The sequence below is a fragment of the Dromiciops gliroides genome, chromosome 3 (assembly GCF_019393635.1).
Source record: "Dromiciops gliroides isolate mDroGli1 chromosome 3, mDroGli1.pri, whole genome shotgun sequence".
Taxonomy (NCBI): domain Eukaryota; kingdom Metazoa; phylum Chordata; class Mammalia; order Microbiotheria; family Microbiotheriidae; genus Dromiciops; species Dromiciops gliroides.
The window spans coordinates 470481938-470542885 of record NC_057863.1 but is presented as its reverse complement, the minus strand read 5'-3'; the positions used below and the strand labels follow the sequence as shown (position 1 = coordinate 470542885).

At 36.5% G+C, this 60948-nt stretch overlaps 1 protein-coding gene across 5 annotated transcripts; it reads right to left on the bottom strand.

Annotated features, from left to right (window-relative positions):
- Positions 1 to 2392: 2392 nt before the first annotated feature.
- SPART (spartin) lies at positions 2393 to 53384 on the bottom strand. Of its 5 annotated transcripts, none has more exons than XM_043996198.1 (11): positions 53242 to 53384; positions 52757 to 52979; positions 44363 to 44405; positions 41252 to 42048; positions 38722 to 38919; positions 27305 to 27466; positions 19715 to 19838; positions 14967 to 15161; positions 14092 to 14250; positions 13913 to 14003; positions 2393 to 4177 (listed from the first exon to the last, which is right to left on the bottom strand). In XM_043996198.1, the coding sequence occupies exons 4-11, from the start codon at positions 42044 to 42046 to the stop codon at positions 3934 to 3936; spliced, it is 1968 nt and encodes a 655-aa protein (XP_043852133.1). In that variant the 5' UTR covers positions 42047 to 42048; positions 44363 to 44405; positions 52757 to 52979; positions 53242 to 53384; the 3' UTR covers positions 2393 to 3933. The 5 variants fall into 5 exon arrangements, with proteins under 5 accessions (XP_043852133.1, XP_043852132.1, XP_043852135.1 ...); XM_043996201.1 differs by lacking the exon at positions 44363 to 44405 and adding an exon at positions 12290 to 12332 and having other exon boundaries at positions 4056 to 4177; XM_043996197.1 differs by lacking the exon at positions 44363 to 44405.
- Between the last annotated feature and the right edge of the window lie 7564 nt (positions 53385 to 60948).

The window sequence follows — 60948 nt, the reverse complement described above, 5'->3', positions numbered from 1 at the left end:
TTCTCTGAATTCTTCAGCTAGTTTCTTTCTTTCTTTTTACTATATATTTTGTTAAATATTTCCCAATTACATGTAAAATTTTAAAATTCATTTTATAAAAATTTTGAGTTCCAAATTCTGTCCCTCCCTTTTGTCCTTCCCCCCTCCTTGGGAAGGCATGCGATTTGATATCAAAACTACATTTGAAGTCATACAAAACATATTTCCATATTAGCCATGTCGCAAAAGAAAACATTGAAAAAAAAACACAAGAAAAACAAAGTAATTCAGAGTGTACCAGTTCTCTTTCTCTCTCTAGAAGAGGATAGCATTTTTCATCATGATTCCTTTGGAATTGTCTTGAATCACTGTCTTGATCAGAGTAGCTATGTCTTTTGCAGTTGATCATTCTTAGAACACTGCTATTAATATGAACAATATTCTCCTGGTTCTGCTCACTACAATTTTTATCAATTTATATAAGTATTCCCAGGTTTATCTGAAACCATCCAGCTCGTCATTTTTTATAGGATAAAAATATTCCAAAGAGCAGGTAGGTGGCACAGTGGAGAGTGCCAGGTCTAGAGTTAGGAAGATTTATCATCCTGAGTTCAGATATGGCCTCAAACACTCACTAGTTGTATGGCTCTGGGCAAGTCAGTTAACCCTGTTTGCCTCAGTTCCTCATCTATAAAATGAGCTGGGGAAAAAAAAAAATGAGCTGGAGAAGGAAAGAGCAAATCACTCTAGTATCTTTGCTAAGAAAACCCCAAATGGGATCATAGTATAACACGACTGAACAACAAGAAAACAAGAATACTTAAACTGTATGAAAAAGCAAGGAGAAACTCCTGATAGAGGTGATGGGCTAATATGTCGAGCCACATTTTTGGATATGGCCAATATGAGAATTTCTTTTGCTTGATGATTCTTATGGGTTCTCTTTTGTTTTGGGGGGGGTGGGAAGGAGGGAAATTAAATGCTTGATAAATAAAAAAATAAAATTTAATATAAAGAAACATGGATGGAATACTTATTCCACAGAAACATGTAGCCAAAGGAACTAATCTAAAAAAAATGTATATGAAATCACTTTGTCTTAAACCCCACTTAGAGGTAATAATTACTTTTAACATATATTTTTTCCTTTGTCAGAAAACACACAACTAAAAAAAATAATTTGCCAAATGTATACATCAATAGACCCTATGATCTCTCTGCTATGAGCACTCCCTTCCAGGGCTACACATCTTTCCTAAAATCCAGAAGATCCTTCCTTTGGTTCTTTTAGTATTGCTAGGATACCAGTACATCTGGGTGGTTCACTTTGGTATTTCTTACTCTCAATATGTGATCAGACTATCTCCTTTGATAGTAAGACATAAAATAAAGTCCCAGACCACCGGTGGGTTCTGCTTGAGACAAACCTTCATAGCCATTATCTAGAAAGGCAACTACCATGGAGAAAGGGCCAACCACAACCAACCACAAGCCAACTGCCACCCACAGTGCAGGCAAGCTGAAGCAATAAGACATCCTGGAGGAAAGACAGGAGACAGCATATGCTGAGTAGATAAGGCAGCTACCATCACCTGATCATCATTTCCCCATACAATCCAAAGGAGATAGGCCAGGACCCCAACCCATGACACTTTAAAATGACAATGTTTCCATTCCAGTGCCCCTAGCTTTCATCCTAGAAAACAACACCTGGGGAGATGCAGGTGGTTATCATCAGATCTAGTGAAGACCCCTAAAAAGAAAATTTTTGTCGCTAAAGTCCTGTTAAATAGTTCAATATCAGAAACTGATAGGATTTCATCAGTGGAAATGACATTAGAGAAGATTATTACCATCTGCTTTTCCAAAGGACTATGGGACCTTTTATCCTAAGGACTATGGGACCTTTCCATTTGAATCCTTCCATATGTCTTTTCTTCCCCCATTAGAATGTAAGCTCCTTGAGGGCAGGGATTGACTTACTTTTTTATTGGTAGCCCCAGAGCTTAGCACAGTGCTTTGAGTAAGTGCTTATTAAATGCTTCATTCATTCATATATGTCCATGATATATTTTATTTGGCTTAACATCTGCATGTCAGTTGATAATAGGCCTGCCATGGCTTTTTTCAATTGCTACTGGCAACCCCAAAAATATGCAAAATACTAGATATAAATCACCATGAAATCCACACCCAGTTAGGACACTCATACATGCTATAAATGTTATAAGGCTTAAGAATAAATATGTACACTTATAAGTATACATATACACATGCTTATGCCTAACTGACAAGACCAAGGGAATGGTAGGAAACAAATTAGTGTCTTTGATAACTTCTTTATCAATAGGCATACTGGGCAAACATTTGCCATTATGATACATTTTCTTTAATTCAATCATACACACACACACAAAAGTCACTTTAATTTTATTTTCAAATTAATTACATTTCAATGATACACAAAAATGTCACTTGAGTTCAATTTCCAGATTAACAACCTGCAATCTATCATAGTATTTATTATAGTAGTGATATGCCTTATATAAAACCATCATATCATAGACATATCTCAGACTCTAAACACATACAGCATTGTTAATGTGTTTTGAGGCCAAGATATTTGTTTTATTTATCTACAATCAGATAATATTATTCGTTCATAAAGTATAATATTTGGACAGTTTCAAGTGAGGCTTAATAATCAAAATAGTTTCAAGTTATTTTACTTATGTCACAGGTAATGTCAAGATTCTAATGGAATGCAGTTGTGAAAACCAGTGACAACCTTTAAAAATTAGTAGCTAATTATCAAAAACAACCTATATATTTTATAACCTAAATATCTTAAAAGGCAATGGATACTTAACTCAATAATATTAATAACAATCTGACATAATGGAAACGAAATTATTTATGCTTTAAAATTCCATTATTTTGAACATGAAGATGACAATTTCTAATAACATGTATTCTAAAAAATTGGACATTTAAGAGATTTAAATTTCAGTAAACAATGCCTCAAAACCAGTGTATTTATAAGTATTTTACCCAATTCTATTGCTGTTGTACAATTAAATTTCCATAAAAACAAAGGTTAAAATGGAGTTATAAAGTGCAAGTCATTAATAGTTAAATGCAAAGAAAGTTTCAATAAATAAACAAACATTTCAAATTGTCAATAATTTTCTTGAGCTCCTGATCAACTATTGGTTTTTAAAAGACAAAGCATTTTAAAAATAAATACATTTTTATAACTATTTTCAACCATTGAGGCAATGCCAGTTTCTATAAAAGATATAGCTTGTAGTGAGACAGCTAGTTTCATGGAGCCTCAGTTCTTTCAATAATCAGTTATTTCCTTTGTCAGAAAAAAAGAATCTTAGAAAATGCTACCTGAAAATGTGTTTTGTTAGTACTAATTCTATTAAGGTGCTTCAGATTTTAGGTTAGCCACTGAACATTTAGAAGAGATTTAGGGCAGAGGAGAAATTTACAGATAAATAGTGCAAAACTATCAGGAGATAACTGACTTGGTTAATCCTTCTGATTACAAACTGAATTAGTTTACTATACTCCATATTATGCATAAACATCTATCTAATCTACTACTTTGTTTTCTAAAATAAATCAGTTACAAAATTTAACATTAGATGGAAGGTGATTTTCAAAAATCTCAGCTTTACAACTGAAAAAATATTTTAAGTACATAAAATAAAACAACCTTATCCAACCTTTTTGACAGTCTTTCTATAGTTGAGAAAGAAAAAATACTATTACTTTTGTTATAAGGAGACCATACATACTTTAAATTTTTTGAAAAATACTTTTAGAAATCATTAGATTTTTATGATACAGGTTAATTTGTAGGAGAAAAGTATTCCATTTTTGCTTAAATACTGAAGTTATATCCATTCAATAAGGCTTTGGTGGAGTTAATCCATAATATTTGCATCATTTACCTTTCTTCCCCAATTTGTCTTTCTTCTTGACTGTCTTAATATTGGTTTCTTTTTCATCTTTCTTCTCTGACTTGTCAATTACTTTATATTCCTCCAAGATGGCTTTTCCAGTTTGCTTTGCTGTTCTTGTCACCACAGCTTTGATACCGATGTTGTCAATATTAAATGCGGTGACACCAACATTGATGGCAGAATTCATTGCATTATCCGTGGCATGACCAGCATCAGTCCCATATCTTTAAGAAAAAATTAAGATACAGTGAAAGTATAAATATGAATTAGAACATTCCAAAATAGAATAAGATGAATAGTGTAAGTTACCTTTGAAAGGAAAAAAAAATCTCAGTTTCAATTTGATTGTTTTTAAAAGAGGATTAAATCACTTATGTGAAGCCAAGCCATATTTTTTCCAAGAGTAAGGCCATTCTGGGAAAATTAATTTCTATTTTTCTGTGAAGTATTTACTGACATTAAATCTAACAAAGCTTCACTACATCTTGAAACATGTTAATTAGTGAAGTTCTTTGGTTTCTTCTTCTAAAGGGTAAGTGAATTCTTCTCACAATCTAAAAATGGGGAAGATATAACTTTTATTTATATATCATGTTTCTGCTAATATAGATGAAATTTCAACTAACAAATTAGTTGTCAAATATTTGTAGTTCAACTATTTATTTCTCTGGGAAAATGCATTTTAACTTTAAACAAGGTCATAAATGGTAATCAAGTTCCCAGGTCAGTTAACAAAAAACTTAGTAGAAATGGCATCACCTATTCACTATTTGTAAAACTTTGTCTATGGAAAAATGCATTTCCAGCCTAAATTTAGAACCCTTGCAACAGATTTCTCATCCTACCCACTGAGCCAAAACAGCAGTGAGAATATTTTTATATCCTACCCCAGACAACTATTCTGTAGTAAGCTTTTTCTTTAGCTGCTTATCACTTTCTCATCTCTGACTCCTAATATCCTTCCCACCTCTATCCTTCTCTGGGGTGGCTGTTCATTTCTTCTTGCAGGAGTGAAATTGGTAAGGAAATGAGAAGTTAAAGGTCCAAGTGAAAAGGAATGATTCCTAGAACAGGATCTTCTAGGAGATACAAAAAGATGGGACAAAAGGCACAAAAAGAATAGAAAGGCTGAAGGCCTGGAAAGGGAGAATGGAACCTTTACTTCTGAAATAGGAAAAATGGTCTCATCTACATGGAATACAGAAAGGTTGAAGGAGCATTCTTTGGATGGCTACGGTCTTCCTCATTAAGTAGGAAGTCATGGAGAATGGGATAAAAGAGATAAAGAAGAGGATTGCCAAGTAGCACTGAAAGCCTGGTTGAGTCATGAATATGTAGTAGAATCAATTAGCTGGGTTCCATGATATTCTCCACCAAATCTGGCACTCTAGAAACACTGCTGAAGTACTTAAAGTAGCTGGCTGAGTTTATCCAAGTTTGGAGAAGGATTCTTAAGTACCAATAAGAACATGATGCAATTCAATTCCAGAGACATTAAACATCTACTATGTACAAAAGTTGAAGGGAAGTGTGTGTTAAAAGAATACATATCATGATGAGGACAAAAAGTAAATTCAGTAGAAATCATGGAGTGGGAAACTAAAATAAGAGGTCAGGATTCAGACTGAGGGGAATTTTAGAATTCAAATTTGGGATAAGTAGAAGTTCTGAATGATGGGGTACAAAGTGTGGCTATGTCTATAATAGAATGGAATCAAGGTCACTGGAGTTGAATTCAAAAATTGTATAGGCCAGAGTGTTAGAAAATTCATTAACATGGCCGCTATAAAAAGTCAAAATAAAAACATGTGGGATGTCACCTATAAGACTGATCAAGGATGAAAGTTAGTGTGGAAGAAAGGATGCTGTGGCTTCAAAAGATGAAAGTTTTTTGAATTTAGGGGAGATAAATAAGAGTCCAGAGAATGATCATCCTTCTTCTTCTGGTCCCAGAGAAGGAGCTGACTTTATTAAAGATAATTTTAAGGATAGTGACATCCTCAATAGAAGAACAAGTTTCAGTGAAGGTAAGTTGGTATGTTTAAAAAGTCCAGGATGCAATGGGGATTATTAAGGGAAGGAAAGAAAGGGATGCTAAAGGCTTTACAAATATCTCATTTGATTATTCACAAAAGAATGGGAACACTAAGTAGTATCCCCCCAATAGTGTAAGGGACTAGCACTTTTGAGCTAGATCCACAGGAGATATTGGAGGTAGTAATCATGAATTATTAGGATAACGGAGACAGAACATTGAAGTAGGCTTGGAAGACAATTTGTTGAAGCAATCAGATATAAATTCCAGATGTTAACACTCCAAGAATGTTGCCAACTGAGTAAAGAAATGCTGCTGTATCTACTATAAACAAAGGAAGTATTTGCCAATTTAAGAAGCAGCCTGTATTATATAAATGGAGTTCTCCTTGTTACAAGTTATCATCTTGATTATATTAAACCCTCTAGTATGTTGGGACTATTTTACAATACTTTTGCACTGAGCCTTAAGTAGTGATTGGTTGCTGCATTAACAAGGTAAGACTGGCTTACTTGTGTTAAGTTGTCTGGAATGACAACTTGTCTCATTCCTGGGCATCAACCTATGTGCAGCTTGAATGACTTCTGATGGTTCGGTGTCAGGTTAGTTGAGAAACTGATGAAAAACTGTGATTGTTTTTTCCCCAGTGAGAAATTATTCACATTCTTCTTTATGTAAATAGAAATAACTTATATTAAAAGGTACCATATGAAAATATATTTTGGCTCAATAAAAGAAGTACCTACTTCACAACTAGAGCTATTCAAAAAATCTACTACTCAATTTAGTAAATTCAATTCCTGTATAACTTCTCACTAACCTACCTAGCACAGTGAAAAATTATCAGAATAAAATTGAAACTATATTTCAAACAGAATCTTTTAAACAATCTCCCAAAACTGTATTTAGTAATGTTAGCATTAAAATAGAAATGATTATAATTGACCTAAGGCAGATAGAAGGTTCTCTTGTAACTTCTTATTGTCAAGAGCACCACCATTCTCATAGGCACCCAGAGCTGCAATCTAGGTGTCATCTTTACCTCACACACTCTCACTCTCCATATCCAATCAACTGTCAAGTCATGTTGATACTACCTTTTCAACATCACTCATAAAAGCCCCCTTTTCTCTTTATATTGCCACTAACCTGGTATAGTTGAATTATCGAAATAACCTGCTGATTGATCTCCCTGTCTCAAATCTCTCCTTAATCCATCCTCCACTAAACTATCAAAGTGATTTCTAAAGACCATGGAAATGGAGCAGCTAGGTGGTGAAGTAGCCAAAGCACAGGTCCTGGATTCAGGAGGACCTCAGTTCAAATCTGGCCTCAGAAACTTACTAGTTGTGTGACCCTGGGCAATTCACTTAACCCTCATTGCCCCACACAAAAAAATCAAAACAAAAACCAAACCAAAACCAAAACAAAAAAACTGAAGACCATGGAAGTTCATCCTCCAATCCTTCCCCCCTCATTTTTTTCAGTAAGCTCCAGTAGCTCCCTATTACTGCCAGGATTGAATATAAAATCTTATGTTTGGCACTGAAAGCCTTTCATTACCACCCCCAGCTCTCCCTCCCCCCACCCCCACCCTCCACCACTGCCTCTCCACTCACCTCCTGCCACTTTTCCAGTCTTTTTCTATCTATCCCTCTATGTACTCTGTGATCCAATGATATTGGTCCTCTTGCAGTTCCTTGTACAAGATACTCAGTCTCCTGACTCTCGGCATTTTCACTAGCTGTCTTCTGTGCCTGAAGTTCTCTCCTTTCTCATCTCCATCTAGTGGCTTCCTTTAAGTCCCAGGTAAAAGCACACCTTCTGCAAGCAGCCTTTCCTAGTGTCTATTAATGCCAGGGCTCTCTCTGGTATTCCATGCAGTTTCTATTATACAGCATTGTTTGCATGTTGCGTCCCCACTACACTCCTTGAGGGGATGAACTATCCTTTGCCTTTCTTTGCATCCCCAGCACTTAGCACAGTGCCTGGCACACAGGAGACAATGAATAGATGTTTGTTGATTTGATTTGTAAGTGGCCAAGTGGTGAGGACTCAGTGAATGGGTCTTAGGATTTTGTTTTTCAGACAGTGAAAGGTAAAGCATCTCTCTATTAATCTGCCTACTCAAAGATTTTGAAAAAAAGAGTAGAGGAAAAAGGGAAAAGAGTCCTTTTACAATGATTGATATCAATCCCTGGCAAAATTCTAGAATGAATTTAAGTAGATGGTTTTCAAGTAGTTAGAAAACAGTGTTGCAATGATTAGGAGCCAAGGAAGAATTGACTAAGATTAGATCATGCATGACAAGTTGATTTCCCTGCTTTTTTAGATAGGATTTATTAGATCAACAAATGAAGAAACTACGGGCATATTTATAAATTTATTTCAGCAAGGTGCTTCATAGTTCTTTAAATTTCATGCATGATTTGATATTGCTGACCACTCTCTCTCAATATTTTTTCCTCAAATGGTTTTTGTAATGTTGCCTTTTCATGGTTCTACCTTTCAATACTAAGTTTTGTTCTTCATTGGCTCCTTTTTCCCTGCCATGTAAGCATGAATGTTCCCTTAAGTCACTCTTCTAAACCTTCTTTTCCCTCTAATTCTATACTTTGTGCCTCTGTGATCTCATCTATTTCCCCATAACTTCATTTATCATCTCTATGAAAACAAATTTCATTTCTTTATCTCAAGCTCCAGCATCTCCCAAGACAAAATGCCATATCCCATAACTGACTGCTGGCACTACTCTAGACACAGCACTACACAGTGGGAAAACTCAAGCAAATCTGGCTTCATATCCTGTTTCTGAACGTTACCAGCTATGTGACACTGGGCAATCACTAGACTTCTTGGACTTGCAATTTCTACATCTCCAACATGAGAGTGATGCTCCTTACAAATGACATCTTCCTTATAAGGTTATTTTTGAGGCATAAACGAGATAATATATATAACACATTTTGCATACTTTTTTTTCCTTTTAGCTAGACTCATGAGTTCATCAGCATGTGCATGTGGATCACTACCTATACTGCACCTTAAAATCTTAGAGAGCTGCCGAAGAAACTGAATTTAAGTGCCTCGCCCAGGGTCACCAAATCAGTATATGACAGAGATGGGGATTGAACCCAGGTCTTCCTGACCTCAAGACCAGCTCTTTATCCATTATGGAACATTTAAGTTTCTTGCAAGCTTTAAAGTTACATAAGTCAATTGTTATGGACATTTTCCAGTGGCATCTTTTTTTTTTTTTTTTGGTGAGGCAATTGGGGTTAAGTGACTTGCCCAGGGTCACGCAGTGTGTAAGGCCAGATTTGAACTCAAGTCCTCCTGAATCCAGGGTGCTCTAACCACTGTGCCACCTAGCTGCCCCCCCAAGTGGCAGCTTAAGCTTAAATTGTTCCAAACTGAATTCATAACCAGCCCTTCCAAATCCCTTAGTATTTTTGATACCACCACTATCCTCTTAACTCAATTTTGACACTTCCTTCTCCTTTGTCTGATTATTTGTACAGTCCTAGTAATCTTACCTATATGATATGCCTTACATCCACATTCTCTTTCAGATTCTCATGACCTCTGGCCTGGATTATCCTAATAGCTTCTACACTGCCTCATCTCTCTGCGCCAATACATCCCTTACTCTGCTGCAAGAATGATCTAGTCTTCAATGCACAAGAGCCTGACCATGTTAATTTACTGCTCAAAAGTTTTCAGTGGCTCCCCACTGTTTACAGAATAAAATATAAACCCCTATGCCTGACATTCTCGACTTTCTGCAATATGGTTCCATCCCTATTTCATACTATTAAGCATCATGTACTTATCATTGTAACCACATTGGACTATTTACCCTTTCTCGGTATCTACTCTTACAAGTGGGCACTGACACAGATTTCCTACTGAGAATAGACACTCATATCTGCCTACTGAAATCTTTTTTTCTTCCTTACAAGTTCAGTTTGGGAGCTACCTCTTCTATGAAGTCTTCCTTCCCTGGTCTCTCTGCCTTGCTTAATGAAATCTAATATTCTCCACTGTAAAGCTCAAACTTGTACTTGCTTGTCTATGTGTCTTATCTCCTATTTATACTTTATATTGCTTGAGAAGTCACTATTTCTCAATTTTCATTCTTGTATATAGTACATAGTGCCTCACACAAAAAAGGCACTTAATACTGGCTTAATTAAGCTTGTTCTTCCAGACAAAAATGTGTAAAGAAATGTATGAGCTGAATAACTGCTAACAAAAATGTGATAATGAATAAAACACTGCTAACCTGGAAGGAGGTAGCTAAGCTATGTCCTTGAGCCTGTCCTGTTCAACACTGTCTTTATCCATGTCACTGATAAAAGAGAAGGCAATTTAGGAGGCATGCTGATACACTAAATAAAGTATAGCCAGAGGAGACTGACCATGGGGCTGGAAATCATAACACATGAGAAACAAATTTGCCTATACTGACCCTCCTCTGCAATGATGTTCTATTTTATAGTACCATATTCACACTTTATCTCTTCTACATTATTGTAAGCTTCTTAAAACAGAGACTTGTCTTCTTTTTATTTATTTATTTTTTTTAAGTGAGGCAACTGGGGTTAAGTGACTTGCCCAGGGTCACACAGCTAGTAAGTGTTAAGTGTCTGAGGCTGGATTTGAACTCAGGTACTCCTGACTCCAGGGCCAGTGCTCTATCCACTGTGTCACCTAGCTGCCCCCGAGACTTGTCTTCTGATCTTTGTATTTCCCAACATGGTACCCTGTCCATAAATGGCACTTAATATGTTTGTCCAATTTAATTGAATAAAAACTGATGTGCTGTAGGGGCTAGGAATATTTAACTTGGAGAAGAGAAAGCAACAGGGAGAACAAGACAGATACCTTCAAACATATAAAAGACTGTCATGTGGAAGAAGGACGTATTCTATGTGGCTCCAGAAAACAGAAAACACTGGGAGGCAGAATATGGGACTATACAAAGGGAGGAACTTTCTAACTATGCATTCATTAAACTGGGAAGCATGCTGCCTCAAAGTCACAGGTCCTTGTCACTATAAATGTTCCACCAGAGATTACATGGATTCCTGCATTAATAAAAGACTGGACTAGAATACCTCTAAGCTTCTTTCCAGCTCTAAGATTCTATGATCCTTCAATTTCCCATCTTCTTCCTTCCATCAAATTTACCTCCAAGTGCGACATTGTCTGAGTCTAGATTAGGAGGGACTTTCATTCAGCTGGATACAGCTTCTCCATCCCTTGCAAGTACCGATAGTGGGTCTTCAGGCTCAGAAGAAAATTCGTTGAACTGAATTCAGAATCCCAAAGGAAGTGTGTAGTTTTAATGACTCCCTAGTCTATGATATGGTAATAATAGGGGTTGACTCCTGTTTACCCAGGTAGAACTTGACAATCTGACAAAAGCAATTTGGTCTACTGATCTGACAAAGTGGTTATCACACATTGTGCAATATCACACTGTATAACAGGTAGAGTATTTGAAGGACACCTCAAAAGCAAAGATATATCTGAACACTGTTAATTTAAGGAATTCTATCATTTAAACATACCTTTTCTCCATGAATATGGCATTACTCTTATTACCATAAGTTTATAATAAAGATGGCACTAGGAAAATATTACAGAATCTCAGAGGTCATTTACTTTGGTCCATTATCTTGTTCAGGTATCCATTCTGTGACATCTCTCCTTAAAAACGTTTAGTGATGGAGAATTCACTACCACCCAATACTGACTATTCTACTCTGGAATAGCTCTAATTATTTTTTCTTACATTGAGCTAAAATCTTTCTCAGAAATTTCTACCTATTGCTTCTAGTCCTGGCTTCTGGGGCCAAATAGAACAACTTCCACAAGTCATCCCTTCAAATACTTGAAAACAAGGCAGCTATCACATCTGCCTCCTGTCTTTTCCTTACCAGTTCCTTCATCTGATTTTCATATAGCATGGAGTCCAGCACACTTATCCTGGTCATACTATAGTAGCTCAGATAAAATCCAATCAAAACTTAGGGAAAATCTTTATTAATTTATTAATCAATCAATGCTATACTTCTTACAGAAGTTTATTTTTCACTAAACTTACACTTCATGAAAATGGTTTTTGTTAGCATGAAATCTTACTGAGTGGAAAAAATGGGCTGGCTATATCTCTTTAAAGAATTAAGTGGGGGAAAAAGAAGCCTGACAGAGAAATTTAGAAACTGTACAGAAGATTAAGGTGAATTATTTGACAGATGATGTACTATAATTAGCTGTGCCAGGTTTAAGTTACTTATTGCTTTTCATGGTTGCTGCAGATCTTCAAGTTCCTATATCTAAAATAAGACAAAAATATTACTGTAACTGAGAAAATAAACTAGTCATTCATATCCTCTGAAAAACTGTTACAATTATCATCAATATAATTAATCAATACAGTTGAGTATATTAGACAATAGGTTAAAAAACAGTTAAAATGATTAGCATAATAATCATAATAACACCATAAACCTGCATTAAGTCAAATACAGTCCAATACCATAGTCAAAACTGTAAAAGCACAGAAAATGTCCTTTAACATAGGTGACCTTTTCAGTCACATTTTTGTCAAAAGTAAAAGATAATCTTGATTGTTAGCTGAGTAGAATACTGGCAATCAGATAAAAAAGCCTATACTTTATGCATTTTTCTCTTTTTTTGGAGGCATAATGCATATGCAATTTTTAAAATGTTCATTTTTTTCACTTGAGTTCCAAATTCTCTCCCTCCCCCCAGTTTCCCTCTCAACCATTGAAAAGGCAACCAGTATAAAACCCATGATACAAGTGAAGTCCTACAAAACTTATTTCTGTATTATCCATATATGCATATACAATTAGCCCAGTTTTACAAACCCAATTATGTTTTTATTTTTTCATTGGGGGTGCGGGGGGGGGGGTGGTACAGGGGTTAGATGAGAGAAGGGAGCTAGCAATAGTGCTGTCAAAAATAAAAAAAAGACAAGAGGATCAGGAAAGGCTACCTATAGAAGGGGACACATAACCTGAGCCCAGAAGGAAATACAAATTCTGAATGCAGGAGGTGAGAAAGGATTACATTCCATGCAGAGGAGTAAGCCCATGCAAAGGCATAGAGTGTAGATGATGGGATACTAAATATAGGTAACAGCAATTAGGACAGTTGGGTTGTAACACAAAGCATGAAGAATAGTGATGTGAAACAAGCAAGAACCAGACTGTGATGGCCTTTAAGTACCCAACTGAGGAGTTTACATTTTATGCTAGGGTCAAGAGGGAGTCATTGAAAGTTCAGGTAGGGAAGGTAGAAGGAAAGGGGGCGATGACATAGATGATATGGTCAGACTAGTCTTATTTTGACAACCTATATATTGGCAGTGCCCCTTCCTTAACTTAAAATTCCCTGGTTGGGAACTGTAGATTTAGATTATTCAATTTGTTTCTCAGGGAAATTGCCAAAACAACTTTATGGTGCAGTTTGGTTATAAAAGACTATAATGACAGCTCTTTCCATAAAATGATGACAACCAGGGCAACATTATGTGAGGCTAGTTTTACAATTCAAAGAGGTAAAGTTAAAGTTAAAAAACATTCAAACCATAGGATGATAAGGCTGGAAGGACCTTAGAGCTCATCTAGTGCACCTGTTCATTTTGCAGATAAAGAGACTAAGGCCCAGAAAAGTTAAGTGACATGACTATGTTTATTTACAATTTTTTCATCATAAATAATTACCTGCCCCTTGTTTGAGGAAAAAAAAATATTAGTAGAAAAATAAGACTCTGGCCCAATATTTAATAAAAAAAGCTGAACATCCACTTTCATTCAAGATTTCTACAAATGATATAAATTAACTGAGCATTCCTATTGTTAAAAACAAAAATAAAAATTAGACTTACTTGTGTTTAACTGTATGTACAGTTTCTGAAGCAACTTTTTGAACGATGCATCTAGCTGCACATTCCAATCCTTGCCATACAGTTGAAAACCCTGAAAGAATTATTTTTAAATAATTTAAATAAGCTTAATTAGCCACAACCAAACAGATTGCTTTATTATATAGGAATCCTTCCATTACCTTGAAGACTACTTGCTGCTACAACCATGGCACCATCCAAAGGGGATTTCCCATCTTTATCTTTTTTAAGAGATTCTGGAACAAGTTTGATTCCATGCTTCTTGACATGTGGAGCTAATTCTCTTCCAACACAGTTTGCTAAGGAACATACTCCTTCCACTAATGTGTGTACAAAAATAAATATGTAAAGACTATGTTAAGGTTTTTAAAATTAAACAATTATACATGGCTATCCTTCCTCTTTGGAAATAAAAGGTATAAACACTGGTTATCGTGACTATTGTATGGTTTGAAACTGTTGGGGAGTCTATTAATATTTATAACCCTGCTTCTTTAATACACCTTTATAGCTTGGTTTAAAAGTAATCATTCTCATTTTTATTTCTACAGTGAACCAATGAGAATTTGTTTTCAAAACATTGACTTAAGTATACTATGAAATAATATTAATTTGTGCTTAATAGTTTAAAATGTTTTACAAATCAGAAAATGCCACAATGAACGTCCACATTTTTTTTTACTAGAATTCCAGTAAAATATAGGTCTAATAGAATGTAAACTCCTTGAGCATGGGGACTATTTTTCATTTTGTCCCTGTATGCTCAGGACCTGACACTAGGTATTGCACACGAGTACTTCAAGTCAAAATACATTTAGGCTAGAAGACTTTATTTAGCTATTTAGCTACCAGAAGTCATATGCACTTAAAACAACAAATATCAGAAAATATTTTCAAGTGACAATTTTGACATTTCCTATTTCCTCAATAAAATTACTTCATCCCAAATGTTCATAAATAAAGTCAACCACTATGGAAATGTTTTTGAATAATTGTTTTTTCCCCTTTAATTGAAAAGAGAGTGTAATATAATTACCCAGGAACTGACTGACTTTCACTGCTCCTCCTGTGGCCTGCTTTGCTATATGAAGTCCCTTGGACACAGTTGGACTTACTTCCAGTGGCTTTTCTTCAGGCTCAATATGTTCTCGAAGTTTAGAGGCTCCTTTATGGATTGCCTTTCCAGTAAGTTCAGCTCCTTTAACTAAACCCCAACTCAGCCAGGATGCACCTTTTCAAAAGAAAAGAAAAGACACTCTATGTACTTGGGATACCAGCTATGTCTTTAAGCCATAACACCTGCCAATCAGCCCAATACTTATCAAACAACTACATGTGAGCCACTGTACTAGGGATACAAGTACAAAGAATGATAAAAGCCCTACTCAAAAGGAGCTCATGTCAAAAGAAAAATGGAAAAGTTTAGAAGACAGAATCAGGATAGTTGAAGCTAAGCTCAAAATTTACCTCTAGAATTTAAGACTAAGCAATTTCCAATTTTTTTTAAACTAAAGAATCCTATTAGCAAAACATATTATTATTAATATTAGAAGAGTTTGGTTTTTAGCTATATCTTGGTACCAAGGTTAAAAATAAGTTGGGTTTTTTAAAGTGCTCCTTAGATATTATTACCAAGAGGCAAAAGAACTGGACTATTTAGTTAGTCACTCTGTCCTTCATTGTTCTCCCAGGACATCATCCCATCTCTGTTCTTGACTCTATAGTTAACCAGTCCAACTACAAAATGCCCTCAACTTTTGAATCTCTTGCTCTATTGGGAAACTCTTCTAGTCAATAAATCAATATTTATTAAGAGCCTACTATGTGCCTGGCACTGTGATATGATTACGGGAATTGAACACAAAATGAAACCTGATCTCAAGGAGAAGGCACACATTGTGTGCCTTTCCAAATCTTATTTTTTGAGTACCTTCACCATCCAGCTTCTCTATTATTCATATGATACTGAATGGCACTACAGTCAATCACAGAACCAGTGGTACCTAATCTCAACTGGGTCCTCACTGCTCCACAATAATCCTTTTAGTCTTCCCTAATATTATCATGTTTCCCACAGTGGCTCTTCCAAATCTTTTCTTTCCTTAAGCCTTCCATAGTGTCCCTCCCTCCACACTTCTATCATTCCCAGTTAAGGATATTGCCTCACATGTTCTGAAAAAATAAAGGGCATCCATTATGAGATTCTTTTCTCCCCTACTCTGTGCCTCAAAATATTTCATCATTGATCCCTTCCCCCTTTATTCCTAATTTGTTCCAGCTGCATTTGAGGCCGTCCTTCTCACCAAGGTCAATTTCTCTAACTATGCTTATGATCCCATTCCCTCCTGGATGCTTGGTCCCTTTAATTCTTCTTTCCCCCATTTCCTAATCATCAGTCTCTGGTTCCTTCTGGCTATCTACAAACATATTCAATTATCTTTCTCATGCTTAAAAGGGCCTACCTTGACCCCACTACCTCCTCAAGCTACCTTCTCCTTCCTTTCACAGTCAAGCTCCCATAAAAATAAACAAGAAAAACTTGTCTGTACTCATAGCCACCACTTCCTTCTCATTTGCTTTCAATATGGCTTCCTTAGTCCTCAACTTCCCTGATAGCATATGACCCCACTGGCTTCTCCTTGATTGACTTTCCTCTCTGGCTTTGATCAAACTGTTATTTTACTTGTCCTCCTACCTCTTTTTTTTTAGGTCCTCTACTGGATCATCATCTTGTCCACCACTAACTATGGGTGCTCCCTAAAACCGTCTTGAGGCCTCTGCTTTTCTTTTGTATGCTCTCTCCCAGTGCTTTAAACTACATGAATCCAATGATCAACTTGATGCAGATAACTCCCATATCTATAACCTAGCCTTGGTTGTCTTCTTGAGCCCTACTCTTGTAGTATCAACTGCTTGCTCTATAGGATTTTCAAATTCAACATGGTCAAAATTGAACTTATTTCCTCTCTTTCAAAGAAAAATCTATTCCTCCTCTGAATTTCCCTATTTCTGTTGAGGACACCCCCTTTCTTTTAGTCACTCAGACTCAAAACCTTAGAGTCAGCCTTAATTCTTCCCTCTTTCTCACTTCCCTATATCCAAAAGCTACTCAGTTGTCTTGATTCTACCTCTTTCACTTCTGTTCCCTTCTCTCTATTCACATAGCTGCCACCTTAGTTCAGGCCCTCAATAGCTGTCACTTAGACTACTGCCACAGCCTCCTAATTGATCTCCCTGATTCCAATCTCTCCCCCTCTCAAATCCATCCTCTGCACAGCTGCTAAAATAATCTTCCCAAAGCACAAGCCTGACCCTGTCACTCTCTTTCTCAAGAAGTTTCAGTAGTTTTCTACTGCCTCTAGGATAAAATATAAACTCTTCTCATTTGGCATTTAAAGCCCTTCACTATCCTACTCCAGTCTACCTTTCCTGATTAATTGCACATCAGTCTCCTCCATTTATTCTACATTCAGATCAAACTAACCTATTTGATATTAAAAATAAAAACTTCACAAGTACAAGATGGAGATCTAGAGGTTTTAGAGGACTACTAGTTCAATGAGTCAATAGTGTGATATGGCAGCTAAAAAGGCTAACTCGATTTCAGGTTGGATTAATTAATTAATTAATAGAGGTGCAAGGTCAAACATGAGGGAAGTGATAGTTTTGCTGAACTATTTCTTGGTCAGGCCTAATCTAAAGCATTTTGTTAAGTTCTGGGTATTACTGTTTAGGAAAGACACAGACAATTATTTCTCCATCCTGTATTTTATATTTGATTTTACTCTGTAAGTGATTCTATTCTCTAATTACATTCTGTATTCTATGTAATAAAGCTAAAGCTTCAGGGGCAGCTAGGTGGCCCTGGATTCAGGAGGACCTGAGTTCAAATCCGAACTCAGACACTTAACACTTACTAGCTATGTGACCCTGGGTAAGTCATTTAAACCCAATTGCCTCACACACACACGCAAAAAGCTAATGCTTCTTCTCTGTCTCCAAGTAAAGAATGTCATGTGTACAAAAGTTCAGTTCCCTTTCTCTTTGAAGATAGATACCAAAGGCCTAAGCTTTCCCACAATGACTGTTAAAGAAAACCTCTGTTGTTATTACTTTAATAAAACATTATGGGTCGGCTAGGTGGCACAGTGGATAGAGCACTGGCCCTGGAGTCAGGAGTACCTGAGTTCAAATCTGGCCTCAGACACTTAACACTTACTAGCTGTGTGACCGTGGGCAAGTCACTTAACCCCAATTGCCTCACTAAAAAAAAAAAAACCAACCAAAAACATTATCTCAGCATTTCCTGCAATGTTTGTGTGTTATCCTTAAGAAGTTGAACTCAAAGATCTTGTCTTGTATTTAGTAATTAAGGTGGCCTTATCTGATGATCCCCCAGGTACTAATGAGTATGTATGCCTGAGTCCCTGGGACTCAGCTAGGACTCTTGAAATTCACAAAAGCATTCCTTAAGAGATAGGTAGTCTATAACCCACTTGTGGGATGTTCTGTTCTTTGTTCTATACTTATAAAAGTACGTTGCATCTTTAATTTGGGGGCTTTGCTATAAATGGAATCACACCATTGACCCTTTATTATTAGACTGCATTCCCCTGTTAATAAATATCTTTCTCAGAAAAACTGGCCTCTGTTTACTTTTTTGGTAAATTTCACATACAACACTGAAAAGCTAGAGAAGAAGGGTCAAACACACAACCCACAATACTCCTAAGTGTCTTGAACTAGATTAAAATGTAACTGGGAAATCTCTAACAAAATAAATATAGAATAGGTCACAAATAATGTGAGGAAAAAAAATTAAGGGAGACATGATAGCTACCTTTAAATAGTTTGAAGGGTTATCACAAGGAAGAGGGATTACATTTGTTTGCTTATTCCCAGAGTCTAGAACAAAGAATAATTAATGTGGTTCACAGTAGGTGATTAATAATATTCATTGACTGAAAGTTGCAGAGGTAGATATAGACTCTGCATATAGAACTATCTCCTAACAATTTGGAAAGGCTGAAGGTTCCAGACGATTCTTCTACAGACTGCTTCTGGTCAACCACAGAGAAAACCTTAGCAATCAACCAGAAAGAATATATATTAACGAGGCAGCTAGGTGGCGCAGTGGATAAAACACTGGTCCTGGATTCAGAAGGACCTGAGTTCAAATGTGATCTCAGACACTTGACACTAGCTGTGTGACCCTGGGCAAGTCACTTAACCTTCATTGCCTCCCCCCCCCCCCCAAAAAAAAAAGAAAAAAAAAGAATATATATAAAGTATTTACTATGAGTCAGGCAATATGTAAGACAATGAGAATACAAAGCCAAAAAATGGTCTCTTCCCTTACATTCTATAAATGTAAACGATACGTACACGTTTAAGTACATTTAAAATATAAACAAAGTAAATAGAAGGTAACAGTTTTAGGGTAGAGGAAAGGGTAGGGAGGAGGTACTAACTAGGAAGATTAGTGTCAAGTAGAAAATAGAGTCTAAACAGAGATTCGAAGGAGGCTAGAGTCTACCAACAAAACAAGCTTAGAAGAATACTAAGTTGCCATGAAAAGAGATGCCTTTAATATTAGAAAATGTTTAGCTAGAACTTTGTATATTGATACATATTTGTATAGTAACCCTTTATTATCCTATTAGGAAAGCTTTATGTTTCTGACAGGTGTCATTCAAAAGCAGTACTTCTTGGGCACCCACACGTTTTTTCAACTGATTGAGAAAAGGTAATTAAAATTTTTTTTAAAAAGCATTATCCTGGTACCTGATAAAATATTTTGAGATACTTTCTCACTCCACTCAGGTAACACTTTCACATTTTCTTCAGGAACTGGTTGGAAGGGTACAACCTGACTCAGATTAATGTCTTCACTTGAAGTATCTGAAGCCTAAATATGAAAAAATATGAGGAATGAAATAATTAACCATGTGAAAAAATGTTCAAGTTCTCTAATATTCAGAGTAAGGCAAATTAAAAGAAATTTCTAAATACAATGTTATACCAACATTATATTGTTAATAATAACTATAAACATTAAATTCAATACTGTCAGGCTATGGAGAAATAGGAACACTATTATCAATTGGCAGAGATGCAAACTGGTACCATCTTTTTGAAAAACAGTACAACAGAAGTTGGAAAATGTCCTATTTGAGTTATATACTAAAATGTTAATAAACAAAAAAAGTTTAATTTATGGAATTTATGGAAGTTTAATTTATGGAATAAAACAAACATTTCTGTAACATAGTATAATTTAAAAACAGGGGTTTTTTAACCTGGGGTCCATGAACTCTTTAAAAAAAATTATAACTATTTCAGCATAATTGATTTCCTTTGAAATCCTATGCATTTTATATTTTATGCACTTAAAACTATTATTTGGAGATAGGAACCAAAGACTTCATAAAACCTACAAAAGGATTCATGACCCAAAAAAGTAAAAAAACGCTGAGTTTAAATAATATTATCATGGATATGGAATCCCTATTCCACTGGGACTGTACCACTTCCTAGAGGATACAAGCATACATCTCTTTTAAGTCAGGTCTGATACTGATCATCAAGGAATCAGGGAAAAAATTTTCTGTCATCACAACCATCAAGAAATATTTTATGATACTGACATATACATGGTAGATATTTTATTGAAGAAGAGCTATTAAAGTCTTATTCTATAGTATTGAGCTAAATGTTTTTGTACTCAGTTGAGATTTTGTATTTTCTGTAACTTTCAGTAAATTATGTGACAATCAAGATATAATCTGCTATCAGAAACTGAAAATCTCCTTGTTCCTTTTTCACATTTTGATCAATATTGACATTTAGGTATACCTTTCTCTTAACGACTTGAGAATACCAAAAAGCAAAGCTCATAAGGCAGTATCTTTTGAATTTCTTTCTTTTTTTGTAATGGTATCTGTGAATTTTTTTATTCTTTAGGAATCTTCCTGAGATATTAAAAATTAATCAGAATACCTTCAAAAATTGTCACCTCTAGTTTAGATTTCTTTTGTAAATATTGTCATATTCAGTCACTCTGTAACTTCATCTTAACTGACATTTTTATTTCTTCATATATTTACTACACAGAGTAGTAAATAGTGTTGTTTCCACTCACTGAAGATGAAAATAGATCACTGTAGAGATGATATCAAATCCATTGAGTATTGAATTGTTGTCCTTCCAATTTCATCTTAAATCTTTTGAGAAGATCTTGTTTATTTAGACCTCCTAAAAGCTTTCTAGGGAACCTGTTTTCCTTTGTTTTACAAAGCAATACTTTTCTTTATTTCCTACCATCCTCTTATATATGCAAATGGATTTATGAACTCATCAAGTCAGAAGTTCCCTCCAATGATGCAGATTGCAATTCATCCAATGACTGACCATTCTGTGAGACTCATTATCTATTTTCTCCCCAAAAGTTCACTTTCTCCAGACATTGAGTGGTACCAGTGGAACATTCTGGCTGTCCAACTGTCATCATTGCTGTGACTAGCTCATCATCTCTTTGACATCTCAATGACATCTTTCACTTTGTTTTTCTTTGGAATGCTTTATTGGTTACATATTGCAGTTTGCTCACACCCACCATACACTTTTTTTATCTTTCTTACCTTGCTCACTTTTAGTTCTCTGGAGCTAGTCTTGTCTCATATCTTGTTGCCATATAGCAACACCAGTAAAATGTTGGGTTTGGTGGTTTTTTTTAATTAAAAAGATAGTCCTTTGCTATTATGGCAACCTGGGGTCAGTAAATGTGCCTTGCAGTTGATTTCTAGCATGTTCCCTTCTTTTTCAACTCTGGGCCTACCTCACTGTCCATCTGTATTGTCTGACCCAGATATATATGATTCTGGACAAACTCTATTGGATGTTCATTCACGTGCATATTGAAATCTGATCAACAGACATTCTTCATCCACTTAGTCTCTCACATGTGGATGGACAGGTCAAATTCTTTTGAATGATGACAGAACTCTTCTAGGAAGCTGTAATAGTGTCAAATTTCTTCCACTTGCAATGAATTGTAACATTGGGAATAAAAATTTATAAAGAGATTTATGCGTATATATGGATAGGAATCAACCTGGTATGCTGGAAAACTGAATTTGTAGTTGAGACCTAATTTATTAAAAATACTTGTATTTTGAACTATATTTACATTTACATAGTGCTATCCTCACAACAATTTGATGTAGGTACAGTAATTACTATTATACCCATGTTACAAACAAGGTAAGAAAGGTTATGAGATGTTAAGTGACTTGATCAGGGTCATACAGATAGTAAAGAGAAATAGGATTTTAGCTCATCTCACCACTCCAAATCCAGTATTTTCTACTACCCTATTCTGATTTTGATAGCAACCATAAGCAAAACTGTTCCTTTACCCTAATTTTCCTCATTCGTTAAAATAAAGATATCACTTGGACTACCTACCTCCCAAGGCTGTTAAGAGGAAAACACTTAGCAAACCTTTCAAGTGCTATATGATGTGAGTTATTTTTATATTTTACAACACATAAAATGTACTATGAATTTAATCAAATACAAACACTTAGACAAAATGAACAAAAACACAATTGCATGTTAAATAGTACCTTTTTATATACAAGGTTTTTTAAAAAGTATACATTAAACAGGGTTGTTACAAAATTGTCCTGCCTTTTCTGAAATTTTCTTCTGTGAATTTAAACCTTTTACAAAAATAAAAATTAAAAATAAACCTTTTTAAATTGATGTTTTCTTTCTAAACTCATTTAAAAATGTCTCCCAATTTTATTTCATTTTACTAAATTCTCTCCTCTTCCCCACCTCTTCAATGAGAAGGCAAGAAAAACAATTCCCATTGCAAATATGTTTAACCAAAAACCTAGAAAGACTCATATGAACTGATGTATAGTGAAGTGAATAGAACCAGGAGGACACTGTGCATTGTGACAGCAGTATTGTTTTTTGAGCAAATAACTACTCTCAGCAATACAATGACAATCCCAAAGGGCTAATGATGAAGCATACTATCCACTTCCAGAGAAAGAACTGATATTGATTGAACACAGACTAAAAAAAAAAAAAAATTAAAAAAAAAAGTACTTGTGGATTGTACATATATAACCTATATCAGATTGGTTGCTGTCTTGTGGAGGGGGGAGGAAAGGGAGGGAGTTACAGGTAACTGGAAATAAAGTAAACAAACAAACAAATACGTATAAACATGCAAACAAATTTCCACATATCGAAAAACTCTGAGTCCATCAGCTCTATCTGCAGGTAGGTAGTAGCATGTTTCATTATGTCTTTTGGAATTACAGTCGGTCATTGTGTTGATCAAAGTTGCTAATTCTTTCAGAGTTGATTATCTTTACAATATTGTTGTTACTCTATAAATTGTTCCCCTGGTTTTGCTCACTTACCCTGCATCAGTTCATACATGTCTTCTTAGGTTTTTTGAAATCATCCCCTTTATCATTTCTTACAGCATTCATATACCATACACATTCATATACCATAACTTGTTCAGTCTTTCTACACTTGATGAGCATTTCCTTAGTTTACAAATCTTTGCTACCACAAGAGCTGCTATAAATATTTTTGCACATTAGTCCGTCCTTTTCTTCTTTCTTTGATTCTCTTTGGGGTATAGAGTTAATAGTAGTATCAGGGGGTCAAAGGATATGCAGTTTCATAGCTTTTGTTTTGTTTTGTTTTGTTTTTGTTTTTTTTGCAGGGCAATTTGGGTTAAGTGACTTGCCCAGGGCCACACAGCTAATAAGTGTCAAGTGTCCGAGGCCGGATTTGAACTCAGGTACTCCTGAATCCAAGGCTGGTGCTCTATCCACTGCGCCATCTAGCTGCCCAGTTTCATAGCTTTTTGGTCATAGTTCTAAGTTGTTTTCCAATAGTCAGACCAGTTTATACCTCTATCTTAAGTGCCTTTTAACTCACATTTTCACCTAAGAGAAGGCTGCCCTTATAAGAAAGTCCAGCAAACACAAGCCAACACACTGGCGATGTGTCAAAATGAATGTCTCATTTTGGATTTCTAGACCATTACTTCTCTAGCAAGAGGCAAAAGGCACATTTTATTATCCAACTTTTAAACTCATAACTTATTCCTGCAGTTGCCAGAGGTCTGAAGTCTTCCAAGTCATTTTCCTTTAAGTTATTATGGTCATTACATAAATTCTTCTTCTGCTCATTTTATTCTTTATTACTTCTTCTTTTTTTTTTTTTTTTAGTGAGGCAGTTGGGGTTAAGTGACTTGCCCAGGGTCACACAGCTAGTAAGTGTTAAGTGTCTGAGGCCGGATTTGAACTCAGGTACTCCTGATTCCAAGGCCGGTGCTCTATCCACTGCGTCACCTAGCTGCCCCCTCTTTATTACTTCTTACCAGTATCTCCAAGTTTCTCTGAACTCATCACATTTATCATTTCATCTAGCACAGTGCTATTATATTCATATGCCATGATTTGGTCAGTCAATCTCAATTGATGGACACCCATTCTGTTTTACTTCTTTGCTATTACAAAAAGGTGCTGCTATACATATTTTTTTTGTATTTATAGGTCCTCTGCTTCTGTCTTTGACTCCTTTGGAATATAAACCTTGTAGTGATAGTGCTAAGTTAAAAAGGGATCAGATAGACTTTTTGGGTCTAGTTCCAAATTGTTTTCCTGAACAGTTAGCTCCACCAGCAGCCTCTTTGTCTTCTCCCAGAACCCCTGTAACAATTGTCATTTTCTTTGTTACTTTTGCTAATTAGATGAGTATCATGTGGAATCTAATAGTTGTTTTAATTTGCATGTTTCTTACTTTTAATAATTTGGAGTATTTTATCATATAGTTATTGTTTCTTAATTTGAAAACTAGCTATTTCAATCCTTTGGGAATAGATCTTATTCTTATATAGGGAAAGGGAATGGACCTATGGTTTCACTGGTAGAGAACTCTCACATGAGAAAACTCCCTCTACCAATGCAATTTAGTGCCTTTATAGTCTTAGATAATTGTCTATACCACTGAGAGGTTAAGGGAATTTCCCAGGGTCACTTGTATGTATCAGAGGCAGGATCTGATCTAAGTTTTCTTAACTCCAATGCTAGTTTTCCAAGCAATCCACTGTGTCATGTCATACAACCTCTATTGCTCTTTTATATTTGTATCAATTCTTTAGGATACATTTCTGCCATGTTAATTTAATTATAAGATGGAAAAGTTTAAACTGATTAATATTACTTGGTTCCTTAATCTTTTGAAGTCTTCCCCATAAAATTTCCTAAATTTAAAATCTGGACACAAACTCTTCATTTAATATTATATTCTTTCTACATATTCCCCCCACCCCTTACCCCCGTTCTCTCTCACACACACACACACACACACACACACACACACACACATATCCCCATATACCCACACACATACTCCATTACATAAGCAAATTCTCTTCTGCTTTGTGGGATAGTGTATTGGCAGCCTGTATCCATTTATTTTTGTCCACGATTCACAGCAACAAAGAAAGCTTTGTTGTATGATTTTCCTTTTAAGATTACAAAAAACAAAAACCTCCCTGTTACTGAAAGCCTGGCTGTCTCAAAATAGTAAACAAACCACATACAACTTCAATGTATGTTTCCGTATAACACTGAAAGCATTTTATGTAATACATACCTCAAATACAAAAATAAACAATTAAATTTCAAATGTTTGTGTATATATAGTCTTCTAGCAATCTAAAAACATCTGGTCCCCATCCTTCAATAATGCTTATAAAACAAGAAACAAAATGTAGTTAAATGAGGAAAAAAACCCACCCAACAATATAATCCTAATAGAGCAGGTCCCAGGGGTGCAAGTAGATGTGGGAACTACATTTTTTAAAAAGTCAAAATGTTCTACAAATGGCTAATATAAAGAAGCAGGTGATAGTTTATAAATCTTTTTATAGAAGAAAATAAGCTCTATCAGGTACACACACAGAACTATAAAAATTATTTAACTATAAAACTATAAACAATTTTACTTTGTTTTTCTTTGTAAAAACCATGAATTCTTCCAAACTTTCCTCCCATAAAAATCTATGATGTTGGATCATTAAAGTTTTATTGTTTTCCTCTGTTAAAGATTAAATTCTTCCCTAGCTCTAGCAACCCTCTAGAAGTCTCTACCATTTGGCAATAATATTTTACTTTGTTTTTCTTTGTTAAAAGCAAGTATTTTATTGTCAACTTCCAAAGCCTTTTGGAGAAAGAAGGTAGGCAAGAACTTTAAGGCAAAGGAAAAATGAAGTTTTCTCTCAAGTGGCAGAGATGATGAGTTTAATGCATCAAAAAAGGGAAATGATTGATAATGGCTCTTTTATTCTACTAAATTTTTTCACCCCCTTGTATACTTGCACCCTATTGAGAAAGAGAAAGTGCTCCTCCTCCCTTTTGTTTTGCAACTTTTGCTAACCAAAATTTGTCTAAAAAAAGAATATACTTTATCTTCAGGAAAGCCTCAGAAAGTTAAAGCAATGCATTCAGAAGCAAGTCAATCCTTACTGTCCGAGTATGTTCTGGTATCTCTAGGACAGTATGCTCTAGTATCTCTCTTATCCCTACTGGGCTGTCAGTCTGACAATGTACATATAGTCCTATGAAGAGATATATAGAGTTAAGGATACAGCAAAGGCTCAATCAATCCTTCTACTTGTCAACCTAGATATGTTTGATTTAAATATTGATACTTTAAAGCAAAGAAATACTAAAGGAAAAAAATCTTTCAAAACACCTGAAAAACCATGTTTTCTCTCCCATAGATATGCAGAGCCTTACCTAAAATTGTTATTTTACTTTAGCCAGGTTTAAAATGAAAGTTAGAAATGTTAGACATTTTTATTAAGTGCCAGTGATTATTTTGTAACTAGAGGTTGTGAATTGTTATTTTTTAGTAAATGGAGGTGAGAATGTCAAAGATTAATCAAAATAACTATGTGTGTCACTGCAATAGGACTAAATTCCTCAAATAAATCCTTATGCCTTCCCTCAATCTATTGTAGAACACCAGGAAAAGTAAAATGTCAAAGTAAATATAATAGTCCCTTCTCCTGAAACTATATTACTCCAAATTTTGTGCGCCTTATAGCAGTTATCATAAGTATCTGTTAGTCATCAGTGATTATGAAGGCACAGTCATTCTATGTGGTGGATTCAGAGGACAGAGGTCAAAGTACTTACATTACCATGTTTTTTATGTTTCTTTCTCTCAACTTTTAATTAAATATTTTTACTTCTCCATATTTTGTCACCACCTCTTTCTTGGACATTTTTCTATAGCAGACCAATCCTACTCCTTTAATTTACTTACTTTTGTCCCACTTCCTTCCTTCTGATCACCATCCTTAATGCCCTTGTCAGAAGGGACCAATTTCCTCAAATTCTTGCTAGGCTGTTCCTTCAATTGAACAAAGGGTATTCTCATTCCTCCAGGGATTTGTATTTCTTCTCTGTTTTCCCTGTTCCCGATGGCCTAGAGAATAAAGGATCAAACTTACTGGGAACTAGCATGTATTTCTTAGTCCTCTCCTTACTCAGTATTAAACTGTGCCATGCTTGTCAAAAGTAACAGACAACAGGCATTACATACACTTGAGTTACTTTTGTTTTCCTTCCTTCTTGTTTTGTTGCATTCACAAAAGTACTTCTCTGATATTTTATTGCAACAGCTTTCAACTTTAGGTTCTCTAAGGCTGAATCCCTATGAAAGCATTAGGAAATTCTACCAGTTTGTAAATACTTCAATTACAGTCTCAGCAGGGACTGCTGTCAATTTCACACCAACTAAGGTGGACCACTAAGTGATCAATTATTGGCTCTGGCAAACAGTATTTGTTGCCTGTGTTCCAAACCTCAAAATCTGGTGTTCACATTATATCCTGGGAGCAGCCATGTAATTTTACAAGGTCAACTAAAAAAAAACTAAAAAACTCACTCCAAAACAAGTTGGACACTCATTCTATTAAAGTTGTTTGTTTGTTTTTAGTGAGGCAATTGGGGTTAAGTGACTTGCCCAGGGTCACACAGCTAATAAGTGTTAAGTGTCTGGGGCCATATTTGAACTCAGGTACTCCTGACTCCAGGGCCAGTGCTCTATCCACTGCGCCACCTAGCTGCCCCTCTATTAAAGTTTTTAACAAATAAAATTATATGCTTTGAAATTTTAATTGAACAATTTCCCCCAGCATCAAGAACAATGTAATATACATAGCAGGAATTTGAATGTAGCTATACTAAAGTACATAATGTACTTTAAAATTCAGAGAACTTATTCATTTAGAGCATGTTACCTATCTTTCCAATTTAATGACAAAGGCCAAAGAACACTAAAATGGCAACATTCTAAATTGTAGAGATTTAGGAATGTTTCTACACAATACTAAGGCTATTTCCCCAAAACAGACTAAATGATGCTATGAACTAGTCCAATAAATAAGGGATAAACCAAAATTACAGATAAGAGCCAAATTTGTTAATTATTCTGTTTCCTGGAAAATAAAGATGAAAAACAGGAAAAGGAAAAAGTAATTGGAAGTATTTATGTCACTGAAAAGAGAAAGTTAAGCAAATTTAGGCTAAGGCCTCAGTTATTTCCTTTCCCTGTGTTAATAAAAAATTAGTACCCGAGCTTACAAATTAAAATACATATTAAGAAAAAAGGGCAGGGAAAATTTCCAAATTTCTGGGGAATCTCTTAATGAACTAACCCTCTGGCCAAATATATACCAAGAAAATTCCTTTTATTCATATGTGAAAAATGAATTTGAAAAAATACATAAAACATTTCTTTAAATCATAATATCAAGTGACATCAGAAAGCAGAAAAGGTTTAATTATGAAGGGAATCTGAGCAACATATCAACATATTAAACCAATCATCTACTCTGTCTTATACCACTCAATATAGTAAAAGCTGTTTCAGATAAAGAAGACTATAATAACCTCACTTTTTGGTGTTGATTTGTATCATTATATAATCATACACAAAGGAACTTGAGATTTCATTAGTCTTCACCAATACAGATTTCAGCCTGTGACTCAGCGAAGAAATCTTCAGAAGTTGCCTGAGGCACAGAGGTTAAAACAACTTGCCCAGCTAATGAATATCATGAGGCAAGATTTCAACACAGGTCTCTCTAATCCCAAGCCTACCACTCTCTGATATGCTAAATTACCCTTTTTATACCCCAAATGATGCAGTTATTTGTATATTCATTTGGAAAAGTGGAACCCTTGAAGAGTCATTCTCAATAGCAGAGTTTTAGAGATTACTTAAGGTCTACCCTATCATAATTATATTGAATACAATTTAATTGCTCTTGGATGTCTACAGATCATCAAATACAAACAACAATAATTACACCTGAAAATATTGATGTGATGCTTTTAGTCATAACTTAGGGCTATTTGCCCTCCACACTAAATGACTGAAGACTGCTATAACTGACTTCTTATGCTTGCTTTTTCTGTTTCTTTCATCATTGAAGTTGTTATTTTTTGAAATCCGTATGTCTGCCTGTAACATCTTCTCACCCTTTTCTAATATGCTGAGGAAAAAGGAGATAGCCAAGCTTGCTGTTAACTGGGAGCAAAACTGGGAATGAATATACTCTGAGTAAGGGGCCCTCATATGAATAAAATGCAAAGACTATATGTCAGAAGGGTTTTATTACATCTATTTTTATTATTTGTTTGTTTGTTTTGGTTTTTTTTGTGGGGCAATGAGGGTTAAGTGACTTGCCCAGGGTCACACAGCTAATAAGTGTCAAGTGTCTGAAGCTGGATTTGAACTGAGGTTCTCCTGAATCAGGGCTGGTGCTTTATTCACTGTGCCACCCAGCTGTCCCTATTTTTATTGTTTAAGCCCTGTTTAATTTCAAATTGACAGTTGCATTTTACTATATTCTGGATATATGAGGATATATTTGGACAGCCCCAGTTTTTTGGAAGTTTTCCCTGACAATGACCTAGGTCAGTACTATAATGCATATTTTTCTAGAAATATGTTAAGGACATTCAAATACAGGTTCAAATAAGTATTAAGAATTATTTCAAGTTTATCTCAAATTTACCCAACCAAAGAAGTACTGATATTAGCTATAACATCCACTTGACTCTTCTTGTTTCTGCTTCCATTATCAGAGCTGATATAAGGAATTTGTGTCATCACAACCTCTATGTTTAACTGTTTAAAGGAGGTTTTAAGCCTTTACTGTAACATATGCAACTTAATTTTTCACACTTACCTGCTATGGGAAATATAATTTTCTGGCATTAAAAATATATATTAGAAACTAGTAGCGGGGCAGCTAGGTGGCGCAGTGGATAAAGCACCGGCCCTGGATTCAGGAGTACCTGAGTTCAAATCCGACCTCAGACACTTGACACTTACTATAGCTGTGTGACCTTGGGCAAGTTACTTATCCCTCATTGCCCTGCCAAAAAAAAAAAAAAAAAGGAAACTAAAATAAAATACAACATAAAAAAAAAGCTAGGTTTATTAGGAAAATAGTCATCTAACAATTACGGGTCTAAGAAATGTGGAAACTAAACCTCAGAGATGTCAAGTCAATTATCCACATTTGTGCAGCTATTAAATGATGAAAATGGGAGTTGAACCAAACATTCTGGAATCATAGAATAATGACAGAACTTTATATTTGGAGTTCATTGGTCATCTAGTCTTACCCATAACTGAAAAGGAATGAGGTAACCAGAAGACACTGGCAAGTGGTATCCAGAGCAGATTGGTAGACACAGATTTTTTTCCAGGCCAATGGAAGATTTTGATATAGTGGAAAGGAGACCAGGAATTCTATCCATAAAAGTCAAGAGAATTAACCTAGTTCTGAGAAGCTCATTCATTACAAATTTAACCTAGAATCAGGAAGTATGCTATTCACTCATGAAAAATTGACAAAATTCCTGTCTTTAAGAAGATTATATAACTAGAGCCATTAAGTTTACACAAATTAAAAAGCTGCAGCAATTGATTATTGGCTAGCCTAAACATGTGGGTACTGAGTATATACGTAATAGTTCAGAAAATAGGAGATCAAAGAATCTCAGAATTGAAAGAAACAACATTTGGTCCATTTAGAAAATTTGGAAAATCACAACTAATTTCATCCAACCTCTATTTAAAGACCTCTATCAACAAGGAATTCACAAACTCTTAAAAGGAGTCACCCTGAACTGTATTCAATATACTAAGTATGATCTGATTGCACAGAGTACAGTACTTACTGACTGGCTGTGAAATATACATTAAAAAGGGCCACTGAGAAGACAAAAATACAGAGGCACAAAAATATTTATACTGAAGTACTTTTTGCAGTAGCAAAGAACTGGTAACAGTGGATGTCCATTGATTGGCGAATGACTGAACAAATTATGGTACACAAAGGTATGGAATACTATTGTACTTCATGAAATGATCAAAGGAGTAGATTTCAGAGAAACCTATTAAGACTTGCATTAACTGATGCAAAGTAAAGTGAACAGAACCAGTGTAGTATCATTGGGTTGAAGTTTAGTGTCAAATTTTAGTGACTTTCTGGTTACAGTTCTGAATTGTTTTCCATAATATTTGCCTCAATTCAGGATGCTACCAAAATACAGTTATACAATAACTACAACATGGTAAAGGAAAAACAATCGTGACAGACTTAAGAACTCTGATCAATGCTTTGACTGATCACAACTCTAGAAAACTAATTATGCTTCTCACCTTTTGGTAAAGGGGAGAGAGAGAGAGAGAGAGAGAGAGAGAGAGAGAGAGAGAGAGAGAGAGAGAGAGAGAGAGAGAGAGAGAGAGAGAGAGAGCATGCAAAGTTAAAGAATGAAACATGTATTTACTGACATGGTCAATGTGGGGAACTGTTTTGCATAACTATACTTGTTTGTTACAACAGAGGGTGAGACTCATGGGAGGGAATGATAGGTATGACAGCGATAAAAAAAAAAAGAAAGCATGTCAATGAAATATTTTTTCAATTACACAGAAGAGAATGGAAAGAAATTCAAGACTATGTATAGAGTTCAGAAAACAAAATGACACTGAAATTATGAATCTGGTAAACAGAATAATGGTAATGTCTTCAACAGAAATTAGGAAATTTGGTAGAGAGATGGATTTGGAAGGAGGAGATAATGGATTCAGGCTTGGATGTTGACTTTGAGATGTCCAATAGGTAGCTGTTGATATGGGATTAAAGTTCAGGGGGCAGACTAGAGTTGGATATATAGATCTGAGAGTTACATGCACAGAGATAATTAAATTTATGGGACCTAATGATATCACCATGTGAGAGGGTATAGAAAGGATAGAAGAGGTCCTAGAGAAGAGCCTTGAGGTAGTCCCACAGATAGGGGATATTACATGGATGATGAGCCAGCAAAGGAAAATTCCTTCCTTTTATTGAACTAATTCTTTTTATCTCCCCTCACAGTTAAGTAGTTAATTGAAATCCTCCCTTCTCTCTTCTTCTTTTTCTTAAAAAATATTTCTTTACTCTGTTATTTTCATTAATTCTTTTGCCCTTCTGTTTATCCTAAACTTTTATTCTTTGATTTGTGATCTTTACACTTATTTATTCCCTCTTTAGTCTCTTTGTGTTCCCCACAGAAATAAAAATTCTAAAATACCAATTTTGAGTTCTTTCTTTTCAACAATTTGTTACTCTCTTACAGATAGATCTTACCCCCTTACTCCCTGCTTCCCTTTTTTTCCTCTTTGTGTCTTACTCTTAGAAATAGCAGTCACTCTGTGATGTACTTTGGGAAGAAGTGAGGCTACAAGTATTGCCCCCCTGGCAGAAATTTGCCTGAGTCTGTGATAGTTCAGTGTACCTATAGTCTTCCCCAAAACCATTTTCTTTCTCATACACAATGTAATCTCCTCTTTCCATCTGTTGCCCTCCCTCTCTTCTTCTATGGAATGACATTTCCTGTGAAGCCACAACAACCTCACTGAGGTAACACTCTCTGAGCACTAAATTCCTATAGATTCTACTCACTTTCAACAAAGGAAATGCTGGAGAGGTCAGACAGAGAGGAGACGAACCAGAAGAAATTAGTGTCAGGAATACCCAGAAGAGAGAATATCCAGGAGAGGGCTGTCAAAAGTGTCAAATGCAGAGAGGTAACAAGGACTAAGAAAAGACCATCGGATATGGCAATTAAGAGATTGTCAGTAAGTCTGCAGACAGGCTGGAATCCAAACTACAAAAAGTTTGAGGAGTGAGAAGAAATGAGCTGAAGCATCAAGTGATGATAGCTTTTTCAAGGAGTTTGGCTGAAAAGGGGAGGAGAGGTATAATAAAAGTATGAAGACACAGTAGGGTCTAGTAAATGCTTTTTAAGGATGAGGAAAACTGGGGCATGTTTATGGGCAGCAAGGATGGGAAAAGTTGACAGGGAGAGGTTGAAGATGATGAGGTTGTAACGATTGGAATAACGCCACCTGCTGGATACTTACTGTAGAGGAGTTCTGCCCATGAAGGGAAGGTCTTTGAGGGCAAGACCAGGAGTCAGGAAGTGACGCGGGCTAGTGGGAGGAGGAAGGAAGAGACTGGCGCTCAGTCTCGCTCTTTTTTCCTCTGGACTCTGGTGGAGAAGGGAGCTAGAAATGTGCTCTCCCTTTAATAGATAGAAATCTAGGCCTTTTTCTCTCTCTTTACCAAATTCTTATTCTCCTTAATAAATGCTTAAAAGTCTAACTCTTGCTAAAGCTTATAATTTATTGGCGACCACTCATTAGATATTTTAGACAGTTTAGCTAGAATTTTAGCCCTTAACAGATGGCTGACCATGAAGAAGAAAGCTAAACCTCAGTCTTCTGATCTTCTGGTTGGGTAAGAAATTTCCCCTACCCTTTAAATTGCTAAGTACTGGCGCACTGGCTGTGTTTTCCTTTAAATTTTTTCAAATGGACCTTTTAAACTCCCTAATTACCCTATTTTTGATTTTAGTCTGTTTAACCAGACAAATGGGAGATAAGATCATGTTAATGCTTTGTTTTTGTGGATTTTCTATTTTTCTTTTTATTTTTGTTAAAAGAGCCAGTAACTTACTCACAGGAGGAAATATCTCTCCCTCTCCCAACCATGCTTTTTCAGAGAAACCTGAAGAGATTCCTGCTGCTTTTCCCAGTTCCAACACTAATTGTTGCTCTAATTTTGCATGCCTGGAGGCAATGACCCACCCTCTAGAAGCTTTTAATCCCCTAGCACCTGGAGGCAAAGTGGGGGAAGAGGAATCCAGGCCTGAGTTCAAAATCAAGTCTGATTCAAATTGCGCTGGTCCCTCCCCTCCTCCCCAGACCCCACCCTCTACTCCTCCTATGGCCAAGCCCATAGCTTCCCCTGCCTGGGAAGTCCAGAGATCTGATGCGCATGCTCAACTTTTTCTACCTGCATTTGGAGCTTCAGGCTCAGCCCTTCCCCAGCCTGGCTGTGCTTTTGAGACAATCTTAGAAAACTCTTTAAATTCCAGATATGCTTGTTTTGTTCATAATTTTGCTAACCTGCTTTAGTCTTTAATTAGTAATCTTATAAAGCATTTGTATGGTGAAAAGACTGACAGACAATATAAAGGGGTTAAAGAAGAAAAACTTAAGCTGAATAAGAATGACAACCATCAACATAGTTCAAGACTCTGCTTCTTTTGCCATGGAAGGGTATATATTTTAGAGAAATGTAGAAGTAAGCAGCAAGGTATTGATATGAGTGTTGGGGATTTTAGATATCGGAATCAAAAGTGTTCTGAATTCACTCAGAGTATTAATGTCAGTTCAGAGGTTACATAGGATTTCTATGCTATTATATATACATTTTGAAATTAATGGTATGGGTTTATTTTCATAGAGATTTTCATGCTTTTGAGATTGTGTCTTATACTTAGTTTTTAAAACAAGGAGAATATTTGTAAAAGCTTTTTATAGTCATGTGATCAAGTTTATATTTTATAGTACTCTTATTAATATTAAATTCATATTCATTTAGATTTCCCTAGTTTGAATTTCATTGTCTTTTATTATTCCACGTGTATTTTCTTCTATTCATTCATCTATCTAATTTTGAAACATGGTTTTGATTTCATAATACAATGTTAATTCTAGGAGTATTGTGCTCCCATATTCTGAGTTGTTTGTTTTTGTTATTTTTTTTTCCTCAACTGATTATTTGATCAAACTCTTTAAAGCATTTCCCTGGCAAATTGGTTGCCATGGCAAGTGTAAATTGATTCTAGAAGTATTATTTTTGATAAGCATATTCCCCCCCCAAAAAAAAAAGAGGGGAACATTTGTAAAAGTTTTATTTTTTCAAAAAAAAAAAAGTTCTTTGAGATTCTGTTGTGCTTTAACTTGTATTTAAGTATGTTCTGATTTTTCACAAAAGTAATTGTATACTAAGTAAAAAAAGGGGTATTATTTGAAATTGTTGCATAATTATATATTGTGTTCTGAGTCAAGATGTATTCACATTTTTTGCAATCATTTATTATCCTCAATTTTTAAATCCATATGAGACTTGGATTATGGGAACTTATCATTTAAGACATTAATTGCCTTTATTCTGAGTTATCAGATGCCAGTTGGCCAAGATGCCATCCAATCACAAGAGGAATACATGCAAAAGCAGACACTGAACTGTCACATGAGGGGAGACATGCATGAAGTCAAGGTATGGCCGAGGGAACGGCTTTTGACAAATGTTGAGGTTGGATTCTCTTGGTTTAATATTTTATTCTCTTTTTCCCCACAATATTGTACAGATGGCTGGAAGTATTCATCCCACCCATCTCACTTCTACACCTGGCTTCTATGCTCCCTCCTATATGCCTGATGCCATGGACATCTCAATCCCATGCATCTGATTAAGTCTGACTCAGTTTCTTCCAATATGTTCGGTGGCATGGACATATATTCCATCCACCTATTTTAAGCCTGGCATACTGTATGGGCAGTACATATTGCTCAAGTGTGGGAATGCTCATATCCCATCATTTCTCTGTTCTTTTATGGTAACCCCCATAATTATCTCAGGTGTCATGATAAATACAGTGTTGAATTTGGCCTTGACACCTGTTACCAATTATATTAGATTTTTTAATTTCTCATAATGGCATGAGGATAATTAGGCAGATGATGCAAAAAGTGATGAAACAAAGATAAAAAATTATTTTTAATAATTAATATCGCAGCAATTGTCTTCTCAATTACCCTCCATAAGGGGGGGACTATAGTAATATTATAATTTTAAAGAATGGTTCAATTTTTGTTTTATTATATGTTTCATGTGTAACAACTAAGATTCTGAATTCCCTTAGACATGTTTTTGAGAACTTTCATTGTTTGATTTGATTATTGACAAAGCTATTTTAAAGTTGTGTTAAGCTCAATTTTGTAGGAAATTTTCCTGGCTGATTACCAGCATCCACACATCAACCCCTGAAAAGACTTCCATTCCATGACTACACCTAGAGGACATCTGAGAAAAGACTTTCAGAGACTTTAAATGAACAGTTTTGATTTGTTCTTTTTGTTGGTTTTTTTCTCTTTCTGTTATAATATACACCATCTGTAACATGTATTCTCTGCAGAGGCCCTCCCTTTGCAAGACTAATGTCAAAGCGTCGGTTCATGAGGACAAAAAAAATCGCCCCTCTGGACAAAACTTTCCTCTCTTCCTTTTCTGTATTGTTGTTCACATATTATTAGTTAGCAATAGTTATCATATTGTTTTTACTGTTCCGTCAAGGAAACATTTTGTTTCTTGAGGAACAACAGGGGGGACTGTAACGATTGGAATAACGCCACCTGCTGGATACTTACTGTAGAGGAGTTCTGCCCATGAAGGGAAGGTCTTTGAGGGCAAGACCAGGAGTCAGGAAGTGACGCGGGCTAGTGGGAGGAGGAAGGAAGAGACTGGCGCTCAGTCTCGCTCTTTTTTCCTCTGGACTCTGGTGGAGAAGGGAGCTAGAAATGTGCTCTCCCTTTAATAGATAGAAATCTAGGCCTTTTTCTCTCTCTTTACCAAATTCTTATTCTCCTTAATAAATGCTTAAAAGTCTAACTCTTGCTAAAGCTTATAATTTATTGGCGACCACTCATTAGATATTTTAGACAGTTTAGCTAGAATTTTAGCCCTTAACAAGGTGAAGGTGATGAACATGAGGGGGAGATGAGAATGAGAGAGCAATCTGCTGGAAAAGATGGTAGGGGATAAGATCAAGGGCACATTTAGATGGGTTGATCTGGATAAGACAGAGGACCACCACACAATCTGAGCCTGAAAGTAGGAGAGAGTAGAGAATGACATCAAGGCATCTTGAGATGGAGAAGCAGAGAAGAACAGTTTCAGCATTGATGACATCATTGAAATAATCATCTACTTCCAAAACTGTGACATGGATGGTATGGCTGAGAAAGGAGAGAATGCATAATTCATAAAAGAAAGCATATTCTGGGTAGAAGAAAAAATAAAATGATTACATTATACCAAAACACTGTCAGTTGAGGAATAATATAGCTTAGCAGTAACAGCAGAGTTACTATTATGTTGTGTTGATGCTGTGCTCCATAGGACTGGGAGAGGAAGGCACTAGAAAAGCAGACTGTGATTTAAAAGTCCCTAGATGAACCAGAGATCATCTAGTTCAATTCCTTCATTTACAAATGAGGAAACTGAGGCCCAGAGGTTTGCATAGGCTATAAATGTTATTACTCTACCATACTTTTGGGGTGTATATATTTCTTCTATACATACTTATACATATATGTGTTGCCTCCCCTAACAGAACATAAGCTCTTTGAGAGACAGGATTGTTTCCTTCTTTGTTTGTGTATTCCTTACTGACATAATAGGTGGTTAACCAATGTTTGTTAAATGACATAAATTCTACTTCACTTTCCCCACTAAGGAGGCTGGGGAAATGAAAAAGACCATGGTAGGAAAAAAAATTTACAAGGTAATAACAGTAAAAACCAGTTGTATTTCTTTTCGATTTTGATGCCTAAATTCTATGTGACTATATCAAAAACCATCTTCCATAACCAATACCTCTTCCTTAAGCAGAGATCTGGGTAGGAAAGGTATTTCATTTGGAGGCAGAGGGATAGTTTGTTTCCCAGTTCTGCCATTTACTTATGTAGACAAGTCACTTAACCTCTGTTGGTCTATTTCCTTATCTATTAAATAAAGATTGAGCAAATGACCTTTAAGATCTCTTCCAGCCCTAACTTTGTGGTTCTATAATCTACTCCAAGTTTCTACCCATGCTAGTATTTAGCCATCTTGTTAAAACAGCTATCACTGCTCCTATTAACCTTGCTTTTAACATCTACACCCACTAGGATACAGAGAAGCTGAGAAGGAATGGGGTCTTTGTGTATAGCAACTCTTTAGTTTAAAAAGTTTCCAGATGGGGGCAGCTAGATGGCGCAGTGGATAGAGCACCAGCCCTGGATTCAGGAATACCTGAGTTCAAATCTGGCCTCAGACACTTAACACTTACTAGCTGTGTGACCCTAGGCAAGTCACTTAACCCCAATTGCCTCACTAAAATTAAAAAAAAAAAAGTTTCCAGATGTAGAGAGAAAATAAAAGTGAACTGTGCTTCTCAAACTTATGCTTGGCTTCCCACTCTTATGACACAAGAGCAGACTGCACTGGATACCAGAATACTTTACATTAATGTACATATTAATATTGTAACACAGGTTACCTGGACTCGAAGGTCAGACATTTGTTTCAACAGATCCTCAAAGAGTTCTCGATCTTCTTTGGGTAGTTCAGAAGACAAGACAACACCCACACAGGATCCTGACATTTGTAATGTTGTGTTTGGGAACATGTAGACTCCACTACTGCAGCTCAGAACAGGAGACTGATTAGGCATCAGAGGATACAGCCAATCACAAACCTAAAGTGATTGTGAAACATTAGTTCTATTAGTAGGTCTAATATTTACTTTGATTTTCTAATCTGTAACAAAAATAACAATAAATAACAGAAAAGTAACATTTCAAAGATAAGTTTTTGATATAACACTGTAGAAAGCTTAAGACCTATCAAATTCAACATTAAAGACAAAATTTTAGTTTGCTAGAATGATCAGTAAAGTGAATGGCTAAGTTTTTTAAAAAGTTAAAAAAATGTACTCAGCCAATATTGGGTAAAATTAAATTTTACTAACAAGGAAACTAGCTTAAAAATGAACAATGTTCCTAGTAAGCTAAGCTTTTTATTATTCAAACCAGTCATCTCTTTAGGTGAAGTATAAACCTGGAAGCCAGACAGTTTATCAACAAACTACTGGTACTGAGGCACAAGAATTTTATGTGGCCTAGTCTAATGGATCAAATTTGGAGCTAGAGCAGAATAACTTTGTCACTGGTTATAAAATCACAGCTCAAATTAAAAGTGTGAATTCAATATTGAATAGTACAGTTTTATTGCTGTGAAATATACAAAGATTAGTAAACATCATTTCTAAAATCCCTTCTCTTCTTAAAAATTAGATTACCACTATCAAATTATTCTGCAAACTATCCCATTTTCTTTTATATTATTATGGATATATTTACAATTAAAAGAAAGACAAAAAATCTTTTGGGACAAACTTTTCAGAAGGAAAAATTCCAAATATTTAATAACATAGAAACTATCTGCTTTTCATAAAGCTTATATGAAAAGCACCAGGAAACCTTTAGTAGGATCCTATTGTTCACTAATACCACAAACAATATTCACTTTATAAGTAAAGATCTTCAAGAAGAAGGAAAACTATCACTTTGTAATCAAATTCAACAGAAGGTTAGTAGTTTTTGAGGCACAAGAAAACAATTCTAAAATAAGCTCTAACAACTCAACTTCTGAACATTAATTGTAGAAAACAAATCACACCCCTGTAATTGTATTTTCGGGTTCAATTTTACTTTAAGAATATTAAAGAAGGGGCAGCTAGGTGGTACAGTGGATCGAACACCGGCCCTGGAGTCAGGAGTACCTGGGTTCAGATCCGGCCTCAGACACTTAACACATACTAGCCGTGTGACCCTGGGCAAGTCACTTAACCCCAATTGCCTCACTTAAAAAAAAAAAAAGAATATTAAAGAAACTATTAAGAAAGAACTCATGATATAGTTAGGCAAATGAATAGAGATACATCCTGTGGAAGGAACTTAAATTTTTACTAGAAGAACTAATTTTTAGCATATAAGTTCATGTAATTAGGTGTAATAATCATTAAATGTCCTTGCTTCACTATTACTATGTGTAAACATCTTGTTTTCCTTCACAGCAGATACCTGAAAATTGGTTCTCCCACTATTTTACAATACAGAGGGAGAAAAAACCAAAAACCTTACCACTCTAAACCAATTACCAAAAAGTGTGTCAGACATCCATATCTTTCTTCTATCCTAGAGTTCATAAACATTTATTTCAGATGAAACATTTACTAAGTATAAAGTACTGGGGCTACAAAATAAAAAACAAACCCCAATGACCAAAAAAAAATCTTTGCCTTAGTCCTTCTTAAGACCTCAGTGAGGTTTTAAGTATCTTTCAGTTTTACCTATTCTTTTCTTTAGTGCATTTCTAGTTGTTTATTTCTTTTAATTACATTCTAATGACAGCTCCAGTATGTGCGCACATACACAGTTTATGACTATCAATCCTTCAACTCAATGTTGATGTTAAAGTTGTACTCAATCTCATTGAGTTTCTTCATAGAAGGGGCTGGAAAGATTTCTTAAGTAATGGGTTTTCTAGAAAAAACAGAACCATACACTGATTTCAACTTTGTAAAGAAAAAAAAAATCACATAGCAGCCAAAATCATGATAAATAGAACAGTGTCAGTGTTGTCTAGCTGAAATTAATAACATGGTCTTCCTTTTATCACAGAGTTAAATTGAATGGACACTATAAAGTGAATCACCTTTTTTTGTGGTGATTCAGCAGAGTGTATGTTATTCAGCACATAGGCACTTAAATGTTTACTGAGTGACTGATTGGTAGTTTTGTTTCTTCTAGAATGAAGGGCTACCTTAAAAAAAAAAAACACCTCCCAAACAAACTAAATGTATCTCTTACTTATCCTAACCCCCTAAGTTTCATTTGGTAGATCTCAAAGGAAGTAGGACTTCTATGTGACGGTTAGTCTAGACACAGCATAAAACATAAGCAACAAAACAAAGGATAATATTGGGTCAAGTGGGTTTTCACTTTTAAAGTTTTTCTACTTGTTACCTGAAGAAATCCAGGGGGTCGATTTTGAGCCGCTTCACTGGTAGTGTCCAAGAATTTCACAATTCGAAGATAGCCAGGATATGATGGTGCACTAACTTCCCCTTCAGGCGTTACAAAGAAAATCTGTACTCCACTGGGTATTAAAATTAACTCTTCTACATCTACTCCTAGAGCATCAAGAGGAGGTGGTTGAGTGGAAATCCCATAATAGTCTTCACCAACAGATGAAAATTCCCCAGATTCTGTTCCATAGGACAGAGTATAGTGCCCGTCTGCAGCACAGGGTGTATAAGCAGGCGGTGCCTCCAAAGATTCAGGACTAACCAAAGAAAGCTGCTCCATGCTTGTGGAGGGAGAGCTCCCATTAACTTCAGTTTGTACAGATGGCGGAATCAAAGATGGAGGCAAAGAAGGCTTTTCTGGCTTTCCATTAGGGGGTAACACAGGATATAACTGGGGCCTTTCTTGAAGATCACTTGGAACAAAAGAGGGAGGATTTTGCTCCAGGATTCCCAACCTAGTATTGACATTCTGCAATGTTTCTTGCATCTTCTGTTGCATCTGTCTTGCAGATTCCCACCCAGAACCTGTGCATTCAGGCCCAGATGATGAAATGCTGACTCCTTGGAGTAGATATTCTCTTCCTTTACTGTAGTAATTCTTTGCTTCTGCCTTTTGCCCCAATTCATCTGCATTCAGTGCTTTATTAACAAATACAAAGGCCTGCTTGTATGCTTCTTTTATGATCTTAATATTTGCAGGTTCTTCAATGTATGGTTCTTGCTCTTGTGCCATTACTGCAAAACAAGAAATGTTATTATGATTTAATATGCCTGAAAATGGCAGATATAACACATACCTGTCTTTATTTTATTTTAATTTTAAAAAAATTTCTAGTGAGGCCATTGGGGTTAATTAAGTGACTTGCCCAGGGTCACACAGCTAGTAAGTGTTAAGTGTCTGAGGCCAGATTTGATCTCAGGTACTCCTGACTCCAGGGCCAGTGCTCTATCCACTGTGCCACCTAGCTGTCCCCATACCTGTCTTTATTAATTGATAACTAGACTACATTGGCTGGCTAAACTTTGATTACTAGTTTTTAAATCCTGTGGTTCCTTATGGGAAAAATAAAGTAAATAGCTGCTGACCTGTACTTTTAGAAAGATTTCAATTTAGTAAAGTCTACAAACCTATAAATTAAGTCAGTCAGTCACTAAACATTTGTCAAGTGAGTGCTGTGGACCAAGCACAGTGCTAAGCACTAGGGATACAAAGAAAGGTAAAAGACAAGTAAGTCCCTGCACTCACCAAGTTCAGTCTAATGGGGGAGAAAATATGCAAACAACTATTCACAAACAAGCTATGTAAAAGATACTTGGAAATAATCTATATAGTTATAAGATGAAGCTTGTTGGTCTTGAGACCATCATGACAGTCTCTTCTTAAAGGAGGCTGTAATTTAGAGAGTCTATTGTTATAAGATAAGGCCTCATGATCTCGAGGTCATCATAATGATCTCTTAAGGGAGGTTATAACTTACAGAATACACTCACAGAAAAATACTAACAATATATTTTGAAGGTTAGTACAGCTGTGTACCCCAAATAATATTTTATCTACTAGCTTCTTTTTCTCTGATATGCAAAATACCCCAAATGATATTTTGTTTACCACCAAATTTTTTTTTCCCTACTAACCTCCCAAATATTTTGCTCTGACCCCTGAGCAATAAACAAATGACCCAGCTCCAAGGGGGCCATCAAAGTCAGAATATAAGAACCCAAAAAATCAACAATCTATAAAATTCTCTATATGCATGTGGAATTTTTTCCTTTAAAACAAAATCCTGATCATATATATATATATTCCAAAGACCACATACATAGGAAGATATGGAAAGGAATGATCATTTCCTACCTTCATGGAGGATAAAAGAAAAGGAATCATGGGGCAAGGAGAGACCTGGTTATGAACCACCTCTGACCATTTTAAGCCCTGTAACAATGGGCAAGTTGGTTAATGTCTCTACCTGAATTTCCCCACCTATAGAGTAGCGCTATAGTACCTATCTCATAGGGCTGGGAGGAATCAAATGAGTTAATCTATGTGAAAAGAATGTTTTGTAAATCTTAACTTTAAAGTGCTACTAAGGACTATAAAGTCAGCTATTATTATTATTATTATTTGTTTGTTTGTTATGGGGCAATAAGGGTTAAGTGACTTGCCCAGGGTCACACAGCTAGTGTCAAGTGTCTAAGGCTGAATTTGAATTCAGATCCTCCTGAATCCAGGGCTGATGCGCCACCTAGCTGCCCCTTCAGCTATTATTATTCTCCAGGGATGCTAGTAGCCCATTTGGGACCCTTGTTTCGAAGTTCTTGCAGTATGGAAGACCCTACCATCCCTAGCCTTCAGCTTTATATCTCCAGTATTCTGACTTTCAGCTCAAAAGTCAACTGTCTTTGGACTCAAAGTTCACATCATTTCCCTATCTGGTGATATTACTGAAGGGGAGTTGAAAGGAGGGAAGAGAATAAGAGAAAGGCTAATGTTTAGCCCTGTCCTGTGTGTTTGAGAATGAGAATGAATTATAATGTCACCTCATATTTCATGCCTCCTTCAGACAATCCTATGAAGATCCAACAGGTTTGGGATGTATATTGTCTCCCTTCAGGGGAAGAAGTTAGTGGTAATTAGAGAAATCCTGGCCTATTTTTTCCAGAGAAAACCATTTTTCCAATCTAATTACATTACTTTCAGTTACCATTCTTATCCCTTCCTGAGATCCTCACTCTGGTTTAGTGGTCCTTGTTACATTCTATTAAGCAAATGGAATGAAATGTGATATCAACTAGTTCACTTGCTACAAAAGCCAGATGGCTAGCAAGGAATCAAACAGCAATGCCCCTCAGATTGTTTACTTCTCTAAGCCATCCATTGCCATGGAAGTCCTCTCTCCTCAGAGCCCTAACTAGAAAAGCAGCATGACAGCTTAAGAAACACCACACAGAAAAGTTATTAAACCTGCATTTCAATTCTGACTCAACTGTATAACGGAGGTATTGATTGTTAAGTTCAAATGAATACATGCATACTAATTCTGTAAGTTACCTGCTTGAACTACTCAGAGACCTCAGGGATGTGGTTCTTCCCGCTGTAAGATACAAGATACTGATGAGGTATACTGCCTCCCACACTAAATGGTAAATATTAAAAAAAAATTTTGACTTGTACAGTCCAGTATTCGTTTTCTTCCTGCTGAATCTTTCTCTTAGCCTACTACAAATTCTAAAGCTTCTATACTTTACCCCTCATACTAGGAGCAACAATTACATTAAGAACAGATTTTTGTAAGTAGAAATCTGGCCATATCACTTCTATGAAAAAATGTGTTCCAATTTGATTTTTAAAAAGTAATTTTAGAAATGCAACCTACTCAGAAGTTGGAGGTTTCCTGTAAAGTTCTGGAAGATTTTCTAAATCAGTGGTCAACCAAGTTTTTTTTTTTCTTTTAAGAGCAAATTTCTATTTTCCTAAAGCTTTGGGAGTACCAAGTGTTAAGGGCCTGGTGTGCCTCCGAAGTTTTCTGGGGGAACTCGGGGAACCTTCTCCTTGAGAAGCTAAACCAAAGGACAGACACACCTAAAGAGATAAGTGGCACCTGATCTGGACTGAGTTAACTGCAGGACTACCACCATTCATTCCAGTCTCCCCCTCCACCCAAGGAGATAATCCCATTAGGCGAGGCAGCTGCCAGAGTGTGCCTAGGGGACAGATAATTCAAGAAGTCAGGACCACCTCCCCTCATTCCAGCTTCCCTCACCCCCAAAGGGAACTTTCCGTAGTCAGATGTTCACCCCATTGATCCCTCCACCATTGGCTCTCTATAAAAGTATTTGCTTTTCTCCTGCTAGAGGAGATTGGTATCTCAGAGAATGGCTTTGTGCCATGCCATCTCCCCATCAGAAAAGTTCAAGGACTTTTCTCTTGATTTCCTTTCTCTAACACCTAAATAAAAGATTATTTTATCTTAATTGGATTTGTGTGTGAGAGGGTGTAATTCTTTAAAGGACCTCCACCAACCATTTTCCCCTGTGACATAATCAAGGGGCATGGTTCCCCATATACAAATGCTTAGTACAATTATAGATATGATGAAGTAATGTGTTTTTTTTTTTAATTTACAAAACCCAAAATAATATAAAATTTCTTTAAAAAATAGGATACTGTTGGTACTCTATGCTTGGGTTTTAATAAATTGAGAACTGAAAATAGTATAGATTATCAAAACTGTCCATGGTAGGAAGTAGGTTCAGATCTCTGATTTCACCAGTGTGAAGGGAACTTCCAACTGAACCAATCTATAACTATATTGTTAGTGATTTGCCTGGGAACACTCAGCTGTTAAGTGATGGTCATAGTGTGAGGATATGAATATCATAGGTAGAACTTAAATTCACTACATCTTCCTGGTTCCAAAGCCTGATCACTATCATGTCATGCTGTCTCTTCTTAATATAGTATAGAATATCAAAATGTCTATAGGTAGTAAAATGCATAGATAGTAAAATTTTGTTTAGTTGCTTTTCAATAGTTTCTGACTCTTTGTGATCCATTTGGGGTTTTCTTGGCAAAAAATACTAGAATGCTTTGTGATTTCCTTCTCCAGTTTATTTTGCAGATGAGGCAAATAGGGTTAAGTGACTTGCCCAGGTTCACACAGCTAGTGAAGTAGCTGAGGCTAAATTAGAATTCATGATGAGTCTGACTTCACTCTATCCACTGCGCCACCTAGCTGCCCCTGGATAGTAAAACATGTTATTTAAAATGTTATATGACGGGGCAGCTAGGTGGTGCAGTGGATAGCGCACTGGCCCTGGATTCAGGAGGACCTGAGTCCAAATCTGGCCTCAGACCTTTGACACTTATTAGGTGTGTGACCCTGGGCAAGTCAACCCCAATTGCCTCACCCCCCCCAAAAAAAAACCAAACAAACAAAAAATAAAATGTTATATGACAAAAGAAACAAACTAAACCAAAATATGAGACTACATATTTCAAGGAAGGGAACTTGGAAGTCATCTAAGTCCAACCTTTTTGTTTTCCACAAGGAAACCGAGGTCCATAGGTATTAAGCAACTTGCTCAAGTTCACACAGGTGGTATATACACAAAGGCAACTATTTAATAGAACTAAGAACCAAAGCTCTTGAGTTCTCTGACTCTGGATGGAAGTATTCTTAATACCTAGCATTTAGATAGCATCTACTATGTGTCTAGCACTGTGCTAAATGCTTTAAAAATATCATCTCATTTGATGCACATCAACCCTTAGAAGTAGGTGCTATTATTATTCCCATTTCACAGATAAGAGAACTGAGGCAAGACAGGTTAAGTGACTTGCTCAGAATTGCACAGCTACTAAGTGTCTAAGGCTGCATTTGGACCTGGGTCTTCCTGACTCCAAGCATAATGCTCCATCCACTGCACCACCTAGCAGCCAGTTTCCATTAAACTTAGGGATTCTCAAACTTGTCTGGTGAAACCCATGCACCCCTTCTCAGAATGTTTTGTTGGTTAAGTTCAAAACTGAAGGAAATGTTTAATTTCAGTTAGATGTTAATGATAATAATAATGTAATTTTCCATGTAAGTACAGAGACATCCTGAAACCTATCATTTAGACTCTGGAGGTCCATGATCCCAGGTTAAGAACCCTTTGAACTAACCCAAGCTGCTCTTTAATGATTTTGGTTAAAATGTATTTGCCATCCATTGGAACACTTAATAATTTTTAATGTGCTGGTAATACTGAATGACATCTGCTAACAATTTTTTCCTACACTTACTTTGCCAAATATTCTATATTAGGGAAAACTAAAGAAAGAAGCTTTTTAAAAAATGAAATTTTTTTAAAAAGCTTAATTATACATCACCTGTTAAGAGGTTCAATTTCAATTTGGAATTATGCAAGAAAAGTTACTAAATTATTTACATCCTTTGACCCAGGGATTCTACTACTGGGACTATTTACCTCAAGAAGATTACTGACAAAAAGAAAAGACCCACAGACACAAAAACATTCCAGAACAGCAATGTTTGTAATAATAAAAAACTGGAAACAAAATATGTGTTCAACAATGACTAATGGTTTTTATGAGATAATGCAGAGAAAAGAACAATGACTAAGTTTGAAAAGGTGACAGTGAGAGGCACCAAAGCTCTAGTCAAATACAATGCTCAATGTTAGAACCATAGTATGGTTCAATTTGAAGGAGCCATCTCTCCTGTATTGTGGTTTTTTTTTTTTTAATCACTCCTGTTTTCATCAAATTTTCTGGATATGTAAAATATTTGGAAAATGTTAAAATATTATTTAAATGTATTCATTGGGGGCAGCTAGGTGGCGCAATGGATAAAAGCACCGGCCCTGGATCCAGGAGGACCTGAGTTCAAATGTGGCCTCAGCCACTTGACACTGTGTGACCCTTGTAACGATTGGAATGACGATACCTGCTGGAGACTTACTGTAGAAGAGTTCCACCCATGAAGCGAAGGTCTTTGAGGGCAAGACCAGGAGTCTTTTCTTTGGCGTCAGGAAGTGACACGGGCTAGTGGGAGGAGGAAGGAAGAGACTGGCGCTCGCTCTGGGGCTCTTTCCTCTGGACTCTGGTGGAGAGCGGAGCTAGAAATGTGCTCTCCCTTTAATAGATAGGAATCTAGGCCTTTCTCTCTCTTTACCAAATTCTTATTCTCCTTAATAAATGCTTAAAAGTCTAACTCTTCCTAAAGCTTGTAATTGATTGGCGACCACTCATTAGATATTTTAGACAGACTAGAATTTTAGCCCTTAACAGATGGCTGACCACGAAGAGGAAAGCTAAACCTCAGTCTTCTGATCTTCTGGTTGGGTAAGACATTTCCCCTACCCTCTCCCTTTAACTGCTAAGTACTGGCGTACTGGCGTACTGGCTATGTTTTCCCTTTAAATTTTTTCAAATGGACCTTTTAAACTCCCTAATTACCCTATTTTTGATTTTAGTCTGTTTAACCAGACAAATGGGAGATAAGATTATGTTAATGTTTTGTTTTTATGGATTTTCTATTTTTCTTTTTATTTTTGTTAAAAGAGCCAGTAACTTACTCACAGGAGGAAATATCTCTCCCTCTCCCAACCATGCTTTTTCAGAGAAACCTGAAGAGATTCCTGCTGCTTTTCCCAGTTCCAACACTAATTGTTGCTCTAATTTTGCATGCCTGGAGGCAATGACCCACCCTCTAGAAGCTTTTAATCCCCTAGCACCTGGAGGCAAAGTGGGGGAAGAGGAATCCAGGCCTGAGTTCAAAATCAAGTCTGATTCAAATTGTGCTGGTCCCTCCCCTCCTCTCCTCTCCAGACCCCACCCTCTACTCCTCCCATGGCCAAGCCCATTGCTTCCCCGGCCTGGGAAGTCTAGAGATCTAATGCTCATGCGCAACTTTCTCTAACTACATTTGCAGCTTCAGGCTCAGCCCTTCCCCAACCTGGCTGTGCTTCTGAGACAACCTTAGAAAACGCTTTAAATTCCAGATATGCTCGATTTGTTCATAATTTTGCTAACCTGCTTTTGTCTTTAATTAGTAATCTTATAAAGCATTTGTATGGTGAAAAGACTGACAGACAATATAGAGGGGTTAAAGAAGAAAAACTTAAGCTGAATAAGAATGACAACCATCAACATATTTCAAGACTCTGCTTCTTTTGCCATGGAAGGGTATATATTGTACAGAAATGTAGAAGTAAGGGGCAAGGTATTGATATGAGTATTGGGGATTTTAGATATCGGGATCAAAAGTGTTCTGAATTTACTCAGAGTATTAATAGTATCAGTTCAGAGGTTACATAGGATTTCTATGCTATTATATATACATTTTGAAATTAATGGTATGGGTTTATTTTCATAGAGATTTTCATGCATTTGAGATTGTGTTTTATACTTAGTTTCTAGAACAAGGAGAATATTTGTTAAAGCTTTTTATAGTCATGTGATCAAGTTTCTATTTTATAATACTCTTATTAATATTAAGTTCACATTCATTTAGATTTCCCTAGTTTGAATTTCATTGTCTTTTATTGTTCCATGTGTATTTTTTTTTCTATTTATTCATCTCTCTAATTTTGAAACATTACAAGATGGTTTTGATTTCATAATACAATGTTAATTCTAGGAGTATTGTGCTCCCATATTCTGAGTTGTTTGTTTTTGTTATTTTTTCTCAACTGATTATTTGATCAAACTCTTTAAAGCATTTCCCTGGCAAATTGGTTGCCATGGCAAGTGTAAATTGATTCTAGAAGTATTATTTTTGATAAGCATATTCCAAAAAAAAAAAAAGGGAACATTTGTAAGTTTTCTTTTTTCAAAAAGTTTTCTTTGAGATTCTGTTGTGCTTTAACTTGTATTTAAATATGTTCTGATTTTTCACAAAATAGTATACTAAGTAAAAAAAGGGGTATTATTTGAAATTGTTGCATAATTATATATTGTGTTCTGAGTCAAGATGTATTCACATTTTTTGCAATCATTTATTATCCTCAATTTTTAAATCCATATGAGACTTGGATTATGGGAACTTATCATTTAAGACATTAATTGCCTTTATTCTGAGTTATCAGATGCCAGTTGGCCAAGATGCCATCCAATCACAAGAGGAATACATGCAAAAGCAGACACTGAACTGTCACATGAGGGGAGACATGCATGAAGTCAAGGTATGGCCGAGGGAACGGCTTTTGACAAATGTTGAGGTTGGATTCTCTTGGTTTAATATTTTATTCTCTTTTTCCCCACAATATTGTACAGATGGCTGGAAGTATTCATCCCACCCATCTCATTTCTACACCTGGCTTCTATGCTCCCTCCTATATGCCTGATGCCATGGACCATCTCAATCCCATGCATCTGATTAAGTCTGACTCAGTTTCCTCCAATATGTTCGGTGGCATGGACATATATTCCATCCACCTATTTTAAGCCTGGCATACTGCATGGGCAGTATATATTGCTCAAGTGTGGGAATGCTCATATCCCATCATTTCTCTGTTCTTTTATGGTAACCCCCATAATTATCTCAGGTGTCATGATAAATAACAGTGTTGAATTTGGCCTTGACACCTGTTACCAATTATATTAGATTTTTTAAATTTCTCATAATGGCATGAGGATGATTAGGCAGATGATGCAAAAAGTGATGAAAAAAAGATAAAAATTATTTTTAACAATTAATATCGCAGCAATTGTCTTCTCAATTGCCTTCCATAAGGGGGAACTATATTTAATTTTAAAGAATGTTTCAATTTTTGATTTATTATATGTTTCATGTGTAACAACTAAGATTCTGAATTCCTTTAGACATGTTTTTGAGAACTTTCATTGTTTGATTTGATTATTGACAAAGCTATTTTAAAGTTGTATTAAGCTCAATTTTGTAGGAAATTTTCCTGGCTGATTACCAGCATCCACACATCAACCCCTGAAAAGACTTCCATTCCACGACTACACCTAGAGGACATCTAAGAAAAGACTTTCAGAGACTTTAAATGAACAGTTTTGTTTTGTTGTTGTTGTTTTCTCTTTTCTCTTTCTGTTATAATATACACCATCTGTAACATGTATTCTCTGCAGAGGCCCTCCCTTTGCAAGACCAATGTCAAAGCGTCGGTTCATGAGGACAAAAAAAAAAACGCCCCTCTGGACAAAACTTTCCTCTCTTCCTTTTCTATATTGTTATTAACATATTATTATTTAGCATAGGTTATTATATTCTGTTATTTTTTGACTGTTTCATCAAGGAAACGTACCGTTTCTTGAGGAAACAAAGTGGGGAACTGTAACGATTGGAATGACGACACCTGCTGGAGACTTACTGTAGAAGAGTTCCACCCATGAAGCGAAGGTCTTTGAGGGCAAGACCAGGAGTCTTTTCTTTGGCATCAGGAAGTGACGCAGGCTAGTGGGAGGAGGAAGGAAGAGACTGGCGCTCGCTCTGGGGCTCTTTCCTCTGGACTCTGGTGGAGAGCGGGGCTAGAAATGTGCTCTCCCTTTAATAGATAGGAATCTAGGCCTCTCTCTCTTTACCAAATTCTTATTCTTAATAAATGCTTAAAAGTCTAACTCTTGCTAAAGCTTATAATTTATTGGCAACCACTCATTAGATATTTTAGACAGACTAGCTAGAATTTTAGCCCTTAACACCCTGGGCAAGTCATTTAACCCTCATTGCCCCCCCCCCAATAAACAAACAAAAAAAGAAACATAAATGTATTCATTAAGAGTTTTTTGGAATATAATAACTGGAAACAAAATGTATAAATAAAAATTAAATTTATACCTCACTATTAAGTTTTACAAAGTGCTTTTTTTTCCATCTTGGCATCAGCCCTGTAATGTACTATTAGCCCTATCAGCCCCATTTTATAGATAGATTTAAAGAAGATGATTTGCTCAAGATCAATCCGCTAATAAGTAGTAGGATTAGGTCTCAAAACTAGGTTCCTTAATTCATGTTAGCTATAGTTTTGAAGCTTCTACTTCAGGCAAAAAGCCCAGCCTCAAACATATTCATCAAGTTACAAGTGAAGAAACGGAATACATAAAAAGCCTCACATACCTTATTTAAACATTAAAATCAAAGAGGGGCTATTAGTCATGCATTGACTATAGACACCATTCTAACTGATTCAGAAAGACCTAGAAATTATCACAAACGTGTTAACATAAACAGGAGGAAAGTATTAATTACTGACATTTTCACTAGTTGTGCTGATGGTAATCTACCCTTCATTTTGCTGGCGCCTGGTCCGGCAATTTTCCCCTACCAGATTGCATGCTCCCTGAAGGCAGGGACTGTCTTTTGCTCTTTCTGAATTTCTAGAGGTGGACGTCGTAGGCGCTTAATTAAAGTTTACTGAATTTAATCACTAAGATGAAAGGGGGGGTAAATTTGGGGAGGTGGAAAAATCTTGTTTGTGGGACTCCAGCACCCTAACAAAAATCAGACTCGACTAGAACAACAAAGGAGCCTATTGGACAAAGATGAGTTTGGGTTGTTTTTTGTTTTAATCGGGCTGGAGGGGAGGGAAATGGGTGGGTGGGGGGGAGGAAATCAGTTGGATCTCTATTGTAGACAGACAAGTTTGCTGACTACACCGGAATGGATCCGATTCCTATATTGTATTCCACCCAAAGAGATGCCTTTGGACAGCTAGCTCAACTGCACATTCCTGGTTCCCCGGGCTCTGGCCCAGAGCAGGCAGACGTAAGATGACTCAGCAGTTCGGCACGCCCCCTCGTCTGTTCCCATCTCCCCCTACCCCCCCCCCCCCAAATACAGACACACTCTCACACCCTCCTCCCGCGTCTCTTTCGAGCTGACGCAGCACGTGCCCGCACGGCGGCTCTACTGGGGGAAAGCTGACAGTCCCCTCCTATCCTAGAGCAGCACTAGAAACTCGCCCCGGCTTTTACCTGTCAAACTTATGGCTCGTCAGCCCCAGCTCTCAGAGAGGAGGAGACGCCAGCCGGATGCTGGCGAGCACTGGCTGTCCAGGGACACTTGTTTCGAGCAGCCACAACCCCGCTCTCTTGGAGTAGGGTGGGGGGCGGAGGGAGTTCCAAAGTCCTCCGTGCTCCTCTCCCCCACCCCTCGGGCAGGCCAGGCCAGGCTCGTGACGTCCGCTTAACCAGCGTCCTAGGGAGGGAGGAAAGAGAGGCTCGATCCGGCTCTGGGACACACCCAGACGTCTCGCGGCCCGACGCCGTTCGCCCAGCCGGCCCAATTCCAACGGCCGGGCTCAGACCCTCTCCCTCACCCAGGGCCGGCGGGTTGGCGGCCAGCTCCCCGAAACCTGAGCTTTCCTCTCGGGTTTCACCTCCCCAGCGGGACTTCCCACACACCCATCGCCCGATTACCCCCGCCTCCCCTTATAGCCTTCCCCCTCTCCAAGCCTCACCCCCGGCTATTCGGGAAGACCGAGAGGAGCGCGCGACTGGAGCGTCAGCACTAGAACTAAAGCCAAAGCCTCAGCGGTGACTTCGGCTTTATTTACTACCGACTCAGCTTAGGCCGCCTACAACCACGCCCCCTCCTTTCCCAGGCCCGTTTCCCCTCCTCCCACTTTCCCCAACCCAGACCCATCCCGCCCCTGCGCAGGCGCCCTGCAGCTAGGGGGCAGGCCCATCCTGGACCGCTTAGTCCCAGCTGCAGAGCTGCTAACCTTGAACTTGGAGTGTTAGACTAGAACTGTGAGCGATTGCCTCGGGCCACTAGAGACTATACCTGACCAACCGTACCGTGCTAGGCAGTTGTCCGGCTTCTGCTTCTCCGTTAGGGGGTGGTATTTTAAATATATGATTTACTATTATTTGTTTTTTGGGGTGTATAATAGCTAGCATTTATATAGCGCTTTAAGAATCGAAAGCGCTTTCTTTATTCTGTTTAATACAAATAACCTATTTTTATGTTATCATGTATAAGATATACTATGATTTATAAATATTGCTGTAAATATTTTCTATTTTTGTTTTTTGTTTGTTTGTTGGGCAATGAGGGTTAAGTGACTTGCCCAGGGTCACACAGCTAGTAAGTATCAAATGTCTGAGGTCGGATTTGAAATCAGGTCCTCCTGAATCCAGGGCCCGTGCTTTACCCACTGTGTCACCTAGCTGCCCCCAGTATTTTCTATTTTTAAGAGAAATTTGTCAAGTTTTAAGGTCCTTCAAATTTTCTGAATGGATAAATAAAACTTTCTCCTGGAAAGGATCCCACAAGGTGTTTTAGAAAAGGCTTGGGACATCAATGCACCCACTGACATTTACTAGCTTTGTGTCTTGTTTGTCCTTCCTTCTGGAAGAGGACTATGTCATGACTTGCAGTGAACTGGATTTAAATGAGGGAGGACTGTGCAAGGTCACCAACCTCACTCTCTCCTCCAGAGCCATCTGGGTCCAGTGGCAAGATATACATCAGGAGGACTGGAGATGGCCCCGGAAGTTTAAGGCAATTGGGGTTAAATGACTTGCCCATTTTAACTCAGGTCCTCCCAAATTCAGGGCCAGAGGTCTATCCACTGCACCACCTAGCTGCCCCCTTAGTGCCTAGTGTTTTAATCAAATAAACAACTAGGTTAAAAAGATTATCTGTAATGAGGAAAAAGAAAGAGGATACATGCCAGCCTAGTTATTAAATAATCGCTTGAACTTCCCAACACTTCCTTTTGCGTTTAATTTCCTAACCCAGTCCACACTTCTACATAACCCTATATACTAAGATGTATGTAACCACTTTGGGGTATATCTTAATGCACAGTTTTCTCAGGTATAGGTTGGACTAGCTGGCCACTGAAATTCCTTCCAACTCTGAAAAATCTGTAATTCTATGGAGAATAAAGACTATTAGTTCTGAAGTGAAATCACATATTCAACCTACATATATAATATAACCCGAAGTCACAACCTCCCCGAGGCCTTAATTTCTTTCTTGTTGTGAAGTAGGTATATAAACATTATAAACTTTACAGACATTACTTTATAAACATTAAAGTACTATGTAAATAAATGTCAGTTATCTTTATAGAAATTAAAGGTAAACTAGGTTGTATAAATTAAGAGCATAGTACTATACATGCTACTTACCTCCTGACAGAGAAGTAATAAATTCAGGGTGGTAAATGAGATGTATAGTTTTTTGGACATGGCCAATACAAGGGTTTTTTGTTTTTTCTTTTTTTCCTGAGGGAGGGGAGGGGAGGGGAAGAATTGATTTTTGTTCATTGAAAAAATAAAATAACAAATTTTACAGTGGTATCTTCAGAAAATGTCAAGAAATCTTAGTAAATGAAAAATTAGGTAATTTTTCCTCATAATTAAAAAAAATTTGTAATGTCATTTGGCTAGGAAAGTGAAAGGGTAGAATTTACTTCCCTCTCAAAATTTTCTGTTTCTTCAAAGTGCCTCAAAATCTGCAATACACTTTGGTTAACAGTATATATAGGGGCAGCTGGGTGGCGCAGTGGATGGAGCGCCGGCCCTGGAGTCAGGAGTACCTGAGTTCGGATCTGGCCTCAGACACTTAGCACTTACTAGCTGTGTGACTCTGGGCAAGTCACTTGGCCCCAATTGTCTCACTTAAAAACAACAACAACAACAACAACAACAAAAAAAAAAACCACACAGTATATATAGGCCTCGGTGTCCTACAGAGAAAAATTAATCTTCCATCATTGATCAAAACATTTTCAGATTTGATCTTTTAAAGAGATTTTTTTAAAATTGTGTTTAGAAAAACAGAAATATAAGGCTTTTTTTAGGGTAAAGATGGGGTTTGAATTGAGTCACTTGATTACCCCATCTCACTTGATAAAATGTTACCTGCTAATACTTTTGGCACATGAAAACCAGCAACAGATCAGACATCTGAATAAGGTAAAACCTATTGGAAGTCACAGGAATGTAGAAAGACTACTATATTTAGAATGAAAGGATCTGGTTTTGAGACCTAGCCCTACTACTTATTAGCTGGGTGATCTTAGGCAAGTCAGTCTCTCTGGGTCCAAGTTTATTATCTAGAAAATGGGACAAACAGGACATTACAGGACTGTTGCCATGATGAAAAAGCACACTGTAAAACTTTGTGACATATAAATTTATTTCTGCAGCTGACAAAACCTTTTCTTTTTTTGATATATTTTGTTTCTACTTATGATATTTCACAAACACTCATAATGATGAGTGATTAAGTGATGGCACTTAAATATTTTGTTTTCAAAGCATTTACATATATTACCTAGCAAATTTGAAGAAAAAAGGAGAGATGGATGCTTCAAATTTGAACCGTACTATGGTTCTAACACTGAGCGCTGTATTGGACCAGGGTTTTGGTGCCTCTCACTGTTACCTTTTTAAACATTGTAGTCCTTGAACTTTTGATTTTGCCTTCTTTACTCTGCATTATCTTAAAAAGCATAGCCACTGATGAGGACACATTTTGTTTCCAGCTTTTTATTATTACAAACATTGCTATTCATTTATGTGTATGTGTGTCTGTGTGTCTTGATAATATTCTTGAGGAAAACAGTCCCAATAATAGATAATTTACTAAATTTTCTTTGTAATGCCAATCAACCTTTAGTCTAGGTGTGAAAATTTCTTGATGAATTTAGAGGTCATTGAAAGCCATTAGATTAAAGGGAATGCCATTATACTGAAAGTGTATTAGTGGCCTTTTTTCTTTTAATATATATTTTTATTCATTTCATTTTTTCTCAATCACATGTAAAATTTTTTGGACATTTAAAAAAAACTTTGAATTCCAAATTTTCTCTCTCCCTCCTATTCCTCTTCTCTCCTTGAGAAAGCAATTTGATGCTGATTATATATGTGAAGTCATGCAGAATAAAATATATTTCCATATTAGCCATTTTGCGAAAGAAAACACAGATAACACACACACACACACACACACACACACACACACACCAAACAAGCAAAATAGAGTGAAAAAAAAGTATGTTTCAATATGCATTCAGAATTCATCAGTTCTCTCTGGAGGTGAATAGCATTTTTCATCATGAGTCCTTTGGAATTGTCTTGGATCATTGATCAGAATAGCCAAGTCTTTCCCAGTTGATCATCTTTATGATATTGCTGTTACTGTATACAATGTTCTCTTGGTTCTGTTCACTTCACTTTGCATGAGTTCATATAAGTCTTCCCAGATTTTTCTAAAATCATTCTCATTATTTCTTATGGTACAATAATCACAATCATGTAATACAACTTCTTCAGGTATTTCCCAGTTGACAGGCATCCTCTTAATTTCTAATTCTTTGCCACCACAAAAAGAGTGATTATAAATATGTTCTTTTCCCTTTTCTTTGGGATACAGACCTAGTAGTTGTTTTACTGGATAATAGGGTATGCAGGGTAGCCTTCCTGAAGAACAATTTGGAACTACGCTGGAAAAAAAATCACTAAACTATGTGTACCCTTTAACCTAGTGATAACTCTTCTAGGCTTATACCTCAAAGAGATTGGAGAAAAAGGAAAATGTTCCAAATGTACAAAAATATAGTAGCTCTTTTTGTAGTGGCCAAGAAATGAAAACTAAGGATGTGCCCATCAAGGTCAGGAATGGCTGAACAAATTATGGTATATGAATGTAATAATATAGTATTTTGCCTAAAAAATTATGAAAAAGATGGTTTCAGAGAAACCTGGAAATATTTTTATGAACCGTTAGAGAATGACGTGAGCAGAAGCAAGAGCACCATTTATACAATAATGACAGCATTGTAAATAGAGGCAACTTTGAAAGACTTAAGAACTCTGATCAATGTAATAACTAACCATGATTCCACAACACCAGAGAAGAAAACTGAATGAATGAATGCATATAGTACTTACTATGTGCAAAGCACTATGCTAAACATTAGTGATAAATACAGAGAAGTAAGACAGTTCCTTCTCCCAAGGGGCTTACATTCTAAAGAGGGGGACAACACATATGGAAGGTTTTGGATAGAAAGACCCCATGGTCCTTAGGAACTAAAGCAAGGCGTATGATAATACTTCTTTTTTAATGTCTCACAAATAAAATAATCAGTTTCTGATGTAAAACCATTTAACAGTGCCAAGGACTTTTGTGGCAAGAACTTTTATTTTCTGGGTCTTCAGAAACTGTAGATGCAGCACCTACTGGAACAATTGCCAGGCTGCATCTCCACTATGGTTTCTTCCCAGTATGGTGGCTATGGCTATGGGGCTGGATACATTGGTTTTCTAAAAGCTCTTGGGTTCTGAATCCTGGGCTATCTCCATCATGGTCTGAGAGGATATAGTAGTCACCCACATCCTGACAGAGAGGTAAGGGACTCAGGATGTATAATGAGACATTTTTTTTTTCGGGGGGAGGCATGGCCAATCTTGTAATTTGTTTTTCTTGACTTATAAAAACTATGCATACTTATTACAAGGGGTAGGGTTTTTTTTTGAGGGGCAGGGTAAGGAGCAAAAATACATGCCAGATTATTTTTAATTAGAATTTAAGCTTAAATTTTAAAAAATCCCATGTAGGGTGATCTGTAAAATGGCAAGCCAATTCAGAACCTTGTAATTCAAGTGTATAGCAATATCAAGGGGTGTGTGTGTGTGTGTGTGTGTGTGTGTGTGTGTGTGTGAGAGAGAGAGAGAGAGAGAGAGAGAGAGAGAGAAAGCTATTTTAATGCCTAGTCTCTGAGAAGGAATTCTTTTTAGGGGCATCAGGAAGAGATGGGGAAGAACTCCAGTCATGACTGTGAGTGGTGATAACTTAGAGTACTTTGCCACAATCTGATATCTGTAGTTATTTCTTAGTTGCTAGGATATATTAGACTACTCATTGTCAACAGAAGATCTGACTTTCTTTTACTGTGTCTTCAGTTGCAGCATCCTGACTGGCTTATGGTATCATAGATCTTATCAGGGCAATGGATACTAGATTCTTTTCCATTTGTCACAGTGGTAGAATTTGTCTAGTAACCAAATGTCACTGGAGTAGCAGGTATATGTTTCACAGCTATGAAAGTAGTTGGATAACACTTCTACTTGTAAACTTCATTGACTTTGTTAATACATGATCCCTCCCTGATCATGCTTAATTTATAATGAATGATGCTGATACTAGGAATTTCAAATACTAGGACAAACTAGAAGGGGAAAAATATTTTAGTTTTGCGATCTTTACAAATCATACTAGTTAAAAATCTTTATGCATACTTGTTTTATTGTCATTGTTAAAGGGATACTTACTTGTCAAGTTAGCCTGCTAAAGAGCATACCCCAAAAAGTAAATCTATAAGTACCTCATGCTTACTAGTAGTTGCAAATACTAGATTCCCTGGAGCATGGCATAGTGGATGGAATACTGTCAGTGATGGACTTTTGTTTGTTTACCCACACAACTTAACCCAGTGCTTGGCATATAGAAGGCACTTAATAAGTGCTTGTTGACTAATTGATAGACTCCTACCTCAACCACTTGATTCTCAGCAAATCACTTAGCTGATGCTTGTTTCCTTGTTTCTGAAAGGGGAATAATAGTACCTACTTCAGAGTTGTGAGGATCAAATGATATCTGTATGGTATGTTTTAAACCTTAAAGTGCTATACAAATGTGAGCTATGTGGGGAAGAGAAGGGTAAGCCAAGATGCTGAAGTAGAGAAATCACTACAGCTGAACTCTCCCAATATACCCCTCCAAAAAAACTTTAAAATAATTCCTCAAATAGGGGGCAGTTAGGTGGCACAGTGGATAAGGCACCAGCCCTGGATTCAGGAGGACCTGAGTTCAAATCCAGCCTCAGACACTTGACATGTTCTAGCTGTGTGACCCTGGGCAAGTCACTTAACCTTCATTGCCCCCCCCCCAAAAACAACCAACTTCCCCCCCCCCCAAATTGAATTCTGGAATGACAGAGCCAACAAAAGGTCAGAGTAAGATATTCAACAACTTAGGAGGTGGGAAGGAGAGATCTGTGATGGGGTCGAGGCTGACACAGAACTCATGTGGATGCAACATCAGTGGTAGGACTTTGTGGTGGCAACAGCAGCAGCTTCAGGAGCTCTCAAGTCAGAGCTGGTAAAGGGATTGGGCAACTGGTCAGAAGAAGATTATGGGATACCCCTATGATAGCACTAAGTGTAACTTTCAGATGAAAGACTCAAGAAACATAAAGTAAAAATGAAAGAATCATAGGAAACTCAATAAGGTTAAAATGTTTTCATTCTTATAATGGAAGATGATATATGTAACCCCTAAGAACTTTGTCATTATTAAGACAATTAAAAGGATTCTATATAAAAAGAGGACATGGGAGTGAGTCAATTATGTTGGGATGGTCTAAAAAAAAAGTGGATAGGGTGAGAAAGAGGGATGCATAGGGAGAAAGGAGAAGAGAGAAAGAATGAGGAAAATAATCTCACATAAAAAAGGCATACAAGGATGAGCTTTTACAGTGGAGGGAAAAATATTGGGGAGGGCAGGCAGCACTTGAACCTCACATATAAATTGATTCAAAAAGGGGAAAAAATGTGATTTTTTAGATATAGATATAGATATAGATATGTGTGTATGTATATGCATGTGCATATACATAAATACATACATACTTGATTGGATATAAGTAGTAGGAAAAGGAGATAAGTGAAGGGGAGGGTAATGAAAGTGGCAGGTGGTAAAGGCAGTAATGAGAATCAAAACAGACTTTAGAGGAGGGACAGAATAAAAAGAAAGAGAAGGATAAAATAGAAGAAAATAGGATGGAAGGAAATGCACACTTAAGAATCATAACAATGAATATGAATGGGATGAATTCACCCATAAAATGGAAGCAGATAGCAAAATGGATTAGAAAGCAGAATCCAACAAGAAGCTTACAAGAAACACTCTTAAAACAGAAGGTCATACAAAGAGTTAAAATATGGGGCTGGAGTAGAATCTATGATGTTTCAATGGAAATAAAAAAGGGAGGGGTATCAATCATGATCTCAGACAAAACAAAAGAAAACAAAAGCAAAAATAGGCCTAATTAAAAGGGATAAGCAGGGAAACTACATCTTGCTTTTTAGGCTTGTAGACAATTAAGCAATGTCAATACTAAACATATATACACTCCAAATGGCAT

Coding starts and splice junctions, on each gene's coding strand:
- SPART (XM_043996198.1), bottom strand. CDS start 42,046: ATGGCACAAGAGCAAGAACCATACATTGAAGAACCTGCAAATATTAAG. Junction 15,162..19,714: donor ATCTCAAAATATTTTATCAG/GTACCAGGATAA, acceptor TCTTTTGAAAAG/GTGCATCCTGGCTGAGTTGG. Junction 14,251..14,966: donor GAAAGTCAGTCAGTTCCTGG/GTAATTATATTA, acceptor TACACACATTAG/TGGAAGGAGTATGTTCCTTA.